The 71,772-nt window shown below is 51.6% G+C and overlaps 1 long non-coding RNA gene across 1 annotated transcript; it reads left to right on the top strand.

Annotated features, from left to right (window-relative positions):
• The first annotated feature begins 22,843 nt into the window (after positions 1-22,843).
• Positions 22,844-39,162, top strand: LOC121820378 (uncharacterized). Its single transcript, XR_006060897.2, has 2 exons — positions 22,844-30,251; positions 38,542-39,162. It is a non-coding gene; the product is annotated as an uncharacterized LOC121820378 (long non-coding RNA).
• The last annotated feature ends 32,610 nt before the right edge of the window (positions 39,163-71,772 follow it).

Genomic DNA, 71,772 nt, shown 5'->3' on the forward strand with positions numbered 1-71,772 from the left:
CCCAGGCGCCAGCCCTGCTGTGCAACCCTCGGCAGAGAGGCCTTTGTCCTGGGCTTGGAGCCAGCGTGGCCGGAAGGAGGGCCGATGCTGGAGGCATCTTGCGTTGTGGCAGGAGTGCGGCCCGAGAGGGTGGCCGGTGGGGTTGTGGGCACAGAGGGATGGGCCAGGCTGAGGCTGCAAGGGCTGTGACAGACAAGGTGGGCTGAGTGGAGGTCAGGGGAGAGGAGGCATTCGGGGTGACGCGGAGTTGTAATTGGGTGCCACCAAGGGAAGCAGGAAAGGAGCTGGGAGGAGGTGCCAGTTTGGGGAGAGAGATAATGAACGGAGCTTTGGGACCAGCTGGGATGAGAGCAATTAATCTACACGGAGAGGAGGGCGGCTTTGCTGGCTCCGTACCTGCGCTGCTTACTCTGAATGCTCCTCTAATCGGCTTACGGGTTTATGTAAATTCGGGTGTGCAGGCGCCCTGATTGGGTTGTGGAGGAATTGTCCAGGCCACCAGCCCGCATTTTCTCTGCAGCATCCCAGCTTCTGGCTCCTGCTCTCTGATGAGATCCCCTGGCCAGGATGGGGGTTTTAAACATAATTAGGACTAGAGCCAAAGGGGATTTCCATAGGAAAAAGTGTACAGGGCCAGAGGCCAGGCCACCATGGGACCAGAGCTAGAGGCAGAAGGAGGCTCCCAGGGTCAGAACAGCTGCCACGGCTGGGAGGCTGAGAGCCCTGCCCATGGGCCAGAGCAAGCCCCAGTCTCAAGCCCACACTGTGCTCTGACCAGCACGGCTGTACACTGAGCCCTGACCCTGGTCACACTCTGAGCCCTGACCCTGGTCACGTTATGACCCTGGACCCTGGTCCCACTCTGACCCTTGACCCTGGTCCCACACTGACCCCTGACCCTGGCCACACTCTGACCCTTGACCCTGGTCCCACACTGACCCCTGACCCTGGTCACACTCTGACCCCTGACCTTGGTCACACTCTTCTGAGCCCTGCCTCTGGTCCCACTCTGAGCCCTGCCCCTGGTCCCACACTAACCCTTGACCCTGGTCATACTCTGAGTCCTGACACTGGTCCCACACTGACCCCGGTCCCACACTGACCCCTGACCCTGGTCCCACTCTGAGCCCTGACCCTGGTCCCACACTGACCCTTGACCCTGGTCCCACTCTGAGTCCTGACCCTGGTCCCACACTGACCTCTGACCCTAGTCCCACACTGACCCTTGAACTTGGTCCCACTCTGAGCCCTGACCCTGGTCACACTCCTCTGAGGCCTGACTCTGGTCACACTCTGACCCCTGACTGGTCTCACCCTGACCCCAGACTCTGGTCACACTCAGACCTGATCCTGGTCACACACCCAGCCCTGACCCCCCAGAACAAGACCTTTAACTCATTAATGTTCACTCGTTAACTCCACAGACTTGTCACAAACAGGGGCTCTGAGCCAGGCCCTGGGGATGTCACGTGAGCAAGTGGACACTGAGCCCGCCCTCTGGGCCCGTGTCCACCTGAGAGGGCACACCTGAGCAACAGTGTGACAAGAGCGATGGCCATGGGCGGCACAGTGACCTGCTGGCCTGGGCGCTCTGCCGTCCTCTGGCTTTATGACAAGGGCTACTTACGAGCAGGGTTTCCCACCACGGCTGACCTGCGTGAGTCTGGAAGTCCCCAGGGGCGGCAGACAGACATCGCTCTTTGTCACACTGTTGCTCAGGTGTGTGCCCTCTCAGGTGGACACGGGCCCAGAGGGCGGGCTCCGTGTCCACTTGCTCACGTGACATCCCCAGGGCCTGGCTCAGAGCCCCTGTTTGGGACAAGTCTGTGGAGTTAAGAAGTGAGTGAATGAGTTGGTCAAATCCAAACCATGATTCCTTTGGTCAAGAGGCTGCTTTTTGCACACGGCAGAGGAAGCAGATACTGTCCTGGAGCACCCAGGAGGTAAAGACGGGATCCGAGGGCGGGAGGCGCATGGTGGGCAGTTATGCGTAGTCAGAAAGGCTTTGTAAGAAATAACTCCCAAGCCACAGTCAGATGAGTAAGAGCCAGGGCGTGTGTGTGTGTGTGTGTGAGAGAGAGAGAGAGAGAGAGAGAGAGTCACGGCTGCTGGGGGCGTGGGGATGGGCCTGGGGGTGGGCCCAGGTGGGCCTCTTCAGTGGGTGGCCAGCGAGGAAGGAAGAGGGCTTCCTACACGCTGAGCTGGCAGTCAGGAGGCATCACTGCAGATCACCCTGGGTCGTGTCTGAGCCTTACCCATCCGTGAAGCATCGGGGGCTCAGGACCCTGGGATTTCTGGCTTCAGAGGGGCTATGGAGGCCTAGGGGGCAGGAGGCAGAGGGATCCTGAGAGGCACGAGCCGATCTCAGGCCAGGCGGGTGTCGTCCTCAGCCTCCTCTGCTGGCAGCCAGGAGCAGCGAGCAGTCCTGGTTTGCTTCCAGTGCTTATTTTGCTCTGATAAGGAAATAGCGAACACTTGGGGCATAAATCTTAGAAAATGTTGAAAAGCGTAAGTAAAAACACAGCGATGACTCAGAGTCCCAGTTCCACCTCAGAGTCACTATTTCAGGACTGCCCTGTGTGGCTGTGATGGTGTTCACTGCACAAAGGGGCTGGAGGAGGAGGCAGTTTCAGCTTATGGTCTGTTTAGCAGCCATGCGCCTGGAGGGCGGCTGCATCCCCCTGGCAGGATGGGAGGCACGGGGGTGGCTTTCAGTTTCTGGGAAGATGCCACGTGGGCTGTGTCCATGCTGGTTCGTCTCTTCCAGACTGCCTCCAACCACAACACCCCACAGACACACAACATGCACACATCTCTGTTTCTCTGTAAGTGTAGGAAGCTGCATCCACACTGCTGCCGGCCGCTTGCCGTCCTCCCTGTGAGATGCTTGTTTTCCTCGGGGACGACCCTGGCTCTGTTCCTGCTCGCCCACTGCTGGGCATCGCATTGCTTCCAGGTGCCCATTTCCACGAATGCTTTGGTGACAAACACCTCTGCACACGAAGGTTTCTGTCATCTCTGGAAGTGGATTCCCAACATGGGATGTTAGGGCTAATGACACCTGTCACCAGGTCACATGCTCTGTAATCATGGGGCTGGTGAGTCTGAAGTCTGCAGGGCCAGCCAGTGGGCTGGAAACTCAGGCAGGACTCTTGTCCAGGATGAATTAATTCCCTTTTCTCCAGGAGACGTCCGTTTTGCTCTTATGACTTTCAGCTGATTAGATGAGGCCCACCACACCACAGAGGGTCTCCTGCTTGACTCCAAGTCCACTGACTGTGGCCACTGATCACATGTCCAAAACACCTTCACAGCCGTGCAGAGAGTGGTGTTTGACCAAATGCCTGGGCCCCATCGCCCAGCCCAGCCGAGAGGCGTGTTCACCTGAGCAGTCGTGCTGAAGGGTGTTATTACTCCTAGTGTGCACCCAGGACAGTCACTGTTCACATGTGCTCACCCACACTGAGCGTCAGGGATTTGTCAGTGAAGTAAGGGGACGTATAACAGCACCTCATGCCACTAGCAGGGAATCCAAGCTTCTTTTCACATATCTCTAGGTCATGAGATGTTTGAAATGGCCCATTGCAGTCAGACCCCCGTGGGGTCCCTGGACTTGAGAAGAGAGGAGGGTCTAGAATAGTCTTGGGAGGGGTAGTGGGGGAGAAAGCTCCCTGGGGCATGGGGAGCAGTGAAGGAGTGGGGGCAGACCAGGCACGGATCGACCTGCCGCACGGTCTGTTCACCCAGTCCTCCTCCCACCCCATCCTGACCACATCCTGGTGCTGAGACGTCTCTGTGCCATGAATTTCAGACTCTTAGGAGCCGAAACACAGGTTCTGGTCTCGCTGGGTTGATGGGGGCCTGCAAAGTGGTGGCACGGGGCCCAGTCCAGACTGTGGGCGCCATAAACGTTGCTCATTGCTGGTGTTTTACTGAAAGCATGAACGGGGCTGGTGCAAACAAGATGCCCAGCACGTAGTAGGGACTCCATAAGCCAGGGCCCCATCTTCTCCCTGTTTCGTCTTGAGGCTCAGTTAGCAGTTAGAGCAGTTGAGAGAATTGGGTCAGCTCCTATAATATCTTCTCACTGATTCCAATCACTCAGGCAATTGCTACATCATTAACCCAGATCATCATGCTCTTCAATCAACCACTGAGAATAGTGACACTCCAGGCGCCCAGCACGGAGCCCACAACGCGGCAGTGACTCAGTGTTTGCCAAGAGCCCACTTGAGACATCTGGGGTTTGAAGGACGGATGGCCCAGGGCACGTGGTGAGGACCCGATGGCCCAGACTACTCTGCACTCTGAACGCGTATCCGCCCTGAAACGAGATGGTGAGACAATGACAGCCTCGTGGTTCTTGTCCAAGTCACTGCTACATGCATGCGTGTGTGTGTGTGTGTGTGTGTGTGTGTGTATGCACATGCGCCTGTATGTGTGTGAGTGAGAGAGAGAGAGAGCAAAGGTGGTGGGGAGGGGAAGATCAGAGGAGCAGAAAGAGAGGAAGGGAGACCCAGAGGCATGGAGAGGGAGAGAGAAATGATGGCTTGGTCTGGGGGAGAGGGTGCAGACCACGGGCCCAGGACGTCCCCTGGGGAGCTGTGACCTTGGCGCGTCCTTGGCGTGTCTGTGCTCGAGGCCCCTCCCTGTAAGAGGCCCCAGGACTCACCTACAGGCTGCGGCTGGGATCAGACACGTCGGGAAGCACTCGGGCAGAAAGGTGTGCAGAGAGTCTGCTGGGGTCCCTCCCCTGGCTCCTCACTCTCTTCTCACATTCACGAGTCCCCGTGGGCCAGGGCTGCTGGCGACCTTTGTGCGTTCAGGTCCAGGCACCGCAATGGATGCACCGCCACACGGCTTCTGCTGTCCTGAGCTCATTCCCAGCAGAGCCCGAGACGCGTCCGTTTCGGTGGGAACTGCTGTGGACCTCCGGGGGGGCCAGGTCCTGTGCAGGCGTTTCAGCTGTGGCTGGCCGTCATGGTGAGCACTGTGGTGACCGCTGCACTGCAGAGATCCTCCCCGCTCACACAGGGACCTCTAGGGCTGTTGCCAAGCAGACTGCCCAAGTTCTGGGAGGCAGGTTACCAGAGCAGCGGCTGCCACCACGCCCTCCAGAGTCGCAGACAAGGTCACTCTTCACATGCACCGTGTGGGTTGAGGCTGTGTCCCTGGATAATGTCACTGTACCTAAGCACCCATGTGGAGTGAAAGTGTGAAAGTGTCTGTCGCTCACTCATGTCCAACTCTTTGCAACCCCATGGACTGCAGTCCAACAGGCTCCTCTGTCTGTGGGATTCTCCAGGCAAGAATACTGGAGTGGGTAGTCATTCCCTCCTCCAGGGCATCTTCCCAACCCAGGGATTGAACCCTGGTCTCCTGCATTACAGGCAGTTTCTTTACCAATTGAGCCGCCTGTCGAGCAAATATTTTGAATGAATGAAGGATGATGAATGGATGAAACTTTGGCCGTGCTTTTTTCTCATCAACGCAGCCAACACCCCACACCAAGGGCTGAGGATGAAGCATGGGATTGCACACACGTGTGTACTGTGTCACTGCACACATGGCCACGCTGCCTGCCAGGATGGATGTACCCCAGTGAGAGCTCAGATCTGAAAAAAAAATCCTATTATTTCATTGTAAAGTAAATAAAGCACTCGGCAAACAGAAAGATGAAGCCCCTTGCCTGCTAGTAAGTGTTTTAGGATCTAACGCAGTTGTTTTCCCGTCCCCGGATCCAGGACATTAAACAGGTGATAATGATGTGGCCTGGGCTGGGTTAAACCAGCAGAACGCGACGTGCCAGCTTTATATCATCTACGCTCCCTTCCGAAATGCCTCCTTCCCAGGGCGATGATTTAATGTTATGTCCCGGCTTTTATGGAAAGGATATAACAGGAAAGATCCATTTGAAGGACGTCCCCCTCTCTTTTGAAAAACTGTAATCTAAAACTCGTCCATGCTGCTGGCCAGAGCTCCTTCCAGGAAGGCACGAGGCATAAATTTCTCCTAATCATTCTGTTCTCCTGGATGCAGTGCAGGGCCCACTTAGATGGAACATTGCTGGCCTGAGACCCTAGGCCCGCCTGGACCTGTCCTGTGTGCCTGGACTCCTCAGCTACCACGACAGAGGAGGTGGAGGGGACGGCCGGCAGCCAGCTGCCTCTGGTGGGGGATGGACGTGGACGCACGGTTCAAGGCACTGACTCCCAGGAGTTGCGGAGGCAGGTTTCAAGGCCTGGTCCCAGCTGTGTGACTATTGTGCCCTGTTGCCTCAGGGGGCCCTTCTCAGGCAATTTATTCTCTGACCACACGTGAGAACTAATAACTCTGAGGCTCGATGAGACATGAAGCCCTGGAATGTCATCTGCACCAGACCCCATGTCAGGCCTTCCCAGGGTGTCTGGGGCAGTCGGGTCACAGGGGGCCTGCCCTGTTTCTGGGTCATCGCTGGCCCGGGATCTCACTCTAGGCCATGTCCCAGTCTGGTTTCTGGACAGCCTGAGTCAGACCTGGACTGATGGACAGAGGCAGCACAGCAAACCAGATGGAAATCAGGGGCCGTGGAACCAGCCTTATCTGGAAAAGGGTCTTTGTTGATGTGATGAAGTCCAGGATCTCGAGATGAGATCTTTCTGGATCCAGGTGGGCCCTAAGTTCAGTAAGAGTGTCCTCAGAAGAGATGGTAAAGGAAACAGACAGGGACTCCCAGAGGCCAAGTGATGACTGAGGCAGAGACGGGAGGGACCATGGGTGCCTGGAGCCCTAGGAGCTGGAGGAGGCAGGTGGGACCCTTCCTGGGGCCTCAGAGGGAGACCCTGTCCGCATTCTGATGTCAGGTGCTGGCCTCCAGAACTGGGAGATAATCCATCCCTGTAGTGTGAAGCCACATGTTTGTGGTCACTTGTTTGGGCAGCCACAGGCCAAACCTAACATAGGGTAAAAATGGGCCCTGGGGCCTCCTGCCATGGAGCCCATGGGTAGAGTGCTCTGAGTATCTCAAGAAATGGACAAGCTGCTCAGGCCGCAGCCTTGAGGCGGCCACACAGAGCCCACGCAGCATACCTGGGGCCTGGGGAGCTGGGGGCAAGCCAGTCCCATGTAGAAGCGTCTGGGTCCCAGGCTGAGAGGCCCTGGGGAGCCCCAGCATTCAGAAGTAGGTCAGCCCCCAGACCTCGTCAGGATAATGACTGTCCTCGTTGCTAAGTCAGGAACTCAGCTGAAGGAAGACCTCATTTAATTGTCACTCTGAGTGATTCCTGTTATTATCTGCCTCCTAGAGAACAGGCTCAGAGAGGTTCATTTGCTGGCTCTGATCATACAGTTGATGGGTGCCAGGGCCCAAGTTGGACGGGAAGCTGAGGTTGTACCCCCAAAGGCTCTGCTGGGTTTACTTCCTATGGTCACCCCTGGGGAAAGGGCACAGTGGGCCGTGTGGGACAAGTTGAGCTCCATCCCTTCCCTCCGACTCAGATGGAGGGGGCAGGCCTGGGTGAAAGCTCCTGGAACGCCTTGGAGAACCTGCTCCCAAGGGTGGCACCATGGACGCAGCATCTTCTGGATCCCCTATATGTCCACGTCTTCAACTGTGGGTCCCAGATCACACCCTGGGCTTGAAGAGTAGCCTGAGAGCTTTGGGGTTAGTGGTGGTCTCTAAACTCACATAGGAATGTGGGAACATCTGCTCTGGGAGGACGGGGGAGCTAACCCCAAGAAGATGGGTCCGTGGTGATCTCTGGGAGGAGCAGAGCAGGAGATCCCGTTGCCCTGGCCTTCCAGAGCTGCAGTTGCCACCCAGAAATCGGAGGAAGCTGTACGTTTGTGCAACTTCCCGCTCAGCAAGGCTGACACACACCGGGGAATCTGGCATGATGGATGGGCCCCTGGGCCAGCTGGGGGCCCTGGGCCAGCCTTGCCGCCGAGCAGACCACGGGCCTTTCCAGTTGGGCTGCCGCCACGCCAGCCTGGCCCGGTGTCCCTCACAGATGGGCTCCACAAATAGTGAGCATGGCAGGAGACAGGCGGGCACCACGTGTGAGTGAGCGATGGCTCGCCCAGCAGCTATGGGGAATTCGCCAGGTGCCCGTCCTTAGCTGGGTGCTGGAGGCAGAGGCAGGCGAGGCACTGGTGCTCAGCAGCTCGAGGGGACCCGCACCAGCCCGCAGGATGCCCACCCATGCCGCTATCATGACAACACACCCTCTACACACTGTCAGGACTGTCCAAGGGCTCTGCCCTTCTGCCTTCTGACTCTGAACTCAGACCAGCCCATCATCTCCAGTGCTCCCCTCCCTGTGGAATCCTTCATTCCTGTCTCATCGGGAAATGCCCCGGTAGTCCCGACACCTGGCGAGTCTTTGAACATTTGCTAACCTGAATTAAACTTAGGATGTGGTAACGTGCTAGGTTAGTGGTCCCCAACTTTATATCCTCTGAAAAGTGAAAGTGAAGTTGCTTAGTTGTGTCCAACTCTTTGCGACCCCCATGGACTGTAGCCTACCAGCCTCCTCTATCCATGGGATTTTCCAGACAAGAATACTGGAATGGCTTGCCATTTCCTTCTCCAGGATCATATCCTCTAGGAATCTCAAAATGTGACCGTATCTGGAGAAAAGATCTTTGCCAATGTCATTGGTCAAGATGAGGTTAAATTTGAACAGGGTAACCCTTCGCCCAATGACTGGAGTCCTTATAGAAAGAGACACAGAGACACTGCAGAGGAAAGAAGACCCCATGAAGACAGTGGTGGACATTGAATGATGCAAATGAGGGTCATTGAGGATGGTGGTCATGTGCAGCGGCTGGAGAAGAGACCTGGGACAGACTCTTTCAGAGCCTCCGGAAAGAACCAGCCCTGTCAACATGTTCATCTCAGACTTTTGGCTTCCAGACCCATGAGCAACTGCATTTCCATTGTTTTAGACTGCCCAATTTCTGGTGCCTTGTCCCAGCGGTGCCAGGAAACAGTACAAAGACATGCCAACAGGAAGCTGTGTCCATAGGACAGGCTGATCTGAGCCAGGTAAGAGTCCCCATGTCTCCATGGCCCCAAACTACCCTCATTTGTTTCTTAGGCCCTCACAGGTGAGCAGGATGTTTTGTCCACCCTGGAAACACAGGTATCTAGGCTCATAGAAGTGATTCTGTTTTGAATTCTGATCCTTATGAGACTTGTCGCAACCCTTGGTACAAAGTGATCTACAACTGATCCACTAGTTCTGATGAAGGGAAGGAAGATGGATGAGGGGTGTGTGATAGATGAGTGGATGGGTGGATGAGCAGACGGATGGTGGATAGATGGGGAGATGAGTGGAGAGAGGGCAGGTGAGTGGAGAGAAGGGAGAAGAGTGGAGAGATGGTAGGTGAGTGAGGAGTGGGTAGATGAGTGGAGAGACGGCAGATGAGTGGAGAGATGGTACACGAGTGGAGAGATGGTGGATGACTGAAGAGATGGTAGTTGAGTGGAGAGAGGGTAGATGAGGGGATACATGGAAAGTGAGTGGAGAGATGGTAGATGAGTGGAGAGATGGCAGGTGAGTGGAGAGAGGGTAGGAGAGTGGAGAGAGGGTAGATGAGTAGAGAGATGGTAGGTGAGTGGAGAGACGGTAGTTGAGTGGAGAGATAGAAGATGAGTGGAGAGATGGTGGATGACTGGAGAGATGGTAGTTGAGTGGAGAGAGGGTAGATGAGGGGATACATGGAAAGTGAGTGGAGAGAGGGTAGATGAGTGGATATAGGGTAGATGAGTGGAGAGATGGTAAATGACTGGGGAAATGGTAGGTGAGTGGAGAGATGGTAGGTGAGTGGAGAGATGGTAGGTGAGTGGAGAGATGGTAGGTGAGTGGAGAGATGGTAGATGAGTGAAGAGAAGGTAGGTGAGTGGAGAGATGGTAGATGAGTGGAGAGATGGTAGATGAGTGAAGAGAGGGTAGGTGAGTGGAGAGAGGGTAGATGAGTGGAGAGAGGGTAGATGTGTGGACAGAGGGTGGATGAGTGGAGAGATGGTAGGTGAGTGGATAGATGGGTAGATGAGTGGGGAGATGGCAGATGAGTGGAGAGATGGTAGATGAGGGGTTAGATATTAAATGACTGGATACATGGTTGATGAGTGGAGAGACGGTAGATTAGTGGAGAGAAGGTTGGTGAGTGGATAGATGGTGCATCAGTGGTTAGATGGTAGGTGCGTGGAAAGATGGTAGGTGAGTGGAGAGAGGGTAGGTGAGTGGAGAGATGGTGGATGACTGGAGAGAGGGTAGATGAGTGGATATAGGGTAGTTGATTGAAGAGAGGGTAGGTTAGTGGAGAGATGGTAGGTGAGTGGGGAGATGGTAGATGAGGGGTTAGATATTAAATGACTGGATACATGATTGATGAGTGGAGAGATGGTAGATGAGTGGAGAGAGGGTAGATGAGTGAGGAGTGGGTAGATGAGTGGAGAGATGGCAGGTGAGTGGAGAGAGGGTAGGAGAGTGGATACATGGTATATAAGTGGAGAGATGGTAGATGAGGGGATAGATGGTATATGAATGGAGAGATGGGTGGACGAGTGGATTGGTGGACTAGTGGATGGGTGGGTGGACGGATGGATGATGGGTGGATGAATGGGTGTATAGATCTATTGACTGTTTGCTCTGAACCAGATGCTTTTATGAATCAATCCGTTTAATCCATGTGCCTCCCCTATGTCATCATACTCCCTAATGTACTTTCAGAGAAGTTCATCTCGAGATGCCTAGCTCGTGTTTCCAGGGTCACCTAGCCCAGCCCTGTCACTTTCCAGTCCCAGGTGAGAAATTACCCCAAGGCAAGAGCAGAGGGCTCACCTGAAGACCGTCCTTTTCCACCCACTCCCAGCTCCTGGGACTTGACCCGTTTCCTCCGTCAGTCCAGGGAGAAAGGAGGCTTCGGTCCTGGGAGCCTCCGGGGCGCTGCTGCTTCAGGGCGCCTGCAGAGGAGCGACGGTCCCCAGTCGTGCACCTGGGGTCTCAGAGTAGCTCAGCTCCCGCACCAACTCCTTCCATCCCTCTCAGGGTCTTTGTGTGAGCCAAACATTCTTCTTCTGACTCCATTCTTTTTGATACAAAGAAAAAGTATTATAAAAAAAAGCCCAAAGCCACAGTGATTCGTCTCCAACTCATTTCAGAGTTTCAATTATCTAAATTATTGCTTTGCCCTGGCACAAAAGGAAGAGGCTCTATTTTTAAAGTCGCTGGGAGATCAGCACTGGGCTGCCTCCCCGTCAACAATGCACAATAATTTTGATCAGGCGCTCATCACGTTTCAGTAGCAGGGACAATGGCATTGACTGGGGTCCCCGGGGGTTTTATTTTTAGCCTGAAAATCACAGAGGAGGAGCCAGGAGGAGATTTCATGTGGCAGCCTGGGCTTTTGAATGTCTCCTCTGCAAGGCCAGCCAAAAATCATATTTGGCTCCCGGCAAACTGGGAGAGTCCGAGTGGGAGGGCCGCTTGGCTGGGAGCAGGACAAGCAGTCTGACACCGGGCTCGATGCATCTGTCTGATCCTTCAGCAGACGGCTCCCGGGCCTGGTCAGGGAAAGAACGCTGCCATCGGCCGCTCTCTGCCGTGGGACACTTGGCCAGTGATTGTGGCGGCTGTTTGTTCCCCGAGCCATAAGTCAGTGCAGCTAACGATGTCATTGAATGGCACTTTGTCAGTGGCCCCTGTGACCTGGGGAGTAGTGTCTAGCTGACATGACCGGACATAACCAGGAAAGGGCCCTGCAGGAGGGAGACATAGAACACTACAAGGGATGTGGGGGGGGAGGCTTCCCTGGTGGGCCAGCAGTTAAGACTCTACACTTCCAACTCCAGAGTTGCAGGTTCAATCCCTGGTTAGGAAGCTGAGATCTCCCATGCCATGCGGTGAGGCCAAAAAAATAAATAAATAAAACAAAACCCAATAAACCAAGAAAGAAACAAAGAACAGAAAAGAAACACAAATATATAAAGACAGAAAGCTAGAGGGCTTGAGATGGGAGAGGTGACCAGGGGAGGCTTCATGGAGGAGGCAGCGATTGGTCTGAGCCTGGAGAAGCAGAGTCAGTGCTGAAGCTGGAGATGGGAGAGAGGGTGTTCTGGCAGAATAACGAGAGCAACACCCCGAGGCCTGAAGGAGCAGGCCGCACAGGTGGTGCAGCCCTGAGTCTGGGCCTACAGGGAGGGGGAGACGGAGAGGAGACAGGGTGGAGAGTGGAGGTGTCAGAGAGAAGGGGCGGAAAGAGGTTGAAGAGGTTCCAGGCCTGGGTCTCTGTGTCCCTCCTGATCCCCTGGTGGGTTGTGGTGTCACACACTGAGCAGGCAGCGTCCCTGGTGCCGTGGGGACATCCTGATGTCGATAAAGCTGGGGTCTACCCTCCAGGCCCTTTCAGCCTCGGGACCTTTTGTCCCTGGCCCCAGAGAGATTCTCAAGATAAAGGACGATTCGGCCACGCTCAGCTGTGGGGCACTTGGCCGGTGATTGTGGCGGCTGTTTATTCCCCGAGTCAGAAGTCAGTGCAGCTACTGATGTCATTGAACGGCACTTTGTCAGCGTTTCCCCCCAGTTTTATTGAGGTATAATTGACACATAACATTGTGTAAATTGAAGGTTTATGAAGCGTTGATTTGATACATTGATAAATTGCAAACAATCACACCAGGAGTATTTGCTACCTCCATCTCACCACATCGGTGTCATTTCTTTTTGTACACGTTGCAAACATTGATGAGCCTTATTCCAAGCACAGTGCTGAGGGCACAGGGTTACTGCCCAGGGAAAGGGCTCAATGAGTGGTGGGGACTAGCTCACCGAAGTCCAGAGACTCTGATTCAGTCAGCATCTGCCACCGAGGAGGCGTTTGGCTTGACCTTGAGTTGTGACCTTGCGTGGATCACAGGGCTCTCAGGACCTCTCGTCCTCACCCCATTTGCCACAGAGGGCTGTGATGTGTGCCTCCCACAGCCCAGGAGGTGGGTGAGATGGGTGTGTGTGCCCACTGAGCTGAGGAAGACCAAGCCGCCTGCCCACAAGATGCCCGCTGTGAAGGGAAGATGCGCTGGGGGCTCTGGAGGGGGTCGGGTTCAACCTAGACCTCCACCCAGATCCTCAGCTTCCTGGGCAGCGGGAAAGTGGGGGGAACTGTCTTTGTCAAATAAGTCGGAGGTCCTGCCATATCAAAGTGGGTATGACACGGTCTGGGGACACGTGTTCCTGAGTCACTGATGTGCCCGGCACGTCCTTCCGCAGCTCCGGACGGAGATGCCACTGACCAAGCCTGCCCGAGGCCCAGTGATGAATAAACATGGAGGCGGCTGCTCCCAAATTTAATCTTCCTGAGGAGTATACGATAGGGACAAATTAGGGCTGACAGGAGTGCAACGTGAACCCAAATACACGTCCTCTTGCCCTCAGCCAGGCCTCTCTGCCTCTGCTGAGCTCAGGGCTCACTGCCAGCCTGGCCTGGTGCCCACCCCTACAATGCGCACAGAAGCTGAGGACAGAGTGGGCAGGCTGGTTTACGGGACTCTTGGCCAGTAGGTGCGGGCAGGAGCCGGGCCAGCACCTTTATTCCGCCCAGACAGCCTGGCCAGACACTCAGGGAGTGGTTCTCGGCTGAGTCAGAAGCAGTCTTTAGTCCACTGGGCTGGAGCTCAAGCACTGGGTCTCTGACTCCCTAGCTGTGTGACCTTGGGGACGCAGCTGGCCACAAAGGCTGCTCTTCATCTAATCAAAGACACTGAAGATTTTGAGATGCACTCTTTTTCTCGGCACTACTAAAAAGACGGACAACTGCTTTGCAAGACGTCATTGGCATGAGAAGCAGCTTGTTTCAGAGCTGTTCGTATGTGCTCCTTTGACTGATTAGATTGGGGAATAAACCCTCAAATGTATTAGTTTCTAAGAAGCATTAACATTTTGCGGAGTTTGATGGGCAGATGAAGCCGATATGCTTTGTGGAGTCACCAAAGCCACAAATAGAACTGAGCGGGTGAAGGTACGGGTAGGCAGCCCGGCTTGGTGGAGAAAAAAGTCTCTGGCAGTCAAAACAATTCACAGTGGAAAGGCAGGCTTCCAAGGGAGTGAGCTGCCCAAAGCCTGGGAGTGTTCAATCCAAGCTCAGTGGATGCCTAAGAACTCAAGAACTGCGCAGACTGCCCTGAACACCCTCAAACATCCTTTCCATCCAGAGACTCAGGCTTAGAAACATGACTGGGCTTAGGGAGGTGGGTAGACCAGATGTCTCCCAAAGTGCCTTTCAGCCATGACTTCCCAGAGTGTAGAGCTGCCCTTTGGTATTCTTTGTTTGTCTTGCTGTCAGCTGTTTTCTGGGGACTCAGTGAATGGATGACTAATGACAAGAGACGAGGGGACTTCCTGGGAAGTGACAGAGACAGCTATTTGTCCCGGAGACACAGCTGATAATTGCCAGCTGCAGTTGGCAGTCCACAGGGGACCACACTGAAGATGGCCAAGTGGAGAGATGGGGTGACCCTAGGGGAGGCCTCCCACAGGGAGCCTGGACCCTGGCTCTGTGAGGGCCTTGAGTGACCAGCAGGAGGGGCCAGACCACCCTCCCTGGTGCCCCGGTCTTTGGACAAGCCTGGGCGAGGCTGTGATGAAGCTGTTGGACCCAGTTGGTTCTGCCATTGCCCCTCAGTTGACCTCAGTGGTTGTACTGGACCAGTCCGAGCTTCCTCCCCTACACCCCGGCTCTGGTCCACAGTGCCCATCTCCGATCTGTCTACTTGACGGGTACTCTACTTCTGTGTGGCTCTTGTCACCACCTCCTCGGGCATGTGGGAGGCAGCTGCCATCATCCTGAGCACTCCTGTGGGTCAGGTTGCAGGCAAGACACCCAACATACACTCTCGTGTTCATGGGGTCACAGAGAAGGGAATCTGAGCATTCTCATCACGCAGAGCAGGAAGCCAGGGCTCCTGGCACACCTGGAGAGGCTCCCAGAGCCTGCAGTCCAGCCTGCAGAGAGGGATCCTGGCTAGGGATCTGCTGTGCAGGACCACCAGGGGCCTCTGGGAGCCACACCCCATGTTGTCCCTGTTGTGACCCCTCTCACACTCTATCTTGCTTCTCTAAGTCCAGAGTGCTAGGAGCAGCTGCTCAGGCCCCTGTTTGAGGCCTTAGGTGAGGAATGCAGATGCAGCCCCTCTCCGGCCAGCCAGCTGGGGTGCCTGAGGTCCCCCATCCTCCCTGGGGTCTGCACTGTTCCCCTCAGACCCTGGGGGAAATCGCCACCTGCTGGAAACTCTCCCTGCCCCTGTCCCCCCTCAGGCTCTGCCCAATTGCAGGACAATTCCAACCTTGGTGGAAGGACAGGCTTCAGTGGCCTGTCTTTCCAAAGGACCCCAAACATTCCATAACCTCAAAGATGCCTGAAATCTTCACCTAGATTAGGAGGGCTGCCCTTGGCATCGCTCAGCTCACTGGACACGTGGCTTCAGTCTCTGCCTCCGTCATCCTTAGCCTTCTCTCCACAGGTCTCCACATGACCTTTGTGTGTAGACAGCTGTCCTTGGATGCAGGGCCCACCCTATTGCAGGATGACCTCATCTTTGCTCCTCAGTTTTGCAAACACCCTGTTTCTGGAAAAGGTCACATTCTGAGGTTTGGGTGGATGTGAATTTTGGGGAGGACATTATTCAGTTCAGTGTACCCCAAGTGTCTGCCCTTCTGGGATTTCTGAACCTGGGCCTGGGTCTGTGTGTGCTCTGACCCAGCTCTCAGGGACCTGATTCCCTACCAGCCCTCACACTACTGTCGGGGCCCATCTTAGGAATGCTTTCTTCAGTCCGAGGTGATCATCTGGGTCACCGGGACTCAGCCCCAGCACCGCGTCCCACGGAGCAAGAGATCTCAGAACAGAGAGCTGGTGACAGGTGTCTGAGTCATGGGGAGGTTTCCCTACCATCTGGCCGCCTGACAACACGACAAGGGGACAGCCAGGAACAGGTAAGCTCCCCCACCTCCCAAGGTTCAAGCAGAAGCGGCAGAACTGGTTGCTGGCTGGGTGGGGCGGGGTCGGGGGTGGGGCGGGCAAGGGCTGCAGAAGGGACCTGTGAGTTTCCTGGGAAGCAGACTGGGTGACCGCTGAGATGCGGGGACGCTTCGAAACAGACAGCCCCCTGTAGCCCTATCTCCAGTGCAACCCGCGCCTGACAGGCTAAGCTGTGCACATTGTGGTCAGCACCAACAAGAGCAACCTGGGATTCTGCGTACTTCTTCTCGTTCCTGTCTCCTGTGATCCTGGGGCATCACAGCCCCACGGAGACAGGAATCTTCCAAGAGATGCTGCCCCCTCCCCCACTGGTGCTCCTGTCTCACCTGTAGTCCTGGGACGCTGGGATCCTGGTATGGAGACTGTCCTGTGGATGTTAGGTGAGTAACGGGGCCTAGGGGCCTGGGCTCATGGCCAGCCAGGTGGCCTGAGTCTTACCTCTTGGTCTTCCAAGCCCAGCTCATTACCTCCCCTACTTCTTTGCTTTGGAGAGACGATCTAAGTCAGTAATTACTTTCTGGTCAGTTGAGGGGCAATGGAGACCGGGGAAGGCATCCAAGACCGCAAATCTTAGAGACGGACGCTTCACCCCAAATCAACCATGCAAACCTCTCCTCCAGGGGCAGCCAGGAGCCTCCGGGGCAGAAGCCCCATGGGTGCTAGAGTACAGCATCTCGGGAGAGACAGCATCTCGGGAGAGACAGCCTGACCCGGCCTTTGCCAGAGCCAGGCTGGCCCTGCACACCAGCCTGCCTCCTCCTGCTCCAGACGTGGCCCCCACAGAAACCCAGATGCAAGATTCCCTAAGGAGTCTTTGCCTGCCTGGTACACTCGTGCACGTGTGCTCATACGTGCACACACACACACCCCACCATACTTGGTCACAGAATGGTGAATCTTTCTCCTTTGCCTGAAGGGAAGCTAAAGAGCGAGGAGAGGAAATTAGGCATCACAGGAAAGTGGTGTATTTTTTCCGGGTAATTACCCACACCTTGTATAATCTAATGAGCCATCCACAGGCCCGGATGGAACACTGAGGAGCGTTATTGGCTGTTTCCTCACAGTTTACCTGAGTGGAGGAGTTAATTAATTTACAGGTGGAAATGTGAGCGTGCGTGTGAGCATACTAGAGTGTGCATACATGTGCTTCGTTAGTTTTTTCTCTGTGTGCAAAGCAGGGGAGGGGAGCAGCCGTGGGCGGCCTGGGCTCTGTCTACGTTACCCTCATGGGGCAGAGGTATCGGAGCTGGTGGTCTCAGCTACTTGAGTTAAGAGCCGAGATTTATCCACAGGGAGCGTGGGGTGTGCAGGGGTGAGCACACACTTGCAGACGGGCCAGCCCAGACACCAGGTGGGGACTTTTTCCCGTTCGACATGTCAGCATTTCTTAAGCTCAGGTCATCTCAATGAGTTTGCTCTATCACCTTACTTTTACTTCAATTTACTCATATGTTTTGTTTAAATTAAGCATAGGAAGATATTGTATTACTACATAGTATCTGGGAAGTCACAGATCTGATGTAATTGCTGTAATATACTTTTAGATGATCACATCACCTTTTATTAGAACAGTAACTGTGTAACAGACAAACTTGTTTCCTTTAACCCTCCTGGCATTTGAGACATGACAGCATTGGACGCGGAGCGGTGAAGCCATTCTGCCCCAGGTGCACAGCTGGGGGTGGCAGGGACCCTGGAGGGCAGGGCTGGGAGGCCCTGGCCACGGGGGACGGGGACCCGCCCAGGTCCAGGGCCTGCCCTCCCCTTAGCGGTCTCCATTGGCCCCAGCTTCCTCACTTCAACTCTCCCACGGCTGAAGCCCTGCACGAAGCAAAAGCACAGAGACGGGGGCCTCCCTCACCTATGGGAGTTTGCTGGGAGCCTCTCTTTCTCTCCTGCAGGAAGAGACACACCTGAGGGCCGGGCCAGCTCTCTGCTGCTCTGAGTGGTCAGAAAAACACACCTGGTGAGGGGGAGACGATATGGCCCAAGATGTAAAATACTGGCCAGAATGGGGACCTGTCATCCCCGGCCCTGAACCTTGATGCCCCATCACACTGGAAGCAGCAAGCTGGGGTGGAGCCAAGGCCAGCCCGAGGGAGCTCTGAGACTCCCAAAGGCACCCTCTGCTGGAGGTGCCGCCCTGGAGGCTGTGGCCCGCGGGGACGGATGACGCAGGGGAGGTGGCCCTCTCGTGCCCCTTCCTGGCCCGCTTCCAGACGTTGCTGAGCAGAAGCTCTGGAGCCCTCGCTCACTGGGGACACGCGGGCCTCTCCTGAATCCCTGCTCTGATGGGGGAGCTCCAGCTCCGTCCTCCAGGAAGGGGGACAAGGCAGCTTGTTGGTAGAAAGGTCCTCACGGTCTCATCCACACCCATACGGGGCACAGTGGGCAGGCCATGCTGGCTGCGTCCTCCCGGGGTCCTTTACGGAGCCTCGATTTCCTTCCTGCCTGATGCTGAGAACTCAGTGAATCTCTGCGAGCGGAACCTTCTTCCAGCGGCTCCCTGAGGTGCAGACGCTCCATCTTGCTGGGCCTTCGGGGTCTGCCCCAGGGGCTTCCAGAGGTGTGCCACTCTGCCGGGCCAGCAGTCTCCTCTGAGAGCTCCCAAAGCCACACCCTGAACAATTGATCCAGGTAATGGCCCTCACCCGCACCTGGACTTAGACTAGCCCAGCTTCCCACACCCATCAGCCCTCAGCCCTGACCTGCTTGGCAGCCTCAGCCTTTCCATCCTTCTGTCTCCACAGTCGCCCGTCACCTCAGTCCCTCCTTTTAGCTGGCAGATTAAACGAAGGATGATTTGCATAGCAATAAAAAGGTAATTAAAATCACCAACACATGAAAAGCCCATTATAAGATTCCCTGGGAAAGACAGCTCCCCTGGTCAGGAAAGACCAGGGAAGAGGCTGGGGGTGGCGAGGCAATTACCAGAGCATGTGAATTGTCCATTATCAGCGCTGAGGATTGCAAATATAAATATTAATTGCCGCAGGGCCAAGTTGTTAACAGCCAACCAAACTCATAAATACCCGCTCACAGTTAATGGTGACGGAGTGCGTGTCCACGGCGGGGCTTCAGAAAGTGCGGGGAAGGCTGAGTCGGACACCACAGCCTCTGTGTCCCCTCATTCATTCAGACGCAGCTGCAATTCCCGATATCTGATTGCCTTTCAAGGTCTGATTCACTGTGTGTCAGGATATTGATTTATTCATTATTTATGACCACTTAGAAGGACTGTGTGTGTGTGCCCAGGTACACACACTGATATAACAAATACATGCATCACATTATTGTTGAGTTGATAATGAAATTAGAGCTCTCCAGGCACTTATCGGCCAGCAGAAGAACCCGGCGGCCATCTCCCTTCTGAGGACGATGGTTGCTGTGTGATACCATCTGTAAATGACAGCCCATCGGCCATGAACGGGCACTCAGAGCTCAGAAACCAGGGCGCTGTGTGCTTTCACTTTGAGGAATCTGATGGTGGAGTATTACGTGTTCCTCCCCCCATGATTCTTCTATGGAAAACACACAGATAAATGGCATGAGCTGGGGGCCCCTTTGGTCGAGCTGAACAGAAGACCCCCGGGGTCAAGCTGAATGAAACCCGGCCGGTGCAGAAGGAACTAGCCCTGTCTTCCTCCATCCCTCCTCCGAGTGCCACACCTGTGACTCGAGGCCCAGACTCACGCACCCCCAGAGGCTCGTCCCAGCCAGGAAGAGGCAATGGTGAGGTTCAGGCCCCCTGACAGGTAAGTGCTTTTCTACTGGAACCTGGAACCATGACGTGTTCATCACTCTGGGCTGTGCTTTCTGACCTGCTTGCTCTCAGGAGCTCTAACCTAGGCTAGAGCTCTCCCCACCTGCTTGAGCGAGGCAGTTGTTTGTTCAATAATCCACTCCCTGGGTGACCATTTCCTGAGTGTATATCACCTGTACCACATGGCAAGTCCTGAGAGGATGCGAAAAATGAGTCAGAGCTGGTCCCTGATGTCCAGGGGTTGTCAGCCAACACCGGAGATGCCCTGCACCGAATTTCATTCATTTCTCCTTCGTTCCTCCCACTCCCCCACCCTCCTTCCCGCCCCCCCTTCTCTCTTTCTCCCCTCTTCCTTCCTTCCTTCCTCTTTCCTCTTTCTTTCTCTTCCCCCTCCTTCCCTCCTTGCTTTCCTCCCTTTCTTTCTTTCCATCAACAAGTGTCAGGGCCCCTCTGCTATTTCGAATGCTGAGAAGGGGGTAGTGTAATACGATAGACACTTTGCCCTCATGGAGCATGCACTCCAGTGAGGAAAGCAGACAGTTAATAAGGAATGCATCAAGTGATGGTGCTTCCCCAGTGGCCCAGCGGTAAAGAATCAGCCTGCAATACAGGAGACACGGGTTTAATCTCTGTTGGGAAGATCCCCTGGAGGAGGGCATGACAACCCACTCCAGTATCCTTGCCTGGAGAATCCCATGGACAGAGGAGCCTGGCAGGCTATGGCCCGTGGGGTCACAAAGAGTCAGACATGACTGAAGCGACTGAGCATGCCTGCACACGTCAAGTGGTGACGGGTGCTACAAGACAGAGAGAATGGTGGTGGAAGGTGCTATTTTATGCCTGGTGGCCAAGCAAGGCATCTGACCAGGTGGCTTTTGAATGTTGTCTTTGAAGACAAAAAGGGACTCATAGCTGTACTAGGGAAGGGCATTTAGAGAGAGGGGCAACAGGGAAAAGAAAGTGAGGTGGAAGTGTGATGGGACAGGAGTGGGAAATGGGAAGGTGATGGGGTGTGGGGTGGAGACCCTGTGGGTAGAGGTGGGTGTTTCAGACCCTGTAGAACTTTGCTGGGAAAACCAGTGAAGGACGCTGTGAAAGACTGACCAGTGAGGTCGGAGGAGACTGAGGCGGTGTGGTTTCTCGGAAGTGAAGGGGACAGGGAGCTGCCAAAGAAGGAGCACCTCAAGCACTAGCCGCAGGCCGAGTGAAACGAGAGCCGAGGTGGCCACGGGGTTTAGCACCATGAAGACGCTACAAGCGCTGTTGAGTTAGATGGTGAGAACAAACTCTGGAGTGGTTACAGATATAAGGGAAGAAGAAGTGGAAACAAGTAGAGACAATCTGCCAAAGGGCACACACTATAAATGCAAGTAGAGGAAAGGACAGAGCTCGTAAAAATGTAGGGACGATGGGCATGTGTATCTACACAAGTGCACACATGGGAAAGATAGTTATGTCTTTCACACACACGCACGTTTCATACATGTGACATATTTATCACAAAATTTTATGATTCAGTAGAATGGAGAAGTTTGATGCTGTAAGAGATGGAGGCAAGATATTATGGAGTGACCCCAAGAAAGAGATAAATAAAGTGCTGAGAGAATTTCATTCAGCCCTGCCTCCAGGACCAACAATGTCACTCAGTGTCCAAGTGGCTGTCCCTGGTTCTGTAAGTGACTTAGCTTCCAGCCAAGACTACACTCAGCCTTGTTTTTGCTGACTGTTTAGAGCTTCTCCATCTTTGGCTGCAAAGAATATAATCAATCTGATTTTGGTGTTGACCATCTGGTGACGTCCATGTGTAGAGTCTTCTCTTGTAGTGTTGGAAGAGGGTGTTTACTATGACCAAGGCAATGGCCCCCCACTCCAGTACTCTTGCCTGGAAAATACCATGGATGGAGGAGACTGGTGGGCTGCAGTCCATGGGGTCGCAAAGAGTCAGACTGAGCGATGTTACTTTCACTTTTCACTTTCATGCATTGGAGAAGGAAATGGCAACTCACTCCAGTGTTCTTGCCTGGAGAATCCCAGGGATGGGAGAGCCTGGTGGGCTGCCGTCTATGGGGTTGCACAGAGTTGGACACAACTGAAGCGACTTAGCAGCAGCAGCAGTGCATTCTCTTGGCAAAACTCTATTAGCCTTTGCCCTGCTTAATTCCACATTCCAAGGCCAAATTTGCCTGTTACTCCAGGTATTTCTTGACTTCCTACTTTTGCATTCCAGTCCCCTATAATGAAAAGGACATCTTTTTTGGGTGTTAATTCTAAAAGGTCTTGTAGGTCTTCATAGAACTGTTCAATTTCAGCTTCCTCAGTGTTACTGGTTGGGGTATAGACTTGGATTACTGTGATATTGAATGGTTTGCCTTGGAAACGAACAGAGATCATTCTGTCATTTTTGAGATTGCATCCAAGTACTGCATTTCAGACTTTTTTGTTGACCATGATGGCTACTCCATTTCTTCTAAGGGACTCCTGCCCACAGTAGTAGATATAATGGTCATCTGAGTTAAATTCACCCATTCCAGTCCATTTTAGTTCGCTGATTCCTAGAATGCCAACGTTCACCCTTGCCATCTCCTGTTTGACCACTTCCAATTTTCCTTGATTTATGGACCTGACATTCCAGGTTCCTATGCAATATTGCTCTTTACAGCATTGGACCTTGCTTCTATCACCAGTCACATCCACAACTGGGTATTGTTTTTGCATTGGCTCCATCCCTTCATTCTTTCTGGAGTTATTTCTCCACTGATCTCCAGTAGCATATTGGGCACCTACTGACCTGGGGAGTTCCTCACTCAGTATCCTATTATTTTGCCTTTTCATACTGTTCATGGGGTTCTCAAGGCAAGAATACTGAAGTGGTTTGCCATTCCCTTCTCCAGTGGATCACATTCTATCAGACCTCTCCACCATGCCCACCCGTCTTGGGTGGCCCCACAGGGCATGGCTTAGTTTCACTGGGACCTCAAGGCTGAGGTCCTAGTGTGATTAGACTAACTAGTTTTCTGGATTATGGTTTCAGTGTGTCTGATCTCTGATACCCTCTCACAACACCTACCGTCTTACTTGGGTTTCTCTTACCTTGGACGTGGGGTATCTCTTCATGGCTGCTCCAGCAAAGTGCAGCCACTGCTCCTTACCTTGGATGAGGGGCATTTCCTCACTGCCACCCCTCCTGACCTTGAATGTGGAGTAGCTCCTCTCGGCCCTCCTGCACCCACGCAGCCACCGCTCTTTGGACATGGGGTTGCTCCTCTCAGATCATCAACTCCTTATTGCCAAATTCAGACTTAAATTGAAGAAAGTGGGGAAAACCACTAGACCATTCAGGTATGACCTAAATCAAATCCCTTATGATTATACAGTGGAAGTGAGAAATAGATTTAAGGGACTAGATCTGATAGATAGAGTGCCTGATGAACTATGGATGGAGGTTCGTGACATTGTATAGGAGACAGGGATCAAGACCATCCCCACGGAAAAGAAATGCAAAAAAGCAAAATGGTTGTCTGGGGAGGCCTTACAAACAGCTGTGAAAAGAAGAGAAGTGAAAAGCAAAGGAGAAAAGGAAAGATAGAAGCATCTGAATGCAGAGTTCCAAAGAATAGCAAGAAGAGATAAGAAAGCCTTCCTCAGCGATCAATGCAAAGAAATAGAGGAAAACAACAGAATGAGAAAGACTAGAGATCTCTTCAAGAAAATTAGAGATACCAAGGGAACATTTCTTGCAAAGATGGGCTCAATAAAGGACAGAAATGGTATGGACCTAACAGAAGCAGAAGATATTAAGAAGAGGTGGCAAGAATACACAGAAGAACTGTACAAAAAGATCTTCATGACCAAGATAATCACGATGGTGTGATCACTTACCTAGAGCCAGACATCTTGGAATGTGAAGTCAAGTGGGCCTTAGAAAGCATCACTACGAACAAAGCTAGTGGAGGTGATGGAATTCCAGTTGAGCTGTTTCAAATCCTGAAAGATGATGCTGTGAAAGGGCTGCAGTCAATATGCCAGCAAATTTGGAAAACTCAGCAGTGGCCGGAGGACTGGAAAAGGTCAGTTTTCTTTCCAATCCCAAAGAAAGGCGATGCCAAAGAATGCTCAAACTACCACACAATTGCACTCATCTCACATGCTAGTAAAGTAATGCTCAAAATTCTCCAAGCCAGGCTTCAGCAATACGTGAACTGTGAACTTCCAGATGTTCAAGCTGGTTTTAGAAAAGGCAGAGGAACCAGAGATCAAATTACCAACATCCACTGGATCATCAAAAAAGCAAGAGAGTTGCAGAAAAACATCTGCTTCTGCTTTATTGACTATGCCAAAGCCTTTGACTGTGTGGATCACAACAAACTGTGGAAAATTCTGAAAGAGATGGGAATACAGACCACCTGACCTGCCTCTTGAGAAACCTATATGCAGGTCAGGAAGCAACAGTTAGAACAGGACATGGAACAACAGACTGGTTCCAAAGAGGAAAAGGAGTACCTCAAGGCTGTATATTGTCACCCTGCTTATTTAACTTATATGCAGAGCACATCATGAGAAATGCTGGGCTGGAAGAAACACAAGCTGGAATCAAGATTGCCGGGAGAAATACCAATAACCTCAGATATGCAGATAACACCACCCTTATGGCAGAAAGTGAAGAGGAGCTAAAAAGCCTCTTGATGAAAGTGAAAGAGGAGAGTAGAAAAGTTGGCTTAAAGCTCAACATTCAGAAAACGAAGATCATGGCATCTGGTCCCATCGCTTCATGGCGAATAGATGGGGAAACAGTGGAAACAGTGTCAGACTTTATTTTGGGGGGCTCCAAAATCACTGCAGGTGGTGATTGCAGCCATGAAATTAAAAGATGCTTACTCCTTGGAAGGAAAGTTATGACCAACCTAGATGGCATATTGAAAAGCAGAGACATTACTTTGCCGCCTAAGGTCCATCTAGTCAAGGCTATGGTTTTTCCTGTGGTCATGTATGGATGTGAGAGTTGGACTGTGAAGAAGGCTGAGTGCCGAAGAATTGATCTTTTGAACTGTGGTGTTGGAGAAGACTCTTGAGAGTCCCTTGGACTGCAAGGAGATCCAACCAGTCCATTCTAAATGAGATCGGTCCTGGGTGTTCATTGGAAGAAATGATGCTAAAGCTGAAACTCCAGTACTTTGGCCACTTCATGCAAAGAGTTGACTCATTGGAAAAGACTGCGATGCTGGGAGGGATTGGGGGCAGGAGGAGAAGGGGATGACAGAGGATGAGATGGCTGGATGGCATCACCAGCTCGATGGACGTGAGTTTGAGTGAACTCCGAGAGTTGGTGATGGACAGGGAGAACTGGCGTGCTGCGATTCATGGGGTCGCAAAGAGTCGGACACGACTGAGCAACTAAAGTGAAGACTACACTCAGAGGGTAAAGAATCCGCCTGCCAAGCAGGCGATGCAGGTTCGATCCTTGAGTCAAAAGATCCCCTGGGGAGGGAAATGGCAACTACTCCGCTAATCTTGCCTGGGAAATCCTGTGGACAGAGGAGTCCTTGGAGTCGCAAAAGAGTCAGACACGATTTAGCAACTAAACAAGAACAGAACAAGAGTACACTCACGTGTCCGGAGGCATTCAAACATGATTTGTGGTGTCACATTTAACTGCATCAGCCTATATGTTTAATTGCTATTTTACTAGGCATAAATCATAAACATCACCCGATTTATTATATGTCATCTGTACTGGAGAGGATGGAATACAGAGGAAAGGGAAATAGAGTGGGAGAGGCTGGTTTTTTACAAGGAGCTCATGACATGCCAGGCACATTGCTAGGCAGTGTTTATAGGCGATATCACACGATCCTCATGGTCACCTGGCAAGGTGAGTACTAGGAATGTGTTTTTTTCCAATGTGGCTCAGGAAGGTTTAGAGAGTGTCCAAGCATGGACAGCTGGGAGAGGGAAGGGCAGGGTCAGTATTTGAATCCAGCTCTAGCTACATGCCCTTGTCCACTTGCATGATTAACCACCCAGTGCGGGACATATCATTTCTCCCAACTCCTTCCTTCATGGTTTCCCTGCAGTCAGCAGGGGACAAGACAAAGACAGGAGTCAGTCTGCCAGGCTGGAAGAGCTTGGAGAAGCTACAGCTTGTGTGGATAATGGGAAATACAGAAGGAGATTTATGCAGGGTGTCAAACTCACATCAAAAAATAAGTTTTCATGAAGTGCACATAAGCTTAGTCCCTTTCCATACTAAATAGCACCAATGATTTTTACCTTATTGGATTACTTCTATCTAACCCAGTGATTTATATGCTGTGACAATCAGTGAGACCTTTCCAGGTACATGAAATGGTGACCCTAACATGTGCTGCCCCTGCTGCAGGGACCATAGCTGACTGCAGGACCCCGCAGAGGCTCTTTTGGCCCTACTGCTGTGCTGGTACCAGGCCACCCAAGCCTCCACCCCCGTATTTTTCTTTACAGGTGTCAAATCTGCAAGAGAGCTGAGGGGTCCACCTGCCTTCATCTTTTTCAATCTCCTTCCTTGATTCTTCACATTCATTCCACCCCCTACCCCCAAAAAATGTTCTGCACATTGAATCTCATCTTGGCAGCTGCTTCTTAATGGATGAAACAAACTCAAGCTGGTAGAGCTAACCTGCAGAGGGCCTTCTACACCAGAGGTGGTCGGTCATCAAGGTCTCACCCAGTGGTATTGTGCGTGTGTGTGTGTGTGTGCACACGTACACACATAGCACAACCTTGGCCAATCAATCAGGGAACCTCATTCTAGACTGAGATTCTTTCAGTATCTATGATGCCGGCCTTCCATGAGTTGCCACAATGGACGTCCCCGTCAACTGGCGTGATTGGGTGATTCTAGTATACGTGTTACTGAAGTGAGCACAGGATTGGGTGATTCTAAGGGGAAGGATTTCTTGGCCCTCCCCCTTAGCTTTCTTTCTTCTTTCCCACCAAAAAAAAAAAAAAAAAAAAATGTTGCTCACAGGCCCCAGCTTATCAGAGTTGGGTTAAGGTGTTAACTGCCACCTGACCAGACCCCTCTCTTTGCAAGCTTGTTTGGATAGAGAGAGATGAACCCCCAGGGGCTTAGAGGGGAGGCAGCCTGGCCTCAGTGGGGCCTGTGTGTTTCTCTGTATCCACATTTATGAGAGAGGCCTGCAGGGTCTCCCTGCTTCTGTGAGTTGAGTCCCATGAAATTGCCATTCTGTGGGTCAAGAGCAGCTGACTCGGTGATTTTATTCAGTCTGTGATGATAACTTCCTTGAGAATCTTGTTGGGTTGATGAGGAAGAGGTGGGCTGGATGAGGCTCACATACTCTTGGCCCCCAAACCAACAAATGCCATCCAGCCCAATCTCTTCCAAATCAGGTTTGCATAAATCCTACCCACCCACGGAGGCGGAGACTCACCATTAACTGCATTTCCTAAATTCCACTCATAAAAAGGACCAGATGTTTTCTAAAACAAAAGGGCATTTATGAGACTCCTGAGGACTGTCTTAACTAGGCCAGAAGGCAGTACCCAAAGGGACAAAATGAAGCCTGGATTCAGAGGAAAAAAGAAGGAAACCCCTGGGGGCAGGACGGAACACTGAGCGTGCCTCCTGCCCTGGGGGCCCAGGGCTGCTTGCCACGGTTCCAGGTCCTATTTCCATTGTTCTCGTTCTTCACCTGAAACTGCCGACCCCATCCGCTCCCATCCACTTAGCTGCCCAAATCAGAAACCCGGGTCTCCTCCTTCTCCCTTGTGCCCGAGTCAGCCCCTCACCACATCACACCAACCTCTGAAATGTTTAAGGAATCCATCCACTTGTCTTCAGCCCACTGCCTCTACCCTGGGCAAGGCCAGCCTGGACCCCATCCAGACCACGGTGACTACCTCCTCGCCACCTGCTCCCAACTCCAGTTTTATTCCCTTGAGCTTATCCCCTCCCCAAGGCCAGAGACGCCTTTCCACCACACATCTGATCGTGCCAGCATCACAGCTTAAAGGCCTTCAGTTTTTTTTTTTTCCCCCCATTGCTTCTAGAACAAAACCTAAGCTAGGGATCTTGACAAGCAGGCCGTTCTCACCCGCCAAGTTCATCTGACCCACACATCCCACCCCAGAGAGACTGTTTCCCAGGCATGATGAGCCCTCTCCTGCCTGACCGTCGATCGCTCTTCCCAAACGGTTCTCTCCCTCCCCAGCACCCTTCAGGAATGACAGGGCCCCAGCTCCCCGTCTCAGAATCCAGTCCCATGGAGCCATCGCCAAGGTGTGTCAGCATGCCCTCTCTTGAATCAGCTCTTCGAGGGAGGGCAAGGCCAGGCCTTCTTGCTCCAGCTTCCCTGTAGCTCTGCTCAGGCTGAAGGTGGGCTCACTCAGACATTATGTGGTGGACGAGTGTTACTGTCGTCACTGTGGCCTTTTCCCAGTGAGAGAGAGGGACGGCAGAATGCCAGGCATCAGGGGGCAGCTGGGGGAAGGACCACGAGGGGCTCTGAGCCGTCACCGGCGGCCCTGCACTCCCAGGGCCCGAGGCTGGGGCTGACAGTGAGGGCAGAAAGGCTAGTACAGGACCCGACTGCACGCCTCCTCCTCCTCCTCACACCAAGGTCGGAATCCACCTTTTATTAATACAAAGAGAGCGAGACGCTGCGAACTCCGGTCTGTTGCGTGCAGAGAGGATGGGCAGTGTCCTGGAGGAGAGACCGCCGCAGCAGGGTCCTGCGACACAGGCCGGGCGCCCTCCCCAGCCCTGCGATGCTGCTCCACTGGGAGGGGCACTGTCAGCTTCTACCCCGCCCTGGGAGGCTCTGTCTCTCCCCTGAGCAGATGTTCTCCATTTGCAGGGGGGATGGCAGTCACCACATTGCAGCGTGGCTGCGAGGAGTTGGGGAGACAGCAACCTGGCTCCCTCACTTCCAAGGGCCTTGAGCAGTGTCATGGTGGGGGCCAGAGTGATGTCCATCACACCCACACGTGATGGACCTGGGCCCCACGTCTCCGGGAGAGTGTGACCTAAGCTCCTAGGTTGGACCACATCAGCCTCCTTCTCTGCCACAGCCCAGGCCCCTGCCCATGAAGAGCAGCCCCCTAAGTGTTTACTGGACCCCCCAGGGCTGATCTGTCTGATCCACCCGTCTCTCAGAGGCACGTCCTCCCGGGCCCCCGCACCTCAGACGTGGGCATCTGCTGATGGCCTTCACTTCTAATTAGCTCTGCACGTCAGGCTGCAAATTGGCAAAACTGTCAGACAAGCGACAACAGGAAAAAAAAAAAGTTTTTAATTAGTTCTTCATAGAGATCGGGAAACGTGGTAAAAGAATGCTGGAATCTGCACGTGGTTCTTTGAACTATAATTAGTGTGTTGGATGTAAAAGCTGTAAAAGCCCATTAGCTCCTGCGCTCGCTGCAGAAAAGTGTGACGGCGAAGAGGCGTGGGGGAGGCGGCGTGCGGCCGTCGGCGTTCTCATCTGAAGGAGGCGCGTCCCCCGCTCAGTGGCTGGGATTCACCCTCTCCTCCACGTGCACTCGCAGCGGGCACGTCAGAGAGCCTCAGGAATGCGTGTCCCCTGAGGCCTCTCCTCCAGTCCTCGAATGAGGACGACAGCTCTGGGCACCTGGGTGCTTGGGGAGCAGAGAAGGAGGGACTTGACCCATGTCCTCCTCAGACCCCCCGAACCCTGGACGGTACCCTGACCCCTTGGGGCAGCAGTTTCTTCCATGGAAAATGGGGACAGTTGCTTAGGGCTGGACTTCACACTGAGTCTTTGACTCTCTTGATGGGGGACCCTATTTAGGTAACGGGGCGGGGGCTAAGGAGTGAATCGAAGAAGCCCTGATTCAGCTGACGTAAGAGACTCTGGAGCATCTTAGGTACTTGTAGGTACTTCCCTGGTGGTTCAGATGATAAAGAGTCTGCCTACAATGCAGGAGGCCTGGGTTCGATCCCTGGGTCACGAAGATTCCTTAGAAAAGGAAATTGCAACCCACTCTGGTGTTTTTGCCTGGAAAATCCCATGGATGGAGAACCCTGGCAGGCTACAGTCCATGGGGTCACAAAGGGTTGGACTCAACTCAGTGACTTCACTTTCTTTCTTTCAAGATACTCCAAAGTATGTGCATCCTAGCAAAGCCACCTGAAGCCCAGCCTCCCTGGGAGTCTTTCCTCCTGCTGACGGGAATTTCCCTTCTTCAAGCTCCAGTATCAACTAGTAATAGAAATATTCATAGTAGTTGCAGCCAGATACATGGCGTGCTCTATGTGCTAAGTCTTAACTAATCTTTTCCTCACTTTACAGATGAGACAGGACGGGGATGTCACATAACTTCTTCAAGGTCAGACGGCCATAAGTGGAGGAGTCTGGATTCAAACCTGGCAGTCTGACTCCGGAGCCCACGTTGACAACCAACGCCCAGCAGCACTGCTGTTCTCTGTATGTCTGCTGTGAGCGAGGTGTTGAACCAGGTGCACAATTAGATCACCTATTAACCCCCAAACCACCCTGTAACGGGGCAGAAAGATGGGGCCATCGAAGGTGAGGAAGCTGAAAAAGCTTCAGCGTGGTTTTGGGCTCAGACATGGCAGAGCTGGCATCTGAACTCAGATCTCCTGGTTTCAGCAGGTATACTGCCCCTCACACGGCCCCAGCACCGCACAGTTTGAATTCTGCTGTTGTCTACTTCATAACCCTCCCTGGCATTTTATGCAGGTAGAACACTCACTCAGAAAGATGCAGGAGCGGACAGGCTAATGAGAGTTTACAGGGATAACTCATCCAGGAAACCACCAGCCCGATTGAGAAATAGATCCTCACAGTCTTCCTTCCCATTACCACACCTCAAAAGCCACCCCGCCATTCTAACTTCCAATACTGTACACCAGTGTAGAACTTTAGAACTTCATATAGATTGCATCATGTACTAGGTACCCTTTTGGGTCTGACTCCTTCCAACATTATGTTTGTGAATCCTCCATGTTGTTGCAAGTAGCAATATTCCTCTATTTATGGCTGTATTACTTGTGTATGACTATATTGACATTTATTATCCATTTTACAATTGATGGGCAATATGATCATTGCTGATTTTTTGGTTATCATCATTCAGTTCAGTTCAGTTCAGTCACTCAGTCGTGTCCTTCTCTTTGTGACCCCGTGATTCGCAGCACGCCAGGCCTCCCTGTCCATCACCAGCTCCCGTAGTTCACTCAGACTCATGCTCACGTCCATCAAGTCAGTGATACTATCCAACCGTCCCCTTCTCCTCCTGCCCCCAATCCCTCCCAGCATCACAGTCTTTTCCAATGAATCAACTGTTCGCATCAGGTGGTCAAAGTATTGGAGTTTCAGCTTCAGCATCAGTCCTTCCAATGAACACCCAGGGCTGATCTTCTTTAGGATGGACTGGTTGGATCTCCTTGCAGTCCAAGGGACTCTCAAGTGTCTTCTCCAACACCACAGTTCAAAAGCATCAGTTCTTCAGTGCTCACCTTTCTTCACAGTCCAACTCTCACATCCATACAGGACCACTGGAAAACCATAGCCTTGACTAGACGGATCTTTGTTGGCAAAGTAATATCTCTGCTTTTCAATATGCCGTCTAGGTTGGTCATAACTTTCCTTCCAAGGAGTAAGCATCTTTTAATTTCATGGCTGCAATCACCATCTGCAGTGATTTTGGAGCCCCCAAAATAAAATCTGACACTGTTTCCACTGTTTCCCCATCTATTTGTCATGAAGCAATGGGACCAGATGCCATGATCTTTGTTTTCTGAATGTTGAGCTCTAAGCCAACTTTTTCACTGTCCTCTTTCACTTTCATCAAGAGGCTTTTTAGCTCCTCTTCACTTTCTGCCATAAGGGTGGTGTCATCTGCATATCTGAGCTTATTGATATTTCTCCCAGCAATCTTGATTCCAGCTTGTGTTTCTTCCAGCCCAGCATTTCTCATGATGTACTCTGCATAGAAGTTAAATAAGCAGGGTGACAATATACAGCCTTGAGGTACTCCTTTTCCTCTTTGGAACCAGTCTGTTGTTCCATGTCCTGTTCTAACTGTTGCTTCCTGACCTGCATATAGGTTTCTTAAGAGGCAGGTCAGGTGGTCTAGTATTCCCACCTCTTTCAGAATTTTCCACAGTTGATTGTGATCCACACAGTCAAAGGCTTTGGCATAGTCAATAAAGCAGAAGCAGATGTTTTTCTGCAACTCTCTTGCTTTTTTGATGATCCAGCGGATGTTGGCAATTTGATCTCTGGTTCCTCTGCCTTTTCTAAAACCAGCTTGAACATCTGGAAGTTCACGGTTCACGTATTGCTGAAGCCTGGCTTGGAGAATTTTGAGCATTACTTTACTAGCGTGTGAGATGAGTGCAATTGTGTGGTAGTCTGAGCATTCTTTGGCATTGCCTTTCTTTGGGATTGGAATGAAAACTGACCTTTTCCAGTCCCGTGGCCACTGCTGAGTTATCATTAGAACTGTTATAAATCTCCATGTGCAGATCTTTGGATGAATACCTTCAGCATTTCTGTTGGGTCAGTGTCAAGGAGTGGAATTAATAGGTCACGAAAAGAGGGGTTAGACTCAACTTCATTGGATCCTGGTGACACTGCTTCAAAGTGGTTGTACCAATTTATACTCCCACTGGCTGTGTGTTTTTAGTTACTTCACATCTTTGCTGACATTTAGCCTCTTCACATTATAAAAATTCAGCCGTTATGGGTGGGACTGCTGTTCTGTGATTTTAATGTACATTTTCTTGGGGCCTAATGAGATTAGGCACTCTTGTTTATGGCCCAGTTCAGTGTTATCCTAGTGAAGTTCCTGTTCAAGCTATTTGTCATTTTAAAAAATTGAGTTGTTTGTATGTTCCCTGTTGATTTATAGAAGTTCTCTTTAAATTTGTTCTGAGTCTTTTGATGGACATAAATTCTTAATTCTAATTCTAATCAAATAGCAACAACCCTGTGTCATTTCCTGGCCTTTTTTGTTCTACTTTTCACAGTTAGGTCTAAAATCTAACTCTGAACTGGTGTTTTGAGTCGTTTTTGCATAAATTTGATGTGATGTGAGGTGATGGCCAATTCTTTTTTTTCTTTTTTTCGTGTATCGACGTCCAATTGACAGTGCATCATTTGTTGGAAAGGCTGGTTTTCCTCACCATACTGTGGGAGCACCTTGGTAAAAATTATAAGAATTTTCTTTGTGGAAAATTTTCAAGTACAAATTCATTTTCTTTCAATAGATAAAGGGTCATGCCAGTTAGTTATTTGCTCTTCAGACAACCATGGTTGCTTGTGTATTTAAAGAGGTTGTGAATTTTATCTAAGTTATCACGAATTTATTGGAATAAAGTTTGTAAGATGTCCTCATTAGGCTTTTAATACCTACTGAAACTGCAATGATGTCATCTTTGTCATTTCTAAAGTTTATGGTGAACATCTTTCTGTTCAATCTAGCTAGAGAATTACCAATTTTAATGATCTTCTCAAAAAAAAAAAGAAAGAAAGAAAGAAAGAAAACAAAAAAACTCAGCTTTGCCTCACTGATCTTCTCTGTTGTTCTTCTCTCCTCTATTGCATGACTTCTGCCCTGATCTTGAGTGTCTCCTAACCTGCTTAATTTCAGTTCAGTTTGCTCCTCTACTGACTCTCTGAAGTAAAAGCACAGAGCTTTGATTTGAAACTTCTTCTCTTTGAATAATGGTCCTTAACCCTCTAAATTTCTCCCAACCTCCTGTTTTAGTGACATTTTACAAATTCTGGTACCCTCTATTTTAATTTTCATCCAGTTCAAAATACTTTCTAATTTCCTTTGGGTTTCTTTGTTGATGCATGGATCCACTTACAAGTGTGTTGTTTGGATTCTAAATATTTGGGGACTTTCCAGAAATCTTTTTCCTATTGATTTCCAATTTAAGTCTATTGTGGTCACAGAACGCACTACCTATGACCTGACTCCTTTTTAATGGATTGAGAACTTGTCTTAGTGGCCGGAATACAGTCTGCCTTGGTAAAGTTCCACGTGCCCTTGAAAAGAACGTGCTTCATAAGCGTCAATCAGGTCACCTTGGTTAACAGCGCTGTTCAGAGCTTCTCATGTCCTTCTGTATGTACGACTGAGTCCTCTGGTTGTTCACCTAAAACTATCACAACATTGATCATTGGCTATACCCCAATACAAAATAAAAAGTTCAAACAATTTTTTTAAGGGTTTAATGTCTTTACTGATTTGCCGTGCTTAATTCCTTCAATTATTGAAAGACGGGTATTTAAGTCTCAGCATTTTTGCGGCTTGTCTGTTTCCCTGTGTTTCTACTAGTTTTGGCTTCATACATTCTGAGTTGCTGCTATTAAGTGCATTGATATTTAAGATTATTATGTTCTCGTGATGAATCAAAACCTTTATCACTCAAGATGAAATTTTAAATCCCTACTAACATTCTTCACTCTGAAACCTACTTTGTCTGATATTATTGTAGCCCCTTCAGCCCCCTCATGCCTCCTTTTTCCATAAAGGCTAGTTCAGTATACCATTTTCTATCGTTTTACTTTTATCCCTGTTTGTGTCTTTACATTTGGAGTGAGCTTTTGTAGACAACATCAAGTTGGGTCTTTATTTCTGTATCCAACCTGAAGACCTCTGTCTTCTGATTAATGTGTTGAGAAAATTTAAATGTAAAGTAATTATTGATAACATTTGCACTTATGTTGCTTTTTGATGTCTGTCTTCTGATCATCGCTCCATTGTTGTTTTCCCTTTTTTAAGTCTACATGCTGTGCGTATGTCCAGAGGTTCAATTTGGGTCCTTTCACATTTTCCATGTCATTCCGTCATATGTTCCAAACTTATCTTTCTGAACATGTGGAATATAGTTCCACGAGCCATTTCATGTCCTTGCCTATCTCTGCAACAATCTGTGTCAATTCTACATTACTTTCTATTGAACATTTTTTCTCATCATCTTGGGTCATATTTTCCTGCTGGAAAACCCAGGAAGTTGACTGGATAGCAAAATACTGTGAATTTTATCTTGTTGGGTCCTGGATATTTCTGTGTTTCTAAAAGTGTTCTTGAGCCTTGCCATGGGATCTAATTGAGTTCCTTGGGAATATTTCTGCCCTTTTAAGACCTTTCCTAAGATTCATTAGTTTGGATCAGAGTCACCCTTAGGTGTGAAATAATTATTCCCTGAGTAATAATACTCCTGAGGCATAATAATAATTACTTCTGAGGCAAGACTTCCTGAATACCTGAGGCCCCTGCATTATGAGGTCTTGCTCTCTGACTACTGGAATGAGAGGAGAGATGAGCTCAATACCTCCTGCCCTGTGTGAACATGAGGATTTGTTCTAATTCTCAAGGGCCCTTCTTTCTCCAGCCTCAAACAGCTCAGCAGTTCCCTCACTGCATTGTCAACTACAAATTGGCCATTTGTGGGCACTTGTCGCCTACCTACAAGGATTAAATCATGTGACGCTGCAGCTGCTGACTTCCAATACCCCAAAGGAGCTCAGGGTGGAGAGCAGAAATGAGGGAAAACAGGCAGGACAGGTCTTCAGATAGATATTCTCAGGGACTGATTTTATGGGCCCAATTCTTGTGTCTCCTCGTATCTAAAGCAATAAAATCCTTCATGGTGACGACTGTTTCTGGTGACGAGCAGAAGCTTCACAAGACCCGCAGAAACGTTCTTGAGAAACATGTGCTTGATTGCATGCACTCCCCCTTCACCAGGATGTATTGACCTCCCCCACCTGCCTCTTGGGAACAGTCTCTCAGAGCTCTCTCAGGTGCTGTCTCCCAGGCTGCACGCCTCATTTTGCCCCAAGTAAAACTTAACTCACAACCAACACGTTGTGCTTTTTTTTTTAAGTCGACGGCATGCATGCACTGTCATTTTATTCCCACATACTTTTTAAACCACTGGGCTTCCCCGGTGGCTCAGCTGGTAAAGAATCCACCTGCAGTGCAGGAGACCTGGGTTTGACCTCTGGGTCGGGATGATCCCCTGGAGAAGGGAATGGTTCCCCACTCCAGTATTCTGGCCTGGAGAATTCCAGGGACTGTATAGTCCATGGGGTCTTCAAGAGTCAGACGTTACTGAGCGACTTTCACTTTAAACCATCACACCAAATTATTATTTTTGCTTCAAAGTGTTGATTTACTTTTAAAATACTTTATGTTTTAAAACTCAGAAACAAAAAATCACATACATGATTTACAAAGTATTCCTAGGCAAACACCCCGATAACCACCCTGAGTTCAAGAAACAGAGCTGTGTTGCCCATCCTGGGAGCTCTGTCGATAAGCCTTACCTCAACCAAAGCCCCTCTACTCTCCTCTGCACCCCTACAAGTACCACTATCCTGATTTTCATTGCAATTACGTTTTTTAAATTAAAAAAAAAAAAAAGCTTTATCATTCAAAGGTGAATCCCTGGACGTTGCGGCTTACTTTTGCTCAATTTAAAAATATGACACGTCCTTTAAGGTTCTTTCATCCTGCAAGTACCCCCTGCTTCTTTCGGCTCCTCACCATTATCTATGGGGAAGCCGGGTTCCTTTGACTTGCAGACTTGCCGGCAGTCTGGATTTTGCCGATAGCATTCTCCGTGTGTTCCTCTGTCTTTATACTTTCTGCGAATTGGCTGCTGGATCCAGAGGCTGGGTCAGACTCAAGCTTAATCCCTTTCGCAAGATGCTATTTGGTGTTTGCCCAGACAGCAAGAGGCACATTATTTCTGATTCTATCTCTTTGTCATGTGAACAGCCTTAGATTTCTAATGCCGAGCCCTCCTAACTCATCCAGGGGTGTGGAAGGTGATATTCTAACTCTGTCATCTCTTTTGACTATTATTTGTCAACCAGCTTTTCAAGAATTTAAGGGAAAAGTCATCTTCTTTACCCACATGCTTACCATTTCAGAGCTAGCATTTCCAATGCTCAGTTTTGTTTTGTTTTTTTTTTCCTTTTTACGGGAGGAATATTTATTTTTTGTTCCAAGATAGGAGCACTGGTGAATTCTGTATTCGTTTCTATGGAAGTGTCTTTCTTTGACCCTCATATTCAGGAGCATTTTGCTGCTTATAGAATTCTAGGTTGACTTTGAACGATGGCGTTCCCTGGGCTTCCTGCCTCAGTGTTTCTGGGAGATATCAGCTGCTATTTTCCCCTCTCAATGCCTCAGGGAGTCTCCCTTTAGCTATGAGATTCAGCAGTTTGGCTAGGGTGTGCCTACTTGCACCTTTCTTTGTGTTTATTTTGGTTGATTTTCCCTAGTTTGTTGGATTGATAGACCAAGGTCTTACTCCCCTTAAGAAAATTTCAGATAAAGTGTATTTAAATAACTTTTCCTTCTTCTTCTCTGTTACATAGGTGTTAGATCACTTATTTTTTTTAAAATTTTTTATTTTTACTTTATTTTACTTTTACAATACTGTATTGGTTTTGCCATACATTGACAGGATTACTCCATGTGTGAATGAAACTCAGTTTTTTTTCCTCCAGGCTTTAATGTATTCCATCTCAAATAACCCGTCTTCAAGTACAATGATCTTTTCTATTGTAGAGTCTGATGAGTTTTCCACTTGCTTTTAGAGTTTTGATAGCTCTCTCAAACATTCCTTACCTCTTCACTCATTATATACATTTTTTCTGATAGACACTTTAACATAGTTGTCATAGATATTGTGAAGTCCTTTTCTTCTAACTGCATGTCTGGGTTTGTTTTTATGACTTTTTCTTTCTTTCTTTCTTTTTTTTTTATCTTGCCTAATAGGTTTCTACTGCTTCTCAGGTCTGATCATTTTTATTTCTGTTTTATTGAAATAAAATTGACATGTAACATTGTGCAATTTAAGATGTTCAACATGTTGACTTGGCACATTTATATACTGCAATATTATTACCACAGTGGTGTCAGCTAACACCCCTATCATGTCGCGTCATTACCATTTACTTTTTGTGGCAGGAACAATTAAGATCTTGTCTCTTAACGACTTGCTTGTTGACTCTGATCCCTGTGGTGTACACTAGATCTCCAGGACTTATCATCATCTAATTTCAAGTTTGTGCCCTTGAACAAAGTCTCCTCAATTCCCCACCCTCCATGGTAGCTTTTGGTTTTGTAGCTGTTGAATTCTCCGCTGCAGCCTTCCAGCCTTCTAGCTCACTGTTTGGCGAGGCTCCTATTGCCTTGTCCCGTGTCTGTGCAGTCTGGGAGGCAGCTGAGAACTCACAGTGTTGGGGTGTTTTCCTGGGTGGCTTCCTGCAATCCAGGACTTTCTCCTTCAGTTTCTAGCCTCCCTGGTGTTACTAAATTTGATATCTGACTTTCTAGCCCAGTAAGATTTCTGATTTCTTCTTGAGCTCTGATCTGACTGGACTCAGCTTATGCCCTGTGGACTGGACATTCTCTCGGGGAAAAAGCCAAGTGGATGGAGCACTCAGTCAGTTTAACGCTCTTATCTCAGGGATTGCATCTCCTCCAGCTTCTGCCTGCCTGATTTTTACTCCAGTCTGTTGCACCGCTGGGGCCTCTGCTCGCAGAGTGAGGGCCCTTTCTCCCCAGTTGTTTTCTCCCAAGTTCTTTGAGACTCCAAAGCCCTCCTTGGCTTCAAGAGCCCTGCTCAGTTGCTCTGGGCATGGTTTCTAGGTGTTTACAATCACCTGGGGCTTGGGATTTGGCAAATTCTCTAAGAGAAATGTTTGTTCAAGATGGTGGAATCACATCTGTGCCATTCTCTTTTCCCACAGACTTTGGCCCCGCAAGTCCTGACTGCCTGGATGATCCTAAATCGTCTGTGATCTTTTCAGACCCATGAGACATGCATTCTCTGCTTGGACTCTGTGCCCTGAACAGCAAATTACACATGTCCCCAGAGCAGGAGGCGTCCCCTTCCCGCCTCTGTTCCCTCCCCCCCTCCTCCTGGGGATGATCTTGGCTGTCTTGGGTGTATTTGATGCTTTCAAACAGCAGTTTCTCTTACATTTTACCCAGCGTTAATGACCATTATTTGTGGGAGTCTTGGTCTGGTACAACATATTCTGTAAGTAGAAGGCATCTGCTTCATATAATTGATTTTTCCCCATAACCAGACTATAAGCTTCCATAGTCTGGCTTTCCCCATATTTTCAATTTCACACAACCTAATTTTATCCTGAGCACACTCTTGGGGTCCAGCAAACACCATTTTATGTAGAGACTAAAAACGGAAGCAATTACTTGGGTAATTTCAGGAAAAATCATCTGGGGTTATATTTATCTGGGCTGCCCATACAAAGTCCAGAGAAAACAAGGAGTAGTTTGGCAGGTTTTTGGAGTAGAGACAACACACAAACGTTTGAGTTCTTTGAATAAATGCTATTTGAGTTCTGTCCTGGCCTGTGGCGTTAGCCACATGAGTTCTGTCTCGTGCGGGTTTAGTTTTCCTAGGAAGATAAGCAAGCCCCTTGTGTGTAAGCACCCTGGTCTCTCTAAACTTTGTTGTTACCTGTGCTGGAACTTCCAAGAGGTGGTTTTGAGGAGAGGAAAGTTTTCATCTCATAGCATCACCTTCCAAGTTGAGTGAACCTGATCACAGGTTCACCTGATCACAGCGCCCTTGGCATCACGTGATGGAGCTGTTCCAGAATCAGGTGCCGGTTTGGAGTTCAGACCAAATGGTCTAGCTGTGAAATTCAGTTCTCATCTGAAGGGCTCGTTGCAAGTCCACACTCCTCCAAGTTCAGCTTTCGCCATGCATAGGAGATTAGCATCCCCACCTCATCATGAGATGAGAAGAGGTAACAGGGTGGTGAGGCCCAGGTCTGTGCCCGGCGCCGAGATGGGGCCCAGCACGCGTCGCTTTGCTCCCCTTCTCTCTCCTGAGATCTCACCCAAGGAACCCCTGGCACACCGCCATCACGTGACCGCCCATTTCTGGAAGGCAGGGACCGGCCCCGCCATCTCGGGCAGAGGGTCTGCAGTGGGGCCGGGGGTAGCGCAGCAGGAGACGGAGTTGAGCTGCCTTCCTGTACCTGTTGTGACAAGGGCATTCAGTGGGTCCCTCTCTGTGCTGAGGTGCCGAGACGCAAGGAAGAAGGCTGCCGATGCAGGCCCGTGAGCGCTCCGGAGGGCTGTGGTTACCATGGAAACGTGAAAGGCGCTCTAAGGGAACTGACCGCTGTGCCATGGAGGGAAGATCCCACACGCGCTGAATGCTGAAACCAAGTGTTGCTGGAGCCTCTGTCTGCTGACTGCACCCTGCTGATGGCCCTTCACAGGAAGGCCACTCTCCCTCCCGCTGGGGTCGCCCACCCACTCAGGACACGGGTGGCACAGAGAGCAGAGGAGAGCAGAGCAGAGTGTCATGAACCACAGGATGTGGGAAAACCAACGGCACTGCCATCTCCCGGACCTCTATCAGCACCTGCCGGTGACCCGGCCCCGCCCGCCTCCACCCGGAGGACACTGCAGCTGTGTGCTGGACCAGCCGGTGTCCAGGACACAGGAGCCATCACAGAGCGAGGAGCTTAGCACGCTCTGCCTGTGGGCCTCATGGGGAGGGCTCCTCTCCTCCCTCTCTCTCACCTCCACCTCCTGGGGGTGAGTCCTCTGATCACCTGGAAAGCACACCCGGTCACCCCCAGCTGTGGCCGGATGCAGAGATCCTTGTGTGCCTCCAAGTCTGCTGCCAGAAGGAAGAGCCCAGATCTAAGTACTGAAGTGAATCATTAAAAGGTCTCCCCACCATCACCTGTCTTTCCTTCTCCCACTCTGACCCCTGAAGCTCCCCCCTGAGGCACACAGGCCAGGAGCCACCTCTAGGCAAACTGCGTCAGGGTGTTTGACCATCAGCTGGCTAGAATGCACAGGCCCACCAGGTGGGCTTCTGCCCAGCTGCTCTGGCCACGACTGGGGTCTGCATCCAGAGGGAGAGAAAGAGCAAGACCAAATAGCAAGAATTCCCCTCTGCTGCTGGAGATAAAAGGAGAGACATCCCAAAGGCACATTTTATCAGGGATCACAGAACTCAGAGCGTGCGCACCTCTGTCCCTGCCCAGGCCTGAGCCCTTCTGCTCAGGGAGCCCCTCTCCTCCCTGGAAAGCGCCGGGAGGGAGAAGACGACCTCTGTGGACTGGGCTGTGTCCGCTTCCTGTGTCTTCCAGGCCCTGGTTCCCAGTTCTGACATTTCCAGCCACACAGGACCATTCTGCTCTTTCCACTCCATTACTTCCTTTGAAACCTTGAAAATAGTGAGCATCACCCCCTCCCATCCTCCTAAACACACACACACACACACACACACACACACACACACACACACCCCTACACATGGCCACACACACACATATACCCCATTACACACACCCACTCCCCCACACCCCCACACCCCCACACACCCCCACACACACCTCTACACATGCCCCCACAGACGCCCCTACACACACACACACACACCCGTACCCCCCCACACACCCTTATACATGCCCCTACACACTTCCACACACACACACCACTCCCCTACACACACCTCTACACACACCCCCACACATGCCCCTACAGATGCCGCTACACACACACACACACACACACACACCTACACACGGCCACACACACACACACACATAACCCATTACACACACCTGCTCCCCCCACACCCCCCCACACACCTCTACACAAGCCCCACCACACGCCCCTACAGACACCACTACACACACACACACCCCTACACACTCCCCCCCCACACACACACCCTTCCCCACACCCCTCCACACACACCTCTACACACACCCCCCACATGCCCCTACAGATGCCGCTACACACACACCCCTACACATGGCCACACACACACACATAAACACAAACTCCCACACACAGCCCCCCACACACACCTGTACCCCCACACGCACCCTACACACTCCCACACACACACACCCACATGCCCCCACATCCCTACACACACACACACACACCCACACACATCCCCCCTACACCCCTACAGATGCCCCTACACACACTCACACACACACACCCACATCCCCCCACACTCCTACACACACACACACATATACCCCATTACACACACCTGCTCCCCCACACCCCCCCACACACCTCTGCACACGCCCCCACACACGCCCCTGCACATGGCCACACACATACACACAAACACAAACCCCTACACACACCCCTACACACTACCCCACACACACACCCATGCCCCCCCCACACACCCCTACAGACACCCATACACACACACACACACGCCCCTACACATGGCCACACACATACACACAAACACAAACCCACACATAGCCACACACACACACCCCTACACACTCCCACACACACACACCCATACCCCCCCACACCCCTACACATGCCCCTACACACACACACGCACCCCCACACATACCCCCCACACCCCTACAGATGCCCCTACACACAATCCCACACACACACACACATCCCCCACACCCACACACACATACCCCATTACACACAGCTGCACCCCCCCTACACACCCCATACATAAACCTCTGCACACGCCCTACAGATGCCTCTACACACACATATACCCACACACACCCCTATACACACACCCCACACACACCCCACACACACTCCTCCACACCCACACACATACCCACACACAGACATTCACCCCCACATACACACTCACACACCTACTCCCCACACACACTCCCCCACCACACACACACACCCATTCCCCACACACATACCCACACACACACTCCCCCCAACATGCGCACACACACACACACACACACACACACACACACACACACACCTCCCTGGATTTATAACTGACGCCTAGACATCCCCACCCTTCCCTTTCGCAGGCTGTTTCCTCTTCCCACGCCAGGAGGCTCTTCACTGCACCATAAATTATAGATTCATACAGTGCCGTAGATTTGGGACAGGCCTTTGGAAGTCATTAGGTCTGGTGCCCTCATTTTGCACACGGGAGAGCTGGAGGCCCAGGGCTCATCAGGCCATGCCAGGACACGCATCACACCTGCGGCAGAGTCAGCCCCAGAATTGGTGTGGCCTGATTCCAGAAGCGAGCTCCTTCCCAGGGTCCAGGCTCCACTCAGTCTGTTCATACTGTGCTCCTGGAAGTAGCTCCTGGAGCCAATGGAGCGAGGCAGGGCCCCCAGGTTCAGTTCCTCTCGTGGAGGAGCTTGCGTTCCCCTCCAGGTGCTGTCACCAGGAGGAGAGCTGGCTGTGCAGGGGCTGCAGCAAGGAGGCTACCAGGCATCAGGGAGGGTCCCCAGGCAGAAGCCAGCCTGACAAGGGGGCCTGGCCTTCCCAAGAAGCATCTGCAGCAATTATAATGACATGAAATAGATCTGAGTAAATAAAGACACTTCCCTTTGTGGGAGACAGGATGGCTGTTTTCAAGTCTTGCCTCCTCCAATGGGGTTAGAGGCTCTGCCCTCTGCCAAGGAAAGAGCCGTCCAGAGATTCCCCTACCCCCACTGAGACCGGACTTGGCTGCTTGGCTGCCTTGACTGCAGCTTGTGGGCAGAGCAATAGTGGGGGGTGGAGTCTTGCTCCTCTCACCTCCTCCATCCTTTCCTGTTGGCCATAAAATATAGACCCTGCCCCCAGGTCATCCACTGGTCCAAAGAGAAGAGCTGACCCATGAAGCAGCTCTGAACACATCCTTCAGCCAGCCCTAGATCACTCAGACAGAGACACAAGTTCCCCGGGTCAGGGGCTTGTTGTGGTAAGTTGCTGGGCTTTGGACCTGCTTGTTACTCATGCTTATTACAGCATTTGCTGACTGATACAGATGTGCTCCCAAATGAGACAACAAAACGTTGTAAAGACACCAACTTCTCCTAAATTAATGTATGAATTCAATACATTATCTAATCAAATTCTCAAAAGAAATTTTTAGAACTTGAAAAACGAAGTCTAAATTATGTATGTAAATAACTCTATGAATAGCTTAGAACATTTTGAAAAAGATGAGCAAAGTTTCAGGCGTTGAGGGAAGCTCAACATTTCCTAGACTTCAAGGGTGTGGGGCGTGAGCCTGTCGGAGGCACACAGTCTGGGAGTGGTGGGCAGAGGCGTTGGGAAAGAGACCCCTGAGTGTGTGTGTGGCTGATACATGGTAATATATAATTGGGGAAAAGGTAGATTACTTAATAAGTAGTACAAGAAGTGTGGGCAGTGTTTGGAGAAATAAAATCAGTTTCCTACTCTCCACAGTATTAGCTAAATTAACTCCAGAGGAATTCAGTACCTCTGTGAGAATGGTGAAGTGATCGAGTGGGTTTTTAAAATGCAGAATGGCTCTGTGGCCTTGAGGTAGGGGGAAGGGCTTTCTAATCAAGACTCTGCTAGCAGAAGCATGAGGGGCTGGGTCCCTGGTGGATGTGATCACGTCAGAAAGAACTTATCCTCCCAAGTGAAGGGAAAGACACAGGCCCAGCTGAGGTGAAAAGAATCTGCAGTGTTATCAAAGAAATGATGCTTTAGGGAACCCTGAAGAGAGAGAAGCAGCAGATACGAAACAGAGTGAAAGCTGAGCCCCAGGTTCCAAGCGCAGCTCACAGAAGGGGGGAGCTGCAGTGCCTGTCTTGGCGGGGCGGGGTCATCCGTTCAGCAAACGCTGTGAGGTGTCTCCGGTCTGGAATCCGACATGCCGTCGGTCTGGTTGGTGACACCTGACATAGGCTAGTTGAACGTCCCGTGGCGTGGGTTTTGCTGTTCATTCTGCCTCCCTCGCCAGATAAACACCCGGTGTGTGCTGGGCTGCGAGCTGACGCTTGCACTTGGCTGGGCTCTGGGCCTCTGGCTCCAGCTCCCTTCCCTCTGCTGAGGGTCTTCCAGGCAGCCAGCACCGTGTCCCCGTGGGTGGTCCACATGGCCTCCAGCTAGACCAGCCTGTGACTCCACCCCTCTTGCTCCTTCAAGGATGCATCAAGGTCCTCTGGGCCAGTGAGTTAGGCTCAGGACTCAAACTTTTGAGGGGAGGAGACCTCCACTTACTTTCCTGTTGTATTTGAACTTGGGAGATAATAGGCAGGTCGCTGCTGGGGCCACCTTGCTCCTTTGGAGTCTCAAAATGGAGCAAACAATGAGGGGAAAAAAGAGGGGACAAGACCAAGTCCTTGCAACTTCATCTGAGGGCCTGGATCCAGCCACGCCTGAAGCAGGGACATCTTTGACTTTTTAGCCATTGTCTGAGCCAACGCATTCATTTTATCTTTTTTCTTTTTTTCCCCTTTTTTTCATGTAAAGCTTATTTTAATCTGGTTGCTGTCTCTCACAACAGATAGGGTCCTAACCAAGGAAATACAAATTTGTCTCCATGACCTACATCGAGGCTCCTGTTTGAGGGTTCAGCCAGACCTCCGTTCCTTGGTCAGGCATCTTCAGACCATGCTTGGGTGTCCAGTGATCCCTTTCGAACCACCTATACCTTGTCCCTCCTGTTTTGTCCGGATGGGCATGGCAGAAGGGCAGGTCTGTCCTAAGTGGACAAAACATTGGCTTAACCAAAGAAAGGCTCTTACAGCCAAAGTGTCCAGGAGAGAGGATGCTTCCAGAGAGGTAGCTGGCCTGCCTCTGGAGAAGAGGTTCCATCACGGCTGGGGTGACCCTCATCAGGAGACACAGAGCTGGCTGCCTTGGGAAGAGGGAACGAGGGGGCCCTGAGCTCCCAAGACTGTGCAATTCTAAGCAGCATTACAGCAAAGTGGATGTTCGGCGCGTCCTTCTTACATTCTCTGGATTCCTCCACATGCAAATGAAGCTCCAGCGTGCCCACACTGGCCGGAATATGTCAAAATCAGATGGCTGGCAGCAACAACAGCTCACGAGGGTCCCCTGCTCGAGCTGGAATTTTGCAAAATGCTGATGTGGCTGAACGTCTGAATGCATGGCCAGCCAGCAGGATGCTTGGAGCAGGACAGATGGCTCTGGGCCAGGCCCGGGCTCACACTGGCTGCTTGGCCCCTCCTGCCATCTGCTGCGGCGGCTTTTCCAGGGCTCCCAGAGGCAGGGTCTGTGGCCCCCGTGGGGCAGGGACATGTGGTGGGGGTGGCAGAGTCAGTGGCGAGCCCTGATCCGTGCACGGCCCCTCACAGAGCGCGTGCGTCTGCTCTTCCTGTGAGAGCATATTGCAGCCCTGTTTCCAAGAGGATAAATGACACGAAGAAGCAGAGGAGCCAGGACTCTGATCCAGAGCTTCCTAAACCTCGCGATCTTGCTGCTCGCCGTGCACAGACGCCCGCGGCACCTGTGCTCCGCCGTCTGGGACGTGCACCTGTCACGGGAGCCGCTGCTGTGCTGGAAGGTGGATCCGGGGGTCAGCGCAGGGAACACGTCCCAGGGGAGCACGGGAGCACGGGATCCTGGCAGGGCCACAGTCTCGGCTGGAAACAGGCTTTGAGAGGAGAGAGAGGGGAGGCCCAGAGAAACCCAGCCTGGGTTTCAGTATCAGGAGAGCCTCGGGTCGGGTGAAGGCACTGTTCAGACTCGGGGCCGTCTCTTCCGCCATGACTGTCTGGGCAAGTCACTTCCCCATCCCGGACCTCCATCTCCCCTCTTCAAACACAAGGAGGCTAGAAGGATCCGTGGGGTCCACTCTCGGCAGGTCATCCCAGGGCAGAGCTGCTTCATCTCAGCCTCCAGCTGTGGACATCTGGACAGGATCATTCCCTAGGGAGAGCTGCCCTGGGCGCTGCAGGTGCTGAGCTGTGCCCCTGACTCTGCCCAGGAGAGGCTAGGAGCATCCTTCCTTCCCCCTTGCTGTTGACACTGTCACACGTCTGCTGGGGGCAGTCGCCCTGGTTGAGAACCCCATCTCCAGATGCTCTCCCATGCCCTACCTTAGGGCTACCCGGCCCGGATCTATACGCAAACCCTGGGCTTTAGACACAGTCTTTGGAGGGAAACGGAGTGTGTACCCCCCCAGCTGAGCGTGGAGGCTGGGGTGCCCTGGGAATGCAGCCTGGGGGTGACCTCTGGAGTCTTACTAAGAGAAGTCGGTGGAGGGCATTGGCTTCCTGGTGGGAAGCTGAGCCTTCCCTTGGGGCTTGATCATGTTTCTTGACCCCAGAACGTCTCTTGGTTTTTTCCTCCCTCTTACCATCCCTCATCCTCTTCAGAAAAAAAAAAAAAAAAATCTCTTCTGCAAATTGCCACTTTATCTGAATCATTCCTATCGGGTGTCTAATCCCTGCTGATGGAAGAGGGCTGTTCTGCATGCGATCGCCTGCATTTATTTACACATCAGCGGTGAGAGCAGGGCCTGATGCCTTCGTCTGGATGACACAGCTGCTCTTTAAAAAAAAAAAGGGCATCTATTTAAAATGCCGTTGCTGGGTACGAGCGGCAACATCTAATTGGCTTCTCGGGGACTTTTTTTACTATTATTATTTGCTCGGGGAACTGTTCATCTGAGCAAACGATATTAAACGACTATTGTCTCGGTCTTTAAGGAATCATCAGCTGAAAAACGCCGAGATGGCTGTGCAGTGTGACAATGGTTCTGGCACAGCCTGGCCGTGGACGGGGGCCTGTCGCATTTCTGATCGATAATAAGCTGGTTCAGGAGCGATGCGCCAGCATCCCGTGTGCTTGCAACCCACAATTAGCACACAGATTGCCCCTCCCTGGAGCCGCGGAGCACGTGCAGTGAGTGCTCCCTCCTTGAAGTGGAGGCGTGGAGCCCCAGGGAGGGGTGGGCGGGGGGGGGGCACCTCACCCTGGTCCCTGCAGGGGGGCCGCCCCGGGGCCCTTCCCAGACCCAGCGAAGCAGAATGCCCAAAGGTGAGGCCTACAGAGCTCCGGTAAAGTCCGGACACATCAGCTCTGTGAAGTGGGATGAGGGTGACCCCGCTGGGCAGGGCTGCCCTCAGGGTCACACATGTAAGTGACCGGGACAGAGTCTGGTGCAGGGTGGAGGCCAAGTGTCGCCACTACAGCCACCTTCGCAGGTGGGCACAGGCACCTGGCTCTGGGGGCTGCGGATGCCTGCCAATACCAACCAGGAGTGCAAGCCGGGGGTCCCAATACGACTGTGTCCCAGGGGTGCCGGAGACATTCTCGGTTGTCACATCTGGGCTGGGTGCGGCCGTGTCCCATCCTCCAGTGACAGGACGGCCTCTGACATCAGCAGGCTCGAGGGTGAGGGCCCGGGGGAGGGGGCAGCAGACAGCAGGACAGACGCGGGGGGAAGGGTGGTCTCAGGGTCAGAGAGGGGAGGCTCCCTGGGCCGACGGACGCTTTTGGGGTCTGGGTCTCCACCTTTCCTGCCCCTCTCCGCTGTCACGCCCAGCCCACGTAGCCAGGCCTGCTGGGTGCCAGGCGCTCCACCCTGTGGCTGCCTAATTTCCGCGGGAGCCCCGGGAGCCCGGCGTCTGGACTGCAGGGGAGAGCTGCGTGTTTTTTGCACTGGGAGACAGAAGGCTCAGAGGGTCACCCCGAGATTCAGCTGACAGGCTGCAGTGACCCGGGCCTGTTGGCGTCTGTGCTGCCCTTTGTCTACTTCACCCCCTCGACCAGCCTTGCCAGGCCTCAGCTGAGCCCCTGCTGGGGACCCTGGGGCTCGGGGTCAGGAAGATGAGCAGACGCTGCCATGGAGGGGTGGCGGGGAAACCCATGCGGGCAGGCAGGTGCGCCCTGAGGGCTGCCCGCAGGAACCCCTGCGGCTTCTCTTCTCTTCCGCCTGCCTGTTTCTGTGGAGAAGGGGCTTCAGCCACACCCTGCAGAGCGCCGACCGCCCTGGAGCTGGCTCTGTGGTTGAGGACACCTAGTAGTGATGCCACCAGCCAGTTCCTGACGACCAGTGGCTCACACAGCCTGGAGCCTGCACGACCTGCCCGTGAGCGGTCAGTGAACCCGCGGGGGTGGGCCGGGCCAGCTGGCTCCACCTGTGAAGGGCCAGGGGCTCACCATGGCCAGGCCCATGTAGTAGCCCACACTCCATCCGTAGGTACCAGGCCGTGGGGGGAGCTGGGTCCGGTTCCCCCAGGAGGTGAGGATGGGGCTGACCTGAGGGGCTGGAGCCCAGAGCTGAGACACCCCTGTAGACAAGTAGGGGTGCGTCTCAGCTCCTTCCTGCTGGGCCTCCCGCTCTCCTGGACTGAACACAGAGGATCCCGTCCCAGCCTCTGAGGCTGTCCGTGGAGCCTTATTAGAGGCCCCCACAGGGGACACGCACACAGAGCAGCTCTAACTTCTCTGTAGCAACGTCTTAGGTGAGTGTGGGAAAGCCCCACGGTGATTTCCATCACCATCCTTGGTGCCCACCTGCTGCCAGCTGCCCCTGGGGAGAACACCTGCCACGTGGGAGGCTGACAGCAGGTCGGGCCTGGGTGCTTCCCAAACACCTGGAGAAGCGGGACGGGTGCAGGGGCCCGGGGCTCCTCTGGAGAAGTGGCGGGCAATGCCTGTCAATCAGAACCCCACGCCCCACCTTACTCCCCACCCACAGCCCAGGTCAGAAAGGGGCACTGCAGGTCGGATGCCTGGAGAAGCTTCCAGAACCGTGGATGGGTGCATGCATTCTGCAGAGTAGGTGATGAAGGTCAAGGAGGAACTGAGCTGGAATGAGTCTTGTGGAATGAAAACATAACATTTCAGAGATAATTTTGTAAAAGGAGTCATCTGGCCAATATATCACCATGTCGATTTAACTGCGGGGTTGGAAATAACCTTTAGTTTGATGATTACTGAATTGTGGAAGCCACAGCCTCCCGAGAAAGGATCTTAATGTTACAGACGCGTCTGCCTCGGGCGGCCTGGGTTGTGCTGTCGCGAATGGCTCTGGAGCCAACGCAAGGGTACCTAGATGATGCATACTGACCTTCTAACACAGAGCCCTGGGGCCCGGGTCCCACAAGAGCCGACGCCAGGGGACCTCCTGGGGTGCAGGCAACTGGGCACCAGCCATGCAGATCCCACTGGCCATTTTCTGAGCACCTCCCGTGTGGCTGGATGGAAGCTAGAGGCTAGAAGACAAGTCAGGACAAGTTGGGCCATCGAGGGAGCCCAGCCCAGGAAGGAAGCTACACGGCAGGTGGGAACTGACCTTCATGCCTCCACTGTCCAGCTGATCACTCACTCCCTTCCTTTCTCCGCCTGCCTTCGTGCTCACACAGGCTGGACTTGCTCTGTCCACTGCAGCAACCTGGGACCCATGTGGGTATTCACATGCTACCTCCCCCTCCTGAGACACACAGCAGGGGAGCTGGCGGACGTGGTTCTGGTGCTGACCCCAGTCACACACAGGGGCCTGGGAAAGGAGATGATATTTTTCACCCAAAGGTGGCCCTTGGAGGCTGGTCAAAGGACCCACGAGGTGGGCGCCATCCTCACATATGCTTCTGTTTCAGATGGTGGCTAAACAGCCTCAGGCTTCCAGGACTTGCTAGGCACTCAGGCCCTCCTCTTCCAAGGACTGTGGGCCAGGCCTACCACCCACCCCAGCAGGTGACCATCAGCATCTGGTGAGTTTGGAGAGCCCAGTGTTCTGGGGAAGTACCCCATCTCTGGGTGCCCCTAAAGGCTGGCGGATACACTGCAGTGAATACCCGGCAGTGTGGCTGGGGGGAGGGGCAGGGTCTAGGGGCACAAGAAAGAGAAGCGTCTGCAAAGAATGCAAGTGCTTGCAATTATGCAAAAATATGCAGAGGTGTGTGCTGGTATAAAGAAATTAAAGGTTTTAAATAAATTAATTCATCATCTTAAAGGTTTTATGATGTCGTTTGAGAAATTAGGGCAAATCCTGAGCTTAGGGTCTGTTTGCTAAAATAAGCAGAAAATATATATAAAGTTTTATCTCTAACAATGATTTCTGTCTGTACCAAATGGCCCTAGGGCTAGTCTAAAAATCTGAGAGTAATATGGCAGTTTTTATGTAGTAGAATGTTACTGTCTTGTGCATGTCTTTTTATTTTATCGCATACATTACATCAAGAGTAACATTTAACATCTCTGGACATCCGGTTTTCTGAAGCACCCTTGACTTGCTCTGCTTGTGGGAGCATCTTGAGGTGGTCACCTTATCAGAGGACCCAGGTGACCCAGGGAGCAGTGGCAGATACAAGATGGGATGTGTCCCTGTGTGAGTCCTGATATCTTTCCACGGGCAGAAGAGGGCAAGTTGTCATGGGGTTGGTCCTCAGTTAATGCATAATAATTCTTAAAAACATAGAAGTATGTCAATTAATATTATTTAGTGTTAAAACTTTAATTCTTAAAACTAATGCTCAGATGAACTTTCCGAGTGGCCAAGGGTCCCCTCTGCCCACCCCCTGAGCCACAAGGCTCAAGAAGGGGGGTTGATGTCCAGGCTCACCCTCCACCCCAGACACAGTGAATGTCTGTCATTGTCCCTGGCCGTACAGGCAGACCAGGGCCCTCAGAGGGAAGGGACTTTGTGCGTCGGCAGTTTTCACGGTGGCCGTGAGTGTCTATGAGCGGCGTTGGGCCTGGAGCCCTCTGGGGTGGGCCTGGTTGGGGCTCCGCCACCCTCCGCTGGTCGTACTGGCAGACTTGACCACTCGGACCATTAGCCTCATTAAACCTGGCTCAGAACCAAAGCGCTTTAATTATTCTCCCAGGGGAAACTAGCACTCCCCTCCCCACTGCAGGCCCTGCAGAGGACAGGCAAAAAAGAAAATAAAATGAAACCCTGCCAGTCCATCAGGCTCCCAGGGAAGACAGGCTGCTGACACCAAGGGGAGCCTGGTGCGAGGAGGTACTGAGTGTGGAACAGACTGGTTCAAATTAATTGCTTCAGCTGTGACCTCTGGGCCCTGCGAAAGGTTGGGAGTGTTGACTACACAGAGCAGGAAAACCCAGCCAAGTTCACACAGTAATTGGTGGTGAACTCAGCGCCACCTGGGTGGTCTGTGAGCAGAGCCTCCTGTGATGTCTATCTGCTGAAGGGGGACCTCCGAGAACAGCCTCAGGGGCATGAACCATGGGGGGCTGGGGAGCCACAGGGGAAGGGGGGCCACGGGGGCTGGAGAGCCTCAGGGGAAGGGGGCACCATGGGGGGCTGGGGAGCCTCAGGGGAAGGGGGCACCACGGGGGGTGGGGGGGGGTTGGGGAGCCTGAGGGGAAGGGTGGACCACGGGGCGGGGGTGGGGTGGGGGGGGAGGCTGGGGAGCCTCAGGGGAAGGGGGGGCCACGGGGCACTGGGGAGCCGCAGGGGAAGGGGGGACCATGAGGGGCTGGGGAGCCTCAGGGGAAGGGGGAACCGTGGGGGGCTGGGGAGCCTCAGGGGAAGGGGGGCCATGAGGGGCTGGGGAGCCGCAGGGGAAGGGGGCACGGGGGCTGGGGAGCCGTGCTCCCAGCAGGGTGCAGCCTGTGCCTGCTGCACCTGATCGGCATGGCCATTCTCCCGGTGGCCTCTCACACCAGCCACAGCGCCCTTGTGGCTGGGATGAAAGTGCATGCGGTCACTTTCCGGTCACATGCGTGCCAGTGTGATGACTGAGACAGCTCTCAGGGGACACTTGGTTTGGGGTGGGTGGGATGAGTACTTCCTCCTGCTCTGGGAGTTTGGGGTCAGGGGCCTCCTCTGGCCTGGGGTCAAAGACAGAAGGCCTGCTTGCCTGCCCTACACACACAGGTGGTCCCATCCTGGCTGTGGAGTGACCGCTTGGGTCTCCCCTCAGTAACGAGGCCAGGAGCCCTGCTGGTGCCTGCTCCTGTACCCAACTGCCTACTCAAAACCTCCACCTGGACATGCAGGGTGCCCTCAACTCAAGCCCAAGACTGACGTCAAGGCCCCCCTCCCACCAACGTGGGCTGGCCCTGCGTCCCCGCCCCTGGTGAGGGCGCCCAGCCTGTCTGGGAGCTCAGGCCAGCACACCAGCTCCTGCCCTCCCCCACCACCAAGACCGTCAGGGCGAAGCTGATGGCGCTTGTCCTGAGTGCCAGTCTGACTTCTCCAGTTCATCCCCGCCCTCCTCCCTGACTGCCCCTCGGGCCCCAGTGCAGGCTGGCTCTCACCCTGTTCCCTGAAACGCAGCTGCCCGCCTGGGCACTGACCCCAGCTCTCCTCTGTCCCGGAGCTCGGGGACACGCTGACTGCCCCAGCGTCCACCCCACTCACCATCTCCAGGCAGATTCCCAGTGTGTCCTGCCCAGAGCGCCTCCTCTGAACCATCTGGGGTCCTCACCCTTCATTCATCTCTCTTGGAGACCTCCCTTGAACTGTAGAATAGATTTGCTTCAGACATCGGCGGTGTGCTCCCCTGCCCGCCCGCCCTCATGGCTGCAAGCCCAGCCTTACCTTTGTCCCTTCGCAGTGTAATTTTTCTCTGACAATGCTGAAAGATGATGTATTCATTCTTGAAATAAAGAGAAACCTAACCGCCGGGCCTGAGGCACTTTCTCTGATTTTGTTTGGGGAAGGCTGAGCCCTTGTGACCTTTCTTCTCTGTTTTCTTTCTCTCTAGGAAATCTTTTTTCAGTTGCATATTTGATAATTGCTCATGATCCGAGTTATCAGAGTTCTTCCTTAGAGACATTTCTATGTTTCGAAAGCTTGGGTTTCTATTCTCTGTCCTCCCTAGCAAATCGTTTTTCATGTAAGATTCAGGTATTTACAATTTTTCTGTTGTTGTAAATTGCAAGGAAGCCTCTCAAGGTGGGCCTGATCTGATTCTCCTCCATCTCACATCTTTTCCTCCCTGTTCCCACACAGTCCTTAACGCTGTGCTTCAGGCTTCCCTGCAGCCTTAGCGGTCTCCCCCGCCCTTTTATCTCAGCTCATTCTCTCCCCGTGGCTGGCTGTCTCCTGATTTTGAGAGGACCACAGCATTTGGCACCTGGCTGAGGCTGTCCGTTTTCTAGGATGTTTAATCAGTAACCCTTTCCCCAAAGTCTTCTCTTCTAGAACTTTGAAGAGGATGTCCTTCATTAATTAAAAGAACATTCACAACATGTATGTGTAGAACATGTGTGAAACACACACACACACACTTAAACAGCCACAATGAAGCGTGCACAGAACCATCATGGAGTTTAGGAGATAGAGCATCACTAGCCTCTTGCCACTCCATCTTCCCTCCACCCGGAGGTCACTACCGCCCTGGTTTTGTGAGCATCTTCCTTTAATTTGATCATCTATGCGTATGTCCTGAACAACACACAGCTTAATGTCACCAGCTTTGAAGTTTATATAAATGGAAGCACACAACATGTAGTGCTTCCCTGGTAGCTCAGCTGATAAAAGAATCCACCTGCAATGCACCTGGTTTGATTCCTGGGTCAGGAAGATCCCCTGGAGAAGGGATAGGCTGCCTACTCCAATATCCTTAGACTTCCCTTGTGGCTCAGCTGGTAAAGAACCCGCCTGCAATGTGGGAGACCTGGGTTCAATCCCTGGGTTGGGAAGATCCCCTGGAGAAGAAAAAGGCTCCCCACTCCAGTATTCTGGCCTGGAGAAACTCTATGGACTACAGTCCATGGGGTCGCAAAGAGTCAGACACAAACACGACTGAACGGCTTTCACTTTTCACAGAACATGTATTGTTTACGGACTTGCTTTTTTCATCAACACTATGTTGTGAGATTAATTTCCGGATATTTACAGCCGCAGCCTGAGCTCTTAGAGGATCCTTTGCATGAATTTGCCACATTGTGCATATTCTATTTATTTGGACGGATAACCGGGTAGTCAGATGCGGGTCTGGTTCACCTGTCCTGTGTTCTAAGCTTAGAGCCTCGGACATGGAATTGGCCAACCATAAGGTAGGGCCATGTTCAGATTTATCCAGGCTGTTTTGTAAGTTCAGTTCAGTTCAGTCTCTCAGTAGTGTCTGACTCTCTGCAACTCCAGGCTTCCCTGTCCATCACCAGCTCTCAGAGCTTGCTCAAACTCATGTGCATCGAGTCAGTGAGGCCATCCAACCATCTCATCCTCTATCGTCCCCTTCTCAAACGGCCTTCAATCTTCCCAACATCAGAGCCTTTTCCAATGAGTTAGTTCTCAACAGGTGGCCAAAGTATTGCAGTTTCAGCTTTAGCATAATTCCTTCCAATGAAAATTTTCAGGACTGATTTCCTTTAGGCTTTACTGGTTTGATCTCCTTGCAGTCCAAGGGATTCTCAAGAGTCTTCTCCAACACCACAGTTCAAAAGCATCAATTCTTCAGCATTTTGCTTTCTTTATGGTCTAACTCTCACATCCATACAGGACTACTGGAAAAATCATAGCTTTGACTAGATGGACTTTTGTCAGCAAAGTAATGTCTCTGCTTTTTAATATGCTGTCTAGATTGGTCACATTTAATTTAATTTCATGGCAGCAGTCACCATCTGCGCTGATTTTGTAGCCCCCCAAAATAAAGTCTCTCACTGTTTCCATTGTTTCTCTAGCTATTTGCCACGAAGTGATGCCATGATCTTAGTTTTTTGAATGTTGAGTTTTAAGCCAACTTTTTCGCTGTTTTGTAAACTGGTTGCTTTTTAAAACAGTGGGAAATTTTGGTGACTCCTCATTCCTACCATCATTTGATGCTGTTTGACTTTTGATTTTTGCCAACCTACTGGATGTGCAGTGGCATTTCACTGAGATTTCGATTTGCTTTTTCCTGATTTCTAATCAAATTCAGCACATTTTCATATTTATAAGATTTGGAGATATTTTTGGTGAGATGTCTCAAAGTCTTTGTTCAGTCTTTCTATTTGAGAGGAGCTCTTTGTGTTAGAAATCACTAATTGGTTGGTTAAGTACAATGAAAATCTCTTGTCTTAGTTTGTGGTTTATTTTTTTAATTTAAAAATTCAATTTGAATTCAATTTAGTTTAATAAATCAGAGTTCTTCAATTTTATGCAAACTAATAAATCTTTTCCTTTGGGTTTGAACTTTTTTTGTGTCTTATTTTTAAAATCTTAATGTTTTCCAATAGTGTTATAGTTTTGTATTCCCTAAGTCTTAAATCCATGTGAAACTATTTTTTGCGTGTAGTATAAGATAGGGATTCAATTTCATTTCTTTTCTGCCTGGACACCCAATTTTCCCAGCTTGGTTTCTTGAAAAGCTCAATTTTCCTTCTAATCTTCAATAATCTTCAATATTCAGACATTTCTATAAACTTGTGGGTCTGTTTCTGGGATGTATTCTGTTTTCCTGGTGTAATTTTTTTGCTCCTGAACAAATTTTTTGCTCCTCAACTCACCCTAATTAAACATACAAAAGTCTAGTCAACTGAGAGAACAAGTCCGCCTACGTCATTAGCTTCCAGGAACTCAGTGATCTCTAGCCCTTTGCATTTCCATATGTATTTCTGAATTAGTTTATCATATGTCACACCAAAAAGTTAAAAGGATTTGTATTATTGCATTGGATCAGTAAACCGGTTTTGGATAGGTGACGTTTTTCGGTACTCAACCTTCCAATCCATGAAAATGCAATGTTATTTATTTAGATTTTCATTAACAGCTCACAATAAAATGATCTAATTTCCCCCCAAATGAAGACAGTTCTCCAAATTTTATCCACAAAGTCCTTGTGCATCTTTTGCTGCCTCGTTTCTCCCTCTCAGACGTTCCTGTCCTGGTCTGCTGTGCAGCCACTCGGAAGCCGTTACCCCCTGTGTGTGGCGCTCTTTCACGTTGCCCTTCAGGTGAGACCCTTCCTGTGACTCCGTGCATGGGGAGAGGGAGCCTCTCACCCACTCTTCCCTGCGGTGCCGTCTGTGGCTCCACCCCACCTGCCGTCACTGCTTCTCACCACCAGTCTCACCAAAGACCTGTTATTCTCATCAGCAGTTTTCAGAGGACCAGCTTCTGACTTTCCCGACCCTCTCTTACTTGTCTTTTTCCTAGTTCATCAATTTATCTTTTTATCTCTATTATTGATTTTTTATCCTATTGTTATATACTGGTTTTATTTTGTTATTTTCCCCCTGACTTCTAAAAATGGATGCTCAAGTCATTAATCTTCAGCTTTTCTTTTATCCTCCTGAGGATTGCTTTAGCTGCATCCCACAGGTTTTCCGTCATAATATTTTTATTTTCATCAAGTTCTAAACATTTTCCAAGTTTCATGGGAATTCCCTGGCAGTCCAGTGGTTGGGACTCGGGGGGCTGGAGTTCCATGCCTGGTCAGGAAGCTAAAATCCTAAAAGTCATGTGGTGTGACCTAAATTAATAAATATTTTCCAGTTTACATTATAGCCTTCCCAGGTGGTGTTAGTTGTAAAGAACCCGCCTGCCAGTTCAGGAGACTTAAGATCCCTGCATTGGGAAGATCCCCTGGAGGAGGGCACAGCAACCCACTCCAGCATTTTCACCTGGAGAATCCCATGAACAGAGGAGCCTGGTGGGATACAGCCTATAGGTTTGCAAAGACTCAGACACGACTGAAGTGACCCGGCGTGAACGCACGCATGGATTTGCACACCCACTGTGCTCGCTGCAGGCCCATCGGCCTCTAGCTGCAGGGCCGTGGAGCACCGTGCACTCTGATCAGAGCACAGCGAGCGTGTTTGCACTTTTCCTCTCGCCTAGGTGGCCATCCCATCTCCCACCCGGGCCCCACCATCCTTCAGAACTGTTCCACCCCCAGATCCCTAATTCCGGAACCCCAGGCTCGGAGTCCCCATTCTGCTCAGTGCTTCCCGTCTCCTCTGTCCCCCCAGGTCTTCCTCATCCTGGAAGGACCCCTGTCCTCCTGACCCCTCTGCTTCGCTCTGTCCCCAGGCTCCCCTGAGCTGCCCCAAGCCCTTCTGGGCTGATCCCCAGGAAGGAGCTGGGTGGAGAAGGGCCCTGGGTCCGGGAGGAAGTCAGCCAGCGCCTCCAGGCGGGGAGGAGCTGAAGGAGCACCAGCCAGCGTCGCTAGGCGGGGAGGAGCTGAAGGAGCACCAGCCAGCCTCCCAATGCCGCCTCTCTGATCACATCCAGCCAGGAGCTGGAGGCAGGGAGTCCTTGGATGCAGTCCACGCAGCATCCACAGTGAGGGCACAGCGTGGTGGGAAGAGGGCAGAGGGGGTCCTGGGGATAAAGAGAGCAGCCCCGACTCCTGTGAGCCCACCACCTCATGCTCAGGAAAGAGCCTGCCCTGGGCCTCCGTTTCCTCCACTCCCTCCATCCTTGGTCCAGGCAGCCTCTACCCCACCTGCCCTTTGAGACAGATGGCTCAGGCTGACTCCCCTGGGTCTGGAAGTGGATGACTTCCCTGGAGGCTGTTAAAATCAAATAGAATAAAGACCAGGCTGGACAATCCTCCAAGCAGACAAAACCATTTAAGCTGCATGAGCAACACTGAATTGAGCTTATTTCTGGAACATAAGCAAAATGTAGGTTATTTGTTGTAAATGCCTCTGGTAATGATCCAAGGAAAACTGAAGTCTTCTTCCTAAAATGGTAGAAGATGGTTGCTTTCAACCAGCCCCCTGCCGCCTGGAAGCCCCATTGTGAAAACCCACCTTGGATAAATAGCCTCCTCCTTTTCACTCCAGAGGTCACGCTGTAACCTCTGCCTCGGGCTCCGCTCAGCTCTAGACCTGGAGGCTCCCCTGTGCAAGGGTTCTGTGCAAACTCTTCCTAAAGACTAACTGATCTTGTGTCAGCTTTCCCTGTTTCTGGATTTACAACGAGACTCAGGCCTCGCTTGGCGGCTGGCTCAGGGTGCTCGAGGCCATTCTCTCGCTCCCTGGGACACTCCCACTCTCAGATCTCTGTGCATCCTTTCCAGAATCTTCTCTGCCTTCTGGGCTGGGTCTGCTTCATGTTCTACCTGTTCAGGAGTGCATGGTGGGACTCCCCCACCCTTCTTCACAACCTCTTCTCTGGAAATCCCCGGATCTCCGGCTTCGTGGTTGCGTCTGTTCTGATGACCTCAAACACCTCTCCCCTGGGGTCAGCACAGACCAGGTCCCCACAGCGAGGCAGACGGCTGGTCACTGGCTGCAGGAAACGAAGAGAATTAGTGCCCAAGAGAGCCATTTCCGCCGTCCGCCTGGAGGCACCAGGGAGGGAAGAGTGACCAGGACCGGCAGGAGGAAGCCAGTCTTTTGGGAGACCCCCCTACGTGTGTGACCCCCTCATGGCATGCAGGGCAGGAGAGGAACCAAGGCCCCAGCCCCGTCCTCTGCACGCCCCAGCACCCTCCCATCAAGCACACCCCAGAGCTGGAGGGGGCAACGTGTCTGGCTGCCCAGGGCCCAGAGGGTGGAGGGCCAAGATAGGTCTGGGGGCAGTTGGGGGCAGAACAGAGGACACACAGCACAGAGGAGCTGCCCAGGAGGGACTCTGGACCTCACTTGCCTGTCTAGACTCGGAATTTTACCTCTCGTTAGCTGTGTGACGTTGGTTAGGGCCCTTAACTTCTTCGTGCCTCAGTTTACTCATCTGTAAATTAGGACGGTGACCGTGAGGGTGAGATGAGCTACCGCATGTGGATCAGTCAGAAAAGGACCCGGCACACAGAGCATGTGCTACGTTTTAGTTGCAATGAGTTGATTTCTCCCCTTGTCAAAGCTCCGGCCTCTCAAAGGCAGCCGGTCCCAACCCTGCTGAGGTTTCTTTCCAGCAGTCCCTGGCCACTCAATGTCTGCCACCCACCCACTCATACCACCATATATTTGATTGAACAGCTGTCTATTTCATTGTCCAAACCGAAGCATTTCTGAGACAAAACAGGGACAACTGACAAGTATGTCATGAAAACACTTAGCTGAGACACCTCGACAGACAAGGTACCGCCATTACCCCGCCATCCCCCTCCCACGCCAGCCGCCAGCGCTCGGCATGGATCTGCCTCTACCTTGCCACCACCTCCTGCAAGCTAGGGAAATCTCATTTCATCTTATTAAATAGTTAGAACTTAATCAACACGATACCTTCATTTGTAAAATAGATAAGAAAGAGATGAGTTTCTAATAAAAATAGCCGCCCTTGACCATCCCTCTTCGCCCCCCTCCCCACCTTGAGCTGACCTCTTGGAATCCTTTTAGCTGAATCTCCCAATAACTGCATTCATATTTCAAATACAACTCTTCTCTCTTGCTTCATAACCTTTGTTTTCAGTTTTACGCATTATCAGTTGACCTCTGACAACAGTAGGTGAGGATTTGGCTCATCACCCCCCCTCCCTCACCAATCAAGGTGCCAGCATTTAATTTCTGACTCACATCATGGACTGATGCTCTGTGTTTCCCACCAAATGCAAAAGACCTGGACTGACTCCCTCACTAGAAAAGGATGATACCACCCCCTTCAGAGCACCTACCCTTGCTACCACTAGCATCCTTGGGGTTAAAGGTGGCACAGTTCACATGTGGCTGTAGTTAAGTCCCTGCACTTTGCCTCCAGGCTGCTTCTCAAATCCGAAAATTTGAGAAAATGCACGTAGCATGTTCACAGAGAGAAGTTTGTTTGTTTGTTTTTTCTCTAGAATTTCCATTTGCCTTTTCTCCTCTGTTGCTGTTAACACATGTTCATCATCTTATGTTTTCAAAATCTTCATCCATGAAAGGATTCTGTTGAGTCCCTGCCCCCTTACTTTTCCCTGGAGTCCCGCCTCCAGGGCTTCCCACCTTCCACTGCATCCACACAGTGGCCCTGGATGCCCACGTGGGCTCGACGTCCTGGGACCTGTCTTCTGATGTGACGGCCCCCCGTGTGCCTGTGATCCTTCAGTCCCGCTTGATTCCTTTGTTTTGCTGGAGAACATCCTCAGGAAAGAGTGTACAGACATATTTCTAGAGGTGGTAATACTTGAATATTCTAGGAAGTGAGAGTTGATTGAAAATCTGCGTGTTCCAACACTGTCTCTCTTCCACTTTCTGATATTGTGAATGACCACAGCTGGGAGCAGGGACTGGCCGACGGCCCGGGGCCAAGCCTGGTGTGCCACCTGTCTTATGAGTCCGGCTTCACTGGCGCTCGCCCGCACCCACATGTGGGCCTCCTGGGTAGGCTGGCTTTTCTCCGCCCCCGTGGCTCAGGAGTTGTGACCGTCTGCATGATCTGCAAGGCCTAAATACTGACCGTTTTGGCCCTGCCACAGAGCAGCACCAGGCAGAGAGCTGCCTGGATGAAGGGTGTGTTCTCTGTACTGGGCAGTACGAAGCTTCGAGCACTTGTGATGTGCCCAGTGCCACGGAGGAAGCAGATCTTGATTGTAGGTAATTCACTTAGCTGTGCCCAACTCTTTGCAACCCCGTGGACTGTAGGCCTCCAGGCTCCTCTGTCCATGGGATTCTCCAGGCAAGAATACTGGAGTGGGTTGCCCTGCCCACCTCCAGGGGATCTTCCCAACCCAAGGATCGAACCCAGGTTTCCTGCATTGCAGGTGGATTCTTTACTGTCTGAGCCGCTGGAAACAACTTTTCTTTAAGCCCCATGTCTGGCTAGTGGCTTCCACGCTGGGCAGCTCTTTGGCTGGTTGAGGCTGGAGTCAGGCCTTCGGAAATAGGGCCATGGTGTGGTCTGCACGGACAGACTCTGAGGCAGCTTCCCCAGGATGCGGGAGCCCTCAAAGACAGGTGTGGACCCCTGTCACCACCCTGGAGACCCTTCTCCTGCCCAAGCAGGGGACAGACAGCTCTGTCCTCCTCTCACACTGAGTGGAGACAAAAGGCAGGAGGCCTGGGGTGCTCCTCTTCCCATCACTGCTGCTGTAGGGTTGAGGGCAGGGTGCAGCGCTGTCCGTCCGAAGTTCTGGGAAGAAGCTCTGTCCACAGCCTGTCAGTACAGTGACCTTCGCGGGCCACTTCCTGTCCACCGCCTGTCAGCACAGTGACCTGCGCGGGCCACTTCCTGTCCACCGCCTGTCAGCACAGTGACCTGTGCGGGCCACTTCCCGTCCACCGCTGTCAGCACAGTGACCTGTGCGGGCCACTTCCTGTCCACCGCCTGTCAGCACAGTGACCTGTGCGGGCCACTTCCTGTCCACCGCCTGTTAGCACAGTGACCTGTGCGGGCCACTTCCCGTCCACCGCCTGTTAGCACAGTGACCTGCACGGGCCACTTCCTGTCCACCGCCTGTCAGCACAGTGACCTGTGTGGGCCACTTCCTGTCCACCGCCTGTCAGCACAGTGACCTGTGTGGGCCACTTCCTGTCCGCCGCCTGTCAGCACAGTGACCTGTGTGGGCCACTTCCTGTCCGCCGCCTGTCAGCACAGTGACCTGTGCTGACTAATTCCTTGTCCACCACCTGTCAGCACAGTGACCTGTGCAGGCCACTTCTTTGACCTCCAGTGTCCATCTAACCAGATAGAGCGGGCTCCCTTGGGGTTCCAGGGAAGGCTAGGTAAACTGCTGGACCTACAGTCTTGGCACTTAATAAGTCTACAGTAAACCAGGGGTTCCCGGGCTGCATTTCCCAGAAGTCCTGCCTGGTGTGAGGTCTGTTTATGTTGCTGTGAAACTCAAGTTTAATAATGATGTGGAGAAACGGTTTGTGAAGTGGAACTCAGTGGATTCCTGAGAATATTTGATGTGTAAGTGCGTGGTGGCCAGCATTCAGGTAAAGGGATGTGTCTTTCCAGCTTCCCTGATTATGAAGGGATGAAGCCCTCTATCCTCGTGTGCTGTTCCCTAACCACACTTGCTACCAGTGGCCTAGTGTCAGCGTGCATGCCCGTGCACACACGTGCACACACGTGCACACCCACAGTCTGCTCCTCTGGGGCTCTGCTGACAGTCCTCCCGGGAACACCTCTCCCGTGGTACACACCTGCTCCCCTCGGGGTCCGCTGCCAGCCGAGCTGTGCTGAGGCTCATCCAGTGAGTCCCACCCATGACCCCATTCCCTTTGTGCTTTTATGTCACTTGGGATGCGTGCAAAGGTAAGTGACGAGCATTTTGCTCTCCGTTTCCAAGAAGGGGTGAAAAACGAATAAATAGGTGGCAAGACTGACAAGGCATCTGTCCCCGGCGGGTTTGTCTGTAATTAAAAATCACCCAGTTTGAGTTTCACCCAATGCAGCTGCCTGCCCCCTGAAACTTTTACAGAGCGCCTGCGTGCTAATGAGAGCGCCAGTTAATTACTTGCAAAATGATTAAGAAATCATCCTGGGACAATTGATGGGTCTCGGCAGGGAGCCCATCAGACGTCTCCCAGGCCTCCCATCCCGGGAGCGTCTTGCTGGCTGGCAGTCTCCTTCCTGAAGGGTGGCAGTGACTTGGCTGGCAGATGGCAGGCTGGAGCTGCGGGCATGAAAGGCCTGCAGAGGTCAAGGCTACCTCCCCATCCCTGCAGGACCACCACTGCTTATCCTGTTCCCAGCAAGTTCCAGGGCTGCCAGAGGGCCCCGGCACCTTGCTACCCCTTGGCCGCTTCCTGGGAGGGTGACCCCTGCCACTCCCCACCAGCCCTCCCCACAAGGCTATCTCCTGCCCCGCTGGGTAAGGGCTGCTGTCAGGGGCTCCGGCAGTGAGACAAGGCTATTTCCTGGGCTTGCCCCTTGAGCCTGCTCACGGGGGCCAGAGAGCACAGCTCCGGGTAGGGCACCGCCCAGACCTGCCCAGGAACGCCTGCCCACCTGCCCAGAGGCTGGGCTGCATCTGAGCTGTCCAGTGCCTGGAGGTGAGGGGGGAAGGTAAGAGTGGGGAGGGGGCAGCCGCTGGAAGGAGAGAGAGAGCAGGTGGACTGTCGGCTTTGAATTGCACCTGGGGCTCTGCAGAGCTTACTTTGCCTCCTGCTTTGTCCCCATCACAGAGGGAGTGAGGGTCTTCCTGCTCCACTCTGCCCTGGGGCTGGTGGGGGGGCTTGTCCTCACTCCCCGACAGCAAGGCTCAAAGCCAGGCTCCCGGGAGGGAGACTTCCTGCCACCCCCCTTCTTCCTGAAGACTCCCCTTGTTCTCTGGAGTGGCCCTGAGACTTGGACTTCTCTGGACGTGTCCTCTGCCCTGACCGGCTCTGCAGCCTCTGCTGGATGGAGTTAACAGCCACTCTGCACCCGCCCACCGTGTGCTGGGAGGGAGGTGGGTGGAGGGATCCCACCGTCTCCTAGGTGCTAGCCCTCCCTCCTTCGCCAGCTGCTCCTGCTATCCTGCGAGGTGACAGGAGCGTCCACTGAGATCCAGGTTCTGGGCCGGCGGGGAAGAGCCGAACGGGTCTCAAGCTGCAAGTCAATGACACTCAGCAGGTTTCCTGGGAGACACTCGGCTCTGGGACAACACCAGCAATTCTGGAGAAAATTCAAAGCCACGCGTGCACACGTGCACACACACACACACACACTCGCACACTCACCTTTCTTTCTAATCAGCACCCCAGCTGACAAGCCCTGACGTGGGCTGATTTAAAACCTGCCCTGTTTGAAGCCATCGCTGCCGCAGTTTCCTTTGATTTTGCTTCTAATTATGAAGCCGCTCAGCGGGAGGTCTCCAGCTGTCCTGCTCGCCCTTCCCAGCTCTGAAAGGCTGTGGCTGCCACATGTCCCCACCCATGCCTGCCACTCCGGGGCCCAGGGAACAGAGCCGGGGGGACTTGCCACAGGGAGCCCTCCAGCTGAGGGGAGCACAGTGACACCCCTCCTCCCTGAGCCTGGCTCTGTCCTACATCCCAGCCACAACCTCTTGTCTCCCTGAAGATTGCAGCAGGACACAACAGCACAGCAGGCGACACAGCCCTGCCTCTGGGGAGCTCCTGAGAGCTCTGGAAACGCCTGGCGTGCGCCCCTCCTGTCCTGATTCAGGAGCTTACAGTTTGCAGTGTGTACCAGCCATGATTCGACTTCACCCTCGCAGCAGCTCCACCTGCTCTGCACAGACAGGACATGGGGCACCAGGTCCAGAAGCTGCCAAATAATGAGCAAACCTGAGCTGTTTGGGGTCTAGACTCAGGAGTTCTTCCCTGCCTCCTGCCCCACTGCCGAAGCTCACACCCACGAGCCCACCCCCCAAGTTCAGGCTCCAGACCTCCTTTGCTGGGGCGGAAGGGAAAAGGGATCGGCATGTCAGGAGGAGGAATGAAGGCTGCCCAAACAAGGTGCTTCTGTATTTTTCTATAATTAACATTTAAATTTTTTTTTAATTTTGAAATCATTATGGATTCATAGGAAGTTGCAAAGAGCACAGAGAAGTCCCACGGGCCCTTTCTTCAGATTCCACCGATGGCCGTGTCCTTTGACACAGGCAGGATGATGAAGACGCCGAGTACTCCGTCGAAGCCAGGAGCCGGACCCTGGAGCGGCACGCGTGCAGCTCTTCAACACCTAATCACACGTGCTCCTCCCGTGCGGCCTCCACTGGGGTCAGGTTACAGGATGGCTCCCTGCCACCACGCTGACCCTTGGCAACCACTAACCTGGTTTTCCATCTCTATGATTTTCAAGAATGTTATGTTCTTCATGCAGTATGTAACCTTTAGAGGTCGGTTTATTTTTACTCAGCATAATGTCACTGGGATCCAGCCAAACGGTGGTGTGCCTCGGTAGTGTGTGTCTTTTTATTCCAGTAGTGATTCGTGGAGTGGACCGGCCAGGCCAGAATTTGTTCTAAACTTTCTCTTACAGAGGGTCATTTTGGTTTCCAGTTTGGGGCACTTTCGAACAAAGATGCTATAGACAATTGTATACAGGTATCTACACCGACCCAAATTCTCAGTTCTCTGGGATAAATGCCCAGGAGTGCAGTTGCTGGGTTGTATGGTCTGTGTTTGATTAGATTTTTAGGAACAATACTCCAGGGTGTCTGTACCGTTTTACGTTCCCACCAGAAGGGTCTGAGGTTCAGATGGTCTCACCAGCATTTTATTCAGATGTCCTCGCCAGCATTTCCATCTGTATACCCTCTTGATGCTGCTGCTGCTAAGTCTCTTCAGCCGTGTCCAGCTCTTGTGACCCTATGGACTATATAGCCCACCACTCTCCTCTGTCCATGGTGTTCTCTAGGCAAGAATACTGGAGTGGGTTGCCATAGCCTCCTCCAAGGGATCTTCCTGACCCAGGGATCGAACCTGCATCTCTTATGTCTCCTGCATTGGCAGGCAAGTTCTTTACCACTAGCGTCACCTGGGAAGCCCGTCCACACTCTTTAGGGAACGGTTTCTTCACTTCCTTTGCCAATTTTTTATTTGCGTGTTGGTTTCCTTGCTGTTAAATTTTCAGGGTTTTTTGTATATTTTAGAAATGAGTACAGTGTTAGATATGAGTTTTTGCCTCCATCCACTGAAGCGACTTGGCATAGCTTATCTTTTCATTCCCTTGACTATGCCGTTTGCAGAGCACAAGATTTTAGTTTTGATGAGATCCAGCTTTATTAATTTTTTTTTATGGGTCATACTTTCTGTGTCATGTCTAAGAACTCTTCACCAAGTCTGGAAAATTTTCTCCTATGTGTTCTTCAAAAGGTCTCACAGTTTTACACTTTGCATTTAAATCTATGATCATTTGGATTTGATTTTATGTAAGGTGGTAGGTGTCGGTTGAGGGCTCTTTGCTTTTTATCTGTGGATATCCAAGTGCTCGAGGACCATTGTTTAAGAAACTGTCTTTCCCCGTGGAATTGCTTTTGCTTTTTTGTAAAAAAAATCAGTTGAGTAATTTGAGAGAGTATATTTCTGGGTTTCCTGTTCTTTTCCTGTCCCCTTCCTCTACCAATACCACACAGTCTTGATTAAAACGTAAGTCTTGAAATCAGGTAGGCTGATTCCCCTGGTTCGTTCTTCTCTTTCAAAATTTTTTTAGTTTTTCTAGTTTATCAGACTTTCCATACAAATTTGAGAATGATCTTATTTATATCTATAGAAAAAACTTCCTAGGATTTTGATAGGAATTGTGCTAAACCTGCATATCAGTTTGGGAAAAATTAATGTCTTTTGTCTGCTGACTATTCCAATCCATGAACATGGTATTTGTCTCCATTTACTCAGATCTTTTGAATTTCCTTCCTCAGCATTTCTGTGGCTTTCAGCATACAGTTTCTGAATGTTTTGTATTAGACTTACCGCTACTTCATTTTTTGAGTAATTGTAAATGGCTTTGTATTTTTAATCTCACTTTCCATATATTCACTGCTAGTATTTAAAATAGATTTATTTTTGTATGTTGATCTTGCAGCCTATGACCTTGCTAATTCTAGGAGGTTTTTTCCTTCTTCATGATCTTCTTTTTTCCCTTTTAAACTAGTCGATTCCTTGGGATTCTATATTGACACTTTCACCCTGCATTTAGACCCTGTTTTGTTTCTTCCTTCCCAGTGCGTACGGCTTGCTGTTACTTTTACTTGCCTCATCTCTCTGCCTAGACCTTTAGTACCGTGTTGACCAGCAGAAGTGAGAGTGGACATCCTCATCTTATTCTCAGGTATCGGGGAGGAGGACTCATTCTTCCACCACTAGCTATGATGCTAACTGATGTAGATGTTAGATAAAAGCCTCAGGCTCCTTCCAGGGAAGGCACAGCATCTGCTGGGAAAGCAAATGAAGGGTCTGCCTTAGGGTCAGGTAAGGAGGCCTGGAAGACACCCGGGCTTGGATCTGAGGGAGACAGAGGACCCAGCCAGAAGGCATCAAGTGAGACAGCTCGTTGGTGAGGGTCCTCAGAGTCTTTGAAGGGCCCTGGGGTGGGGAGAGTGCAGGGCATTCGGAAAAATGGAGGGCAGCCAGCAAGGGAGGGTGTGGAAGAAGGCGAGCTTGACAGGCAGGTGAGGCCAGACTCCGCCTCCATCCGAGACCACAGTAAAGGCACAGCTTTATCCCAAGGACAGCGAGTGGGACAGGGCACAGAGCAGCAGCGGTCAGATCAGCTCACAGGTCACTGCCATTTCCAAGGTCAAAGGCAAAGGTGGCTCAGGACGTGGCAGTGAGCGGTGGGAAGAAGACTGGGTATAAAGCCATTTAAAGGGTAAAGTCCACAAGCTGTGATGGATCAGAAGTTGGGGTGACAGCTAGGGAGGTGCCGTGAGCCTGCTCTTTAGATCAGCGCCCTGTTTCCTGGGAAGGCGGCATGTTAACCGTGGTGAGGAGCTTCTGGACCCAGCACCCTCTTCATTCACAGCACCCACACGCCAAGCCCCGAATGGCACAGCACTCTGCAGCCTGGAGTGTTCTGGATGGCCATCACCCCGGCCATCCTGCTCACACTCCTCAGGGGCCCCCACTGCCAGCCTCCCTCCCCCCACCGCCGGCCCCAGCCCCTGACCTTTCGGGGAGTGGTTGTGCTCTCAGGGTTCCCTGAGCCAGTTCCACCGGGGCAGGCTGCAGTGCCTCTCCGGCACCATCCACACCTGCCTGGCCTCCCTCAGGTCTCCGATGTCCAGCTGTGGAGTCGGGCTTTGGATGCCCGTCCTCTCTGGATTGCCTGGATTCTTGCCATTGGAGAAGCAGAAGTCTTCAGGCACCTGTCATTTGACGTGCGGTATAGACTCCTGTGTGCTGCCGCTGTCATGCCTGTCTGCAGGGAGTCTGATGTCCCCAGGAGGTAAGCACTGTCACGTTCTTTTCTCAGCCCCCCACGGACGCCACTAAGCTGCTACGCCCGGCAAAATGAGTTTTTGCTAAACTGGATCTTCTGGAATTGAAGTGTGTGGTTCTGTAGAGGATCAGGCCCAGAGAAGCAGAAGAAAGATGGCTAGCTGAACCCGGGTTGGTGGAGAAGGTGGGTGGGCTCCCAGAAGCCCGGGGCGGGGGCGAGGGGGTGGGGGCAGATGAAGGGAAGTGTGGGAACCGAGAAAATCAGAGAACCTGCTGGAGTATGGTGGCGGCTGCACGTCAGCGGGATCCAGGTGTGGTAATCAGAGGGAGGCTGGCGTGGGGGTGCTTACCTGGTGTTGGAGGTTGAGGTGGCAGACGGAGGGAGGTGAGGTGACTCAGACGCAGTAGCTGCAGAGGCAGTGTTCCCTAGGCTGCTGGAGCTCAGAAGAGCTCAGAGGAGCGCCCGTGGGCTGGTGCTGAATCTTGCTCTGCAGAGCTGGAACAGCGGCTCCCAACAGCCGGGCACAGCCCCTGGCCCTGCTGGTGCCCCTGCAGGGGGTGACTGTGTTGGGGTAATGCCCCAAGGCCGGCAAAGAGCTCTGCAGTCCCTTGTCCCCACGGTGCCTCCCAGTCTCCCAGTGGCAGCAACAAAGTGCAGTCAGACGCCCAGGGCCTGGGTGGGGCCACAGAGCAAAGCAGGGGAGTTTGGACTTGGAGCCAAGAGACAGGGAAACCAGCTCTGCATTGACAGGAAGGGAACTGGGGCTAGTTGATAGCTCTTTTTTTTTTTTTTTTTTTTGCAGTGAATTAAAAACAAACACCCACATCTACCCACCCAAATTAATTTTTCCTCATTTTGCTCCAGATATTTAAAATATAAAGGAAATGAACAATTCTGATCAGGCTGAAATCTCCTTCACTGTCCTCAAGCTCAGAGAAGAATTCCTCTCTCAGCCGTGAAGATAAACCCCCGGCACTCTTCTTTATATTAATGCTGTGACGTATGTATCAATGAAAAACGCATGTTATTGCCTTGGAGTTTTTAAAAAATCGTATAAGAGTGAATTATAAATCAAGACTTACTATGAAGTCATGGTAATTAACATTCTCTCCTGCTGTACGTATTCCGAAACATTTTTTTTTCATTCAAAATGTGCCTTTGAAATCTAGCCACATCATTCATTATGTCTGTAGTTTACTAAGATCTTGTAGCTATATCAGAATGTATTCAAATGGAACCCCTGATGTCCGGATTTATGCTTGACTTCCCCTGTTAGAAACAATGCCACAGTGAAAATTCCATGCATTTATCTCAGCACTCTTTCAGATCTCCATAAGATTCTATATTCGTCTAGGTAGATTTGATGAGTCAGATGTTTGAACAGCTACATTTTTATTTGTTTCAGTTTATTTTTAATTTGCATACAGTAACATTCACTCTTTGTGTCCAGTTTAACAGATTTTGACAAATCCTCATCACATTTAGGAGTCTTCTCAACCCCAAATTCCTGCTCCCGCTTCTCTGTGGTCCACCGCCTGACACATCTCTACCCCAGGCAACACCGGCCTCTTCATCCATGTACGTTTGCTTCTTCTCGAATGTCGTATACATGGAATAGCAGAGCGTGTGGCATTTGGGGTTTGGCTTCCTTCACTGGCATCCTGCCTCTGGAAGTCACCCCAGTGCTCAAGAGCATCCAGCTCATTCCTGCTTGGTCCTGAAAAGCACCTTGCAGTGCGGAGGGACCCACTGTGTTCATTCCTCCACCCAAGAGAGGCTGTTCGGGGACTTTGGGTGATGGCAATAAACATTCACATATAGGTCTAGTGAAAATATTGGCTTTCGTTTCTCTCGGGAAAAGGCCTAAGAGTGGGATTGCTGGGTCATACTACAAGTGCACACTTGACTATTAGGGAAATATCAAACTGTGTTTCCAAAGCTGAGATGCTGTTACACCACTTGCACTCCCACCAGCGACGGATTCAGGATGCCAGGGGCTCTGCGTCCTTGCGAGAACTTGATGTTGTTGGGTAAATATACTTGCATACTAAGTCAGTTCAGTCATGTCCAACTCTTGGCAGCCCTGTGGACTGTAGCCCACCAAGCTCCTCTGTTGATGGGATTCTCCAGGCAAGAATACTGGAATGGGTTGCCGTGCCCTCCTCCAAGGGACCTTCCCGACCCAGGGATCGAACCCATGTCTCTTATGTCTCCTGCATGGGCAGGCGGGTTCTTTACCACTGAGCCACCAGGGAGGCCCTGTATACACTCACACTTTAACAGATACGTATTGTTTACTTATAGTAATCTTAATTTGTGTGTCTCTACTGGTGACTAATGTTGAGTGTATTTTCTTCTGTTCATTTGTCACCAGTGTATTTTCTTAGGCAAAATGTTCATATCTCTGTTTATTGGTTTATTGGTTTTCTTCTTATTAAATTATGACAGTGCTTTATATGGGCCATGGTTGACTCCTAGCCTAACCCAAGGTCATAAAGATTTTTCTCTTACATTTCCTTATAGAAGTTTTGGACTTTACATTCACTTTTATGTCTGCAGTCCATGTTGAGTTAATTTGGGGGTAACATGTGAGTTAAGGGTCAGGATTCGATTTTTGCATGGCCATCGTTTCACACCATTTGTAGAAATTCTCCATTGCCAAGGCTAATGCTTTTGCACTTTCTGAAACTCACTAGACTATATTTGTATCGGTCAGTTTCTGGACTCTTCGCTCTGCGTCATTGTTCAATGCTTTTAAGATGTTGTTTTCAGTATGTTATCCAGTTTTAGCAGAAAAGTTAGAAATAATCACTGAGCCCATTGTTACTGGAAGCAAAGGTCCCCTGAGTTTACCTATTTTACCTATAATGGTCCATCACATGTGGTCGTTTTCCAGACATTCACTGGCACAGACACTAAGCAGCCAAGTGCCTGGTCCCCTGTGCAGCCACCTGATGGGGGCCTTGGGCTCTGGTGCTCCGTGGGGCATTGCCATCCCTGTTATCACCCACAGGGGGCTTTCACATGCTTGGAAACCACAGTACAAGCATTGAGGGGTTAGAGGCCAGGAGTGCTAGGTGTAGGGGTGACACTACCATCTGGGGTCAGCACGCACGTGAAGCATTGCTCTGCAGCTCAAACAGCTTTCAAACGTCCCATCTGAGCATTCATGCCGGGGACTCTGTTTACACAATTTATTACCTAAATAAATATATTTTTGGTAGAAAGATTGGATATAAACTGACCACTTATGTGGAGCTTGCCAGTAATACAAATACCCTGTAAATACAGCTTGGATCAAAGGGCATTTTATTCAGAACTTTACCAGAGTCCTTCACCATTTCAGCCAGTCATCTCACCAAAGGTGTCTGAGCAGTGCCACCATATTGGAGGCTGTCTGTAATGTCAGACCAGTGGGCTATGCAGGTCCTTCTCCTGGGCACCCACACAGCGCGCCTGTGCTAGTCCATGCTTACATCATTGATTATACGCACACTTTCATGCCAGAGTTTTTACTTAGTCTTATTTCAGAATGTTGTATGCATAGGAAAGCGTGGACGTTATTCAGCTAAATATTTCAAATACAAACTTACTCATTCCAAGGAAATAAAAGCATTTGACACCT

The sequence above is a fragment of the Ovis aries genome, chromosome 9, assembly GCF_016772045.2.
Source record: "Ovis aries strain OAR_USU_Benz2616 breed Rambouillet chromosome 9, ARS-UI_Ramb_v3.0, whole genome shotgun sequence".
NCBI classification, from domain to species: Eukaryota; Metazoa; Chordata; class Mammalia; order Artiodactyla; family Bovidae; genus Ovis; species Ovis aries.